At 38.7% G+C, this 72,089-nt stretch overlaps 3 non-coding genes across 3 annotated transcripts; 1 reads left to right on the top strand and 2 right to left on the bottom strand.

Annotated features, from left to right (window-relative positions):
• Positions 1 to 30,250: 30,250 nt before the first annotated feature.
• On the bottom strand, positions 30,251 to 30,357 carry LOC148565045 (small nucleolar RNA R71). The gene has a single exon (XR_015884630.1). It is a non-coding gene; the product is annotated as a small nucleolar RNA R71 (small nucleolar RNA).
• Positions 30,358 to 47,769: 17,412 nt separating this feature from the next.
• On the bottom strand, positions 47,770 to 47,877 carry LOC148565044 (small nucleolar RNA R71). Its single transcript, XR_015884387.1, has one exon. It is a non-coding gene; the product is annotated as a small nucleolar RNA R71 (small nucleolar RNA).
• A 12,926-nt stretch (positions 47,878 to 60,803) lies between these two features.
• Positions 60,804 to 60,910, top strand: LOC148565043 (small nucleolar RNA R71). The gene has a single exon (XR_015884774.1). It is a non-coding gene; the product is annotated as a small nucleolar RNA R71 (small nucleolar RNA).
• Positions 60,911 to 72,089: the final 11,179 nt, after the last annotated feature.

The following is a 72,089-nucleotide window of genomic DNA, read 5'->3' as shown; positions in this document are numbered from 1 at the left end:
ATTTTGTCGGCACGGTGCCAAAGTGCGTTTGATTGGGATGCTATCCTCAAGGTCATTGCTATACCCGAATCATTCTGGATTCGAGGAAGGATGAGACCCTGGCCCAAGGGCATCACCGCACGCTTTCTCACTAGAGAGGCTCAGGCATGGGCCCAAATTCTAGCCAACTATGTGCTCCCAGGCACCCATGGCTCATCTATCACTGCCGAGTTAGCCTTGTTGGTTTGGTGTGTCCTCACCGAGAAACCAGTGTACATTCCCCGTCTCATTCGCCAATCCATGGGCCGTATCCACGCTAAGGGAAACCTACCCTTTCCCGCTCTAGTGACCGACTTAGTCGCTGCAGCCGGTGTTCCCCGAGAGACCAAGGATAGAAGGGCCATGATCCCGGCGGATGGAGATGTTGTTCCTAACGGGAGATACCTTTATCCTCCGGCGGACACCGAAGAGCCACACATATCCATCCCCAGGAGCATCCCCTCTACCACATCCACACCACCAAAGTCATCCATGCAATGCATAGAGGAACTCCACAAGAAGCTTGACCGTTATGAGCGGCGTAACCAATGCCGATATGCTTTTGTCAAGAAGCTTCTAAGTTGCGTAGCACCACCTATGGAAGAACCGGAAATTTCCACGTCCACCGGCACCGATAATGAGGAAAGCGACAATGAAGAAGAGGATGGAAACTCGGAAGCCGATCAACCACTGCGTCTCACTCAAGGCACGGAGGACCGTGCCAACTTCTAAGTGTGGGGAGGTCGGTCGGCCGACCGGTCTTCATAGATAACACCCGAATAAATTTCTTGAATCTCTTTTGCTAACTAGGATAGATTGCATGCTAGGTTTTTTCATTTTTTTTGGCATCCTTTGCATGTTAGTTATCTCTTAATAAATTCACTTGGTTAGAGTAATGAATTCTCTTCTAGAAAACTAGGATTTTAGGGCGACCCTACCAATTTTGAAACTTTTGAGCCAAGAATGTAATTTGGAGCATGGATTTTGAGCCAAGAACATAAGCAAGTGAGTTTTGAGCCTAATGGTGTGGTTACATCTTATAACCACTTATTTTCCCTTCTTGTGTGCAATTGTTCTCCTCCAACGATTGTGATCTTTGATTTGTTTAATTCTATATGTCCGTTATTCCTTATATTCATGCATTTATATGATTGAGGCCATCATTTCAATTAACTCACTTACCCAAATAGCCTTACCTCTTATCTTCCTTTGTTAGCCAATTTGAGCCTATGCTTAACCCACTTTGTTCATCATTTTAGCACATTACAAGCCTTAAAGCGGAAAACAATAAAAGTCCTTAATTTGGATCTTTGATTAGCTTAGGCTAGTGTGTGTAACATTCAAGTATGGGAAATTTTGGGACATTGGTTGAGAAAAAGGGTAATTTTGTATTTTTGTTGTAAATATTGGGAATTGGGTACATACTCATGTATTGATTAAATGTGTAGACCTTATGCATTGATGTTCTTGTATATAGTTTGAAAAAAATGAGAAAAACAAAAGAAAAAAAAAGAGAAAAATAGTATGGAAAAGAAAAGAAAAAAATAGAAAAGCAAGAAAATAAAATAAAAGAAATAAAAAGGGGATAAAATGCCCCAAAGTAAAGTCAATAAGAATCAATGCACAAGTGTTGTGAAATGACAATAAAATGCATGAGTATGTTGAAAAGTGAAAGAATGGGTAGTTAGGTTAGCTTTAAAATTGTATAGGAGGACATAGGTTAGGTGAGAAATTTAAGCTCATCAAAGATTCAAATCTCAAGCTCACTTGACCAAATATGCATCCCTACCTTGACCCTAGCCCCATTACAACCTAAAGAAAAGACCTCATGATACTTGTATGCATGCATGGAATATATGTTGATTGTTAGAAGAAAAATAAATTTTGGAAAAGCATGAAGTAGGGGAGGATTGAGTGATCAACCCTATACACCGAGCAAATAGAGTGCAAATACTTCCGGTGAGGGGTTCGAAGCTCAACTCCTTGTTCCCGGCTCTCGCGAGTGTTCTTCATACAAATTATGCATATTTCACTTTGATGACTAGAATTGGTAGAGTTCATACATTGCCCATCATCTTGCCCTATGTGCATATACATATGTGTATTCTAGGAAGATTGAATTGCTCTTGGCCAAATAGATAGTAGCATACACCATAGTGCATTCATGTAGGTAGATTGTATCACATGAGCCCTACGCCCTTGTAGTCCTTTGATCTTTTGCTTTCCCTTAGCATGAGGACATGCTATACTTTAAGTGTGGGGTGATGTGTGGAAAACGATCCAACACGAAACTAACCGGCAAGTGCACCGGGTCACATCAAGTAATAAAACTCACGGGAGTGAGGTCGATCCCACAGGGATTGAAGGATTGAGCAATTTTAGTTTAGTGAATGACTTAGTCTAGCGAATCAAGAGTTGATTTGAGTGGTTTGTATTCGACAGAAGCTAAATTGCATGAAATTAAAAGGGAGAGGGACAATTGGCAAGAATTTAAAGTGCAGAGAAATTAAAGAGGCTGAATCTTAAAGTGCAAGTAATATAAATTGCAGAAATTTAGATTGCAAGAAATGTAAATTGCAGAATCTTAAAGTGCAAGAAATGTAAATGGCTTGAATTGTAAAGGGAATTGGGAATTGGATTTGCAGAAATTAAACAAGGAAAAGTAAAATGCAATAAACAGAAAAGTAGAAGATGACTTGAATTAAACCGGATCTAAAACGGAAATGAGAAAAAGCTTGGTGTAGCAATGAAATAAGGAAATTGAAATTTAAAACTGTAGATCTCAGGACTCAAGAGACTAGATAGCTAAGTCTATATCTCACTGCCTTCCTAGATCCAGCAAGAACAATTGCAAAGGAAATAAAGAAATGTAAATTGCAGAAAGAGTAGAAGAAGAAGCAATTAACAGAAATTGGAATTCAATTATGCAGAAAATTTAACATGATCTCAAGGTGAGATTGAAACAGAAGTTCTTCAATTCTTCACCCAAGATCCGAAGCAAGAAAAGTAAAGAGTACTCAAGCAAGAACAAGGAAGAAGAGAGATCAATTCTCCTCCCAAATTCCCTTGAATTAAAACAACAATGCCAAGAAATGTAAAGGTGAGCTCTCTCTGTAAGTGTTTTTCCCAATGCTAAAGAAAAGCTCCCGAAAAACTTAAATCCTAAGCTATTTATACACTTTCTCCAAATGGTCTTCAAGCCTTGAATTGGGCCTTTGCTCTTGATGGAATTGGGTTGACAAAAGCCTCTGTTGATTGCACTTGGAGTTGGAGAGAAACCCATTGTGAATCGGGACATAAAGCACAAAAGCTTGAGTCAAAGTTTGAGGCAAGCTTTTGCTCCAACCAATGTGAATTCACTCTTCCAAAAGTTTGAGCTAAAGTTTGAGGCAAGCTTTTGCTCAAGCATTTTGTTCTCTCTTGCTCCTTGCCCTTTCTTCTTTCTTCAACCTTCTTCAAAGCTCTTTTCACCTATCATCAATCAATCAAATAGATCAAAGCTATGCTCAAAATCATGAGTTTGTTATTCTTTCTTAATATATGACAATTATAGCACAAAATCTCATGAAATTGCATTAATTCATCCATGGTTGATTGAATCAAAGGAAATATGAAATTCTACCCAATTGGCTTACTTATGGCTCAAGAAAGTGCATAAAAATAATTGAAAACAAAAGAAAAAGACTAGTGAAACTAGGCTAAGATGACTTGTCATCACGGGGAGGTTGATAAACCCCGTTTTTAGGGTTTATTATCTATAGAATCTAAGAGTTTTATCAAGGATCTTCCACATAGATGAAAATATGCTTCTTTTACATCAAAATTGAGATATTGTAATCCTCCTCTATTACCATTAGATGCCTTGATCCGTTTGTTAAGTGATTTCAGAAGTTATAGGGCAAAAATGGCTAAGAGGAATGAAGGAAGCATGCATGAATGGAAGGAGCATGGAACAAATTAAAGAATTGAAGTTTGGACATGCACGCGCACGCGCACCGTACGCGTACGTGTGGATGCGCTCATCCAGAGCCAGCGCAGTGGAGCCGAGCGGAGAGCCGGCGCGCCTATATGGCTGGGCCATATTCCTTATGACGCTCGCGCGCACCTTACGCCTGCGCGCAGATCGCAAAAGACCCCAAGGACGCGTACACGTGCAGTGCGTGTACGTGTCGATGTGCGCGCATGATTTTTTAAATGAAACACGTGCCCAGCGATTTCAGGGGGTTCCCAGGCCCTGTTTTGGAGCAGATTTTGGAGGGAAAAGCTTAAGAAGACCAAGGATTAGGAGTGTTAGGGCAATGAGTCATAATTCTAGATATTTTAGGAAGTTAGTTACATTTTGTTTTTAGAGAGAGAAACTCCAACTTCTCTCTAGGTTTTCATCCTCCATTGCAAGTTTCCTTTGAATTCTTGGTGAGATCTATTGCTAATTAACTTTTTGTTTTGATACAGGTATAGATCTACTCTTCTTCTACTCTTAATTGATGTTCTTTTGGTTCAATTTCTTAGATCTAGATTTGGTTCACTTTGTTACTTTGAATGTGGATTAAAGAATTAAGGTTTTATTCAATTGTTTGATTGTTGATGATTGTTTGGATTAGATAGTTTTAATTCAATTCTCTTCTTTCAATTGTATCATGTTTTCTATAATTGCCTACTAATTGTTTGTGATAATGACAACCTTAGCTATGGAGTAGATTTCTCTCACCTCAGTTAGGGGTTGAGTTATTGGAGACACTTGAATAGTGGATATCAATTGTAGATTATGAATTGAGAATTGCTAATTGACTTGGAGTGCACTAAAGCTAGACTTCCCTAGGGTGAGACTAGGACTTGTGACTCAAGTTAGTTACTCTCACTTGACTTTCCTCCATTGTTAGGGGGTTGATGACAAGTCATCAAATGCTAGTTTTTGAAGCAATATTTCACTTGTTTCATTAGTTTTTATGCACTTTCTTGCATTGTAAGTTAGTAATTTGGAGTGGAATTGCATGGTTTCTTTGAATCAATCAACCACCCTTTAATTGGCACAAAATCATAAGGTTTAAGCTTAAATTAATTGATTTTTAAATGAATTTTAAACCTTGTGAATTTGGTGATACTTTGATTGGTTGTTTTGATCTTTTGTAGGTGAAGAAAAGAAAAAAATAAGAAAAGCATGCCCAAAGGAAACAAAAATTGTAGCCAAAGAAAGAAAGAAAGAAAGGCTTAAGGAAAGGAAAAGCGTGGCTCAATTCAAGGAACAAGAGCACAAAGCTCTTGCCAAGAGCCTAGAGCTCTTGTGGAGAGCTTTACTTCAAAAAAAATCAAAGGCCAAGCTCTTGCCAAGAGCTTAATCAAGTGCTACAAGGAAGAAGGAAGCAAGGCAAACTCATAGCAAATCTCTTGCCAAGAGCTTTCTCCAAGAGCTTTTTCGGGCTTCTTCAAGGAAAAATCAAGGGAAAAAGAGCTCAACAATGCACTCACCAAGGCTTGAACCCAAGACCAAGGGGGAAGGGGGCAGTGCTACCTCACAAGAAAAACAAGCCAAAATTGGCTTGTTTTCTCTCCATGGAGTTCGTACTAAGTACCTCAAGGAAGCAAAGCTTTAGGCGCTACTCTTGTGCCATGAAAAATGGGCAGCTCTTGCACTCCCCAAGGATCGAACCGGGCACCTCAAGGAAGGGAGACATTGGGCACTACTCTTGTGCCAAGGAAAATGGCCAGCAAGTGCTCCACACAAGGATCAAACCATGGACCTCAAGGGACAAGCAAACCTCTTGCCAAGAGCTTAGAGCTCTTACAAAGAGCTTTGTTTCCTTGTCGCAATGAGGAAGCGCGCAACACATTGGCAAGGCCAAGAGCACCAAAGCTCTTGCCAAGAACCGAGCTTTGCCCTGGGAGAAACTTCCATGGGCCAAAAATTCAACCAAATTTCCCATTTAATTCAATTCTTCACAAATTAAAAGGACCACTCCAAAGCAAGCAAAGCCCATATAATTCGAAGACACAGAGAAGCTAACTTAGGAATTTTATTTTGTAATTTGTTTTTAATTTCATTTTCATTTTTATTTTGTAAAAAGCCTATATAAAGGCATCATTCTCAATTCATTGAAAGAGGCTAGCTCCACTAGGGAGCATTAGGATTAGAGAGCTCTCTCTTAGTTTTCATTTTTGTTTTAAATCTTGGGTTGAGAATTGAAGAAATTCTATTTCAATCTCACCTTGAGAATTCTCTCTGTTTGCTTGTCTACATAACTTCAGTGAATTGTGATTTGAATCAAAGCTCTCTTTACTGCTTTCATCTCTATTTCTTCTTTAATCTGTTTGCTGTTGGATCAAGGAAGAGATTGAGATCTAGACTTATTTTCTAGTCTCATTGAGCTCCTGAGATCTTCAACCTCTCATTTAGATTTTGCAATTGAGCCAAGCTGCTTTCTGTTTTGATTTTTCAAGTGATTTTCCAAATCTGTTTGAATCTACTGCATCTTTTAATTCTCTATTTAATTGCTATTTACACTTCCTTGTTTGATTTCTTGAATCCCAGCTCCCAAAATCCTTTTATTCTTCCTGCAATTTAAATTTCCAGTTGCTTGATTTATTGCTTTCTTTAATTTTCAGCACCCAGCCCCCTTTACTTTTCATGCAATTTACCTTTCTTGTCATTTAAGTTTCAGCTAGTTTACTTTCTTGCAATTTAAGTTTCTGCAATTCTACTTCCTGCACTTTAAATTCTCTTGTTATTTACTTTCTGCTGCATCAATTATCACTCATCAATGTTAGCTTGACTAAACTAATCACCCACTAAAGTTGCTTGATCCATCAATCCCTGTGGGATCGACCTCACTGTAAGTGAGTTTTACTACTTAATGCGACCCGGTATACTTGCCGGTGAGTTTAGGTGTTGGAATTCGGTTCCAACCCATCATGTTTTTGGTGCCATTGCCGGGGATTGATGTAGATCAACAATGATTAAGTGGGTGAGAAGTCTAGATCAAGCATTTTCTTTATTTTTGCTTTCTTTTTTAAGTTAAAAACAAGGTGTTTGAGTTATTGCCTCACTAAGAAATCATTCTCTGTGAGATGAATTTCAAATTTAATTGATGTTGCGTTTTACAAAATACAAATGGAGTCCAACTCATCTTATGGTCAAACAAAATTTTATGGGATATCACCAACCATCACCAATCTCTAATGGTGGCAAGGAATATCATCAAGAAAATACAAATTCTGAGCACTCCAATTCATGGAGATTTGCTTTAAAGACACAAGATGAGCAAGAGAATCATATGGGATACCAACCACCACCACAAAGTGATTCATATCATTATCTTCATGGTGGATGGGGGTATCACCAAGGAATGAAAGAGCATAAACACCTCCCAGAGCCACAAAGTGACTCAAACTGTTGTGGCACGTACACAAATGGTGGTGGGGAAGGGAATTCTAATGCTCCATATGATATTCATCCAAAGATATCATCACTTGACCATGCTTCAACAGAAAGCTCCTTTCAAAACTTACCACCCACACAAACTTCCAGGAACCCAAAGCTCTCAAAGCTTGAGTCCATGCTCAAAAGATATGAGGAGAAGACAACAAAAGTTTGGAAAGAACAAGAGAACTCCCTCAAAAACATGGAAGTGCAGTTAGGCCAATTGTTGAATGCAAGGAAGGAGGAAATGGAAAAACAAGAACACAAGGTCCCTGTGTCAAGTACAATTGCAAAAAAGGAAGAGGTGGTGAAAGTATTAGAACTTGAAACTACACTTGAGATGACAAGAGAACCTGAACACTCACAAGCTCCTCAAACTCCCCTGGACCAAAAAGTCTCAACAATTGACTCTGAGATTTAAAGATATGAAGAGGAGATGAAGAAATGTTGGGAAGATCAACAAACCTCCTCAATGAAAAGGCTATTAAGTCAAATGTTGAGTGCAAGGGAGGGAGTCGAAGAGCAAGAAAGTGAGAAAGACAACCAAAGAATTCCAAACTCAAGTGAAGCAGAGAAGTACATAGAGGAAAAGCTCATGGAACCACCAATTCAAAAGGCAAAGGATGAATACAAAACTCCAATAATCACATAGCAACCAAGTCTTGAATCCAAAGAAGTGAAGGCAACTAACAAGAGCACCAATTATGTCCCTAATCCAGCAAGTAAGATTAATCAAGCCATGTACAAAAGGAAGTTTGCTGAGGTGAGACCAAGATAGGGGGCAATAGCTGAATCCTCACCTCCTTTGAGGTCATTCCTCTTAACAACATGTCAATCATAGGTATAATTTCGCTTCTCTTCTTTGTTTTCTTTCTTTGCTTTGTTTAAATCCAATAAATTGGCATATGGTTACATTCTAAGTTTGGTGTTGCCATGCAACACTTTGTTTTCAATCTTTTTGGATGATTGCATCAAATTTAAAATGAAAGTGTTACACTAAGATTCTAAGTTTGGTGTGCCACTTAATTTTCTATGCAAGAATCCAGCAACACCACTTGCCTGCATAATCATAATGCCTTTACAGTAGCATCTTTCTTTTGGTTTGAATTTGTTTATTATTCTCTTTGATTTAGTCAATTTTTTTGTTTTTAATGCTTTCATTCATGTTTCTCTTTAACCGTTCTTGTTAATACTTCACCAAGACATCCTTATTCATGACAGATTCTTCACTTGGTGATTGTATTTAACATATAACAGTTTTTCTTTTTTGTTTAGTTTTAATTCAAATAAATTGACATGTGATTGCATTCTAAGTTTGGTGTTGCTATGCAACAAAATTTGGTTCCAATCCTTACTAGATACTTGCAACAATTCCAAGTGAAAGTGTCACACTAAGTTTGGTGTGCCACTTATTCTTTATGCAAAGTATTGTGCATACCTTTTTATGCTTGCAATCACAATGTTTCTATTTCTCTGTGTCTTGATGGTTACTCTTAATTTCTCTTGCTTAAAACACATGTGCTATTAATGTTTCATTCTGTAAGACCATCATGATCCATCTTAGTCAATAGCCATTGTTCTAAATTGTTTATTGAGGATGAGCAAGCATTCTGAGTTTGGCAAGAGAAAGAGGAAGAATGGAGGAAAAAGGACAATAATAATGAAGATGAACTACAAGGTTGTAGAGTTCCTTTTCTTCTCATTTGTTTCCAGCACTTAAATTGCATGATTGTCTTTATCTTATCTGTTTAAATGTGTGTATGAATAAAGCATAGCTTGAATCTTGATTTATAATATGTTACTGTGGCATTATGACTACCAACTTGAGTTTTGTGAGTTCAAAAGCAATAAAGCATCATGATCATAAACAAACAAGGAATTAAAGAAGAGTTTAGCATGTGCATATAAGTTTTGGAAAGCTAGTATGATTAATTGTTGCTCAATTGCATTGGATTTTATTTAATTGAAGTTTTCATCTAGTATATTTTGTGAAATATTTTAAAAATCATGAAAACCTTGAAGGAAGTAAATGCAAATAAGGCAAGAAAGAAAAAAGGAAAGAATGAGAAATCTGAAGGCTCTGAGTACCAATGACAATTTCATTGTTAAGTACTTGTGGTGTTTATGTATCAAGCAAAAAACTTGGAAACAATACACTTAGAAGTCAAGGCTAGGCTCAAGTGCAAAAGCACTCCCTCAAAGCTCAAGGCTCTGAGCATCAATGATTAGAGTCAAGAAAAGAAACAAATGAGCTTAATGAAGTCCTCTAATTAAATGCTTGTGGTGCTTATGTCTCAAATGGTAATACTTGAAAACAAAGCATTTAGAGTCGTAGCTTTGTTATCAACTCATTGGGAAAGCACCCAAAAGGAGAAGCTAATAAGAAAATCAAAAGCTTGTTTAACGGAAGAAATATAAGAGAAAGATTTCATAAATTGAGCTAGATAGAAGCATCAATCATTTATATTTCTTTTGTGACTATAGCATGCATAAGAAACTAGCCTACCATGAACATTGAGTTGCTATTCTTCTCGCCTTGGATTGTCAATCTTTATTGCATGATTCTTTTCTTGCTTGGGGACAAGCAAGATTTAAGTTTGGTGTTGTGATGACAAGTCATCATATGCTAGTTTTTCAGGCAATATTTCACATGTTTCATTAGTTTTTATGCACTGTCTTGCATTGTAAGTTAGTAATTTGGAGTGGAATTGCATGGTTTCTGTGAATCAATCAACCACCCTTTAATTGGCACAAAATCATAAGGTTTAAGCTTAAATTAATTGATTTTTAAATGAATTTTAAACCTTGTGAATTTGGTGATACTTTGATTGGTTGTTTTGATTTTTTGTAGGTGAAGAAAAGAAAAAAAAAATAAGAAAAGCATGCCCAAAGGAAACAAAAAGTGTAGCTAAAGAATGAAAGAAAGCATGGCTTAAGGAAAGGAAAAGCGTGGCTCAATTCAAGGAACAAGAGCACAAAGCTCTTGCCAAGAGCCTAGAGCTCTTGTGGAGAGCTTTACTTCAAAAAAAATCAAAGGCCAAGCTCTTGCCAAGAGCCTAGAGCTCTTGCCAAGAGCTTAATCAAGTGCTACAAGGAAGAAGGAAGCAAGGCAAACTCATAGCAAAGCTCTTGCCAAGAGCTTTCTCCAAGAGCTATTTCGGGCTTCTTCAAGGAAAAATCAAGGGAAAAAGAGCTCAACAATACACTCACCAAGGCTTGAACCCAAGACCAATGGGGAAGGGGGACAGCGCTACATCACAAGAAAAACAAGCCAATTTTTGGCTTGTTTTCTCTCCATGGGGTTCGAACTAAGTACCTCAAGGAAGCAAAGCTTTAGGCGCTACTCTTGTGCCATGAAAAATGGGCAGCTCCTGCACTCCCCAAGGATCGAACCGGGCACCTCAAGGAAGGGAGACATTGGGCGCTACTCTTGTGCCAAGGAAAATGGCAAGCAAGTGCTCCACACAAGGATCAAACCATGGACCTCAAGGGACAAGCAAAGCTCTTGCCAAGAGCTTAGAGCTCTTACAAAGAGCTTTGTTTCCTTGTCATAATGAGGAAGCGCGCAACACATTGGCAAGGCCAAGAGCACCAAAGCTCTTGCCAAGGGCTCTTGCCAAGAACCGAGCTTTGCCCTGGGAGCAACTTCCATGGGCCAAAAATTCAACCAAATTTCCCATTTAATTCAATTCTTCACAAATTAAAAGGACCACTCCAAAGCAAGCAAAGCCCATATAATTCAAAGACACAAAGAAGCTAAATTTGGAATTTTAATTTTGTAATTTGTTTTTAATTTCATTTTCATTTTTATTTTGTAAAAAGCCTATATAAAGGCATCATTCTCAATTCATTGAAAGAGGCTGGCTCCACTAGGGAGCATTAGGATTAGAGAGCTCTCTCTTAGTTTTCATTTTTGTTTTAAATCTTGGGTTGAGAATTGAAGAAATTCTGTTTCAATCTCACCTTGAGAATTCTCTCTGTTTGCTTGTCTACATAACTTCAGTGAATTGTGATTTGAATCAAAGCTCTCTTTACTGCTTTCATCTCTATTTCTTCTTTAATCTGTTTGCTGTTGGATCAAGGAAGGGATTGAGATCTAGACTTATTTTCTAGTCTCATTGAGCTCCTGAGATCTCCAACCTCTCATTTAAATTTTGCAATTGAGCCAAGCTGCTTTCTGTTTTGATTTTTCAAGTGATTTTCCAAATCTGTTTGAATCTACTGCATCTTTTAATTCTCTATTTAATTGCTATTTACACTTCCTTGTTTGATTTCTTGAATCCCAGCTCCCAAAATCCTTTTATTCTTCCTGCAATTTAAATTTCCAGTTGCTTGATTTATTGCTTTCTTTAATTTTCAGCACCCAGCCCCCTTTACTTTTCATGCAATTTACCTTTCTTGTCATTTAAGTTTCAGCTAGTTTACTTTCTTGCAATTTAAGTTTCTGCAATTCTACTTCCTGCACTTTAAATTCTCTTGTTATTTACTTTCTGCTGCATCAATTATCACTCACCAATGTTAGCTTGAATAAACTAATCACCCACTAAAGTTGCTTGATCCATCAATCCCTGTGGGATCGACCTGACTCTAAGTGAGTTTTACTACTTAATGTGACCCGGTATACTTGCCGGTGAGTTTAGGTGTTGGAATTCAGTTCCAACTCATCATGTTTTTGGCGCCGTTACCGGGGATTGATGTAGATCAATAATGATTAAGTGGGTGAGAAGTCTAGATCAAGCATTTTCTTTATTTTTGCTTTCTTTTTTAAGTTGAAAACAAGGTGTTTGAGTTATTGCCTCACTAAGAAATCCTTCTCTGTGAGATAAATTTCAAATTTAATTGATGTTGCGTTTTACAAAATACAAATGGATTCCAACTCATCTTATGGTCAAACAAAATTTTATGGGATATCACCCACCATCACCAATCTCTAATGGTGGCAGGAAATATCACCAAGAAAATACAAATTCTGAGCACTCCAATTCATGGAGATTTGCTTTAGAGACACAAGATGAGCAAGAGAATCATATGGGATACCAACCACCACCACAAAGTGATTCATATCATTATCTTCATGGTGGATGGGGGTATCACCAAGGAATGAAAGAGCATAAACACCTCCCAGAGCCACAAAGTGACTCAAACTGTTATGGCACGTACACAAATGGTGGTGGGGAAGTGAATTCTAATGCTCCATATGATATTCATCCAAAGATATCATCACTTGGCCATGCTTCAACAGAAAGCTCCTTTCAAAACTTACCACCCACACAAACTTCCAGGAACCCAAAGCTCTCAAAGCTTGAGTCCATGCTCAAAAGATATGAGGAGAAGACAACAAAAGTTTGGAAAGAATAAGAGAACTCCCTCAAAAACATGGAAGTGCAGTTAGGCCAATTGTTGAATGCAAGGAAGGAGGAAATGGAAAAACAAGAACACAAGGTCCCTGTGTCAAGTACAATTGCAAAAAAGGAAGAGGTGGTGAAAGTATTAGAACTTGAAACTGCACTTGAGATGACAAGAGAACCTGAACACTCACAAGCTCCTCAAACTCCCCTGGACCAAAAAGTCTCAACAATTGACTCTGAGATTAAAAGATATGAAGAGGAGATGAAGAAATATTGGGAAGATCAACAAACCTCCTCAATGAAAAAGCTATTAAATCAAATGTTGAGTGCAAGAGAGGGAGTCGAAGAGCAAGAAAGTGAGAAAGACAACCAAAGAATTCCAAGCTCAAGTGAAGCAGAGAAGTACATAGAGGAAAAGCTCATGGAACCACCAATTCAAAAGGCAAAGGATGAATACAAAACTCCAATAATCACATAGCAACCAAGTCTTGAATCCAAAGAAGTGAAGGCAACTAACAAGAGCACCAATTATGTCCCTAATCCAGCAAGTAAGATTAATCAAGCCATGTATAAAAGGAAGTTTGCTGAGGAGAGACCAAGATAGGGGGCAATAGCTGAATCCTCTCCTCCTTTGAGGTCATTCCTCTTAACAAACTGGAAGAAGAGGAAGAAAGTGAACAACATGTCAATCATAGGTATAATTTCTTTTCTCTTCTTTGTTTTCTTTCTTTGCTTTGTTTAAACCCAATAAATTGGCATATGGTTACATTCTAAGTTTGGTGTTGCCATGCAACACTTTGTTTTCAATCTTTTTGGATGATTGCATCAAATTAAAAATGAAAGTGTTACACTAAGATTCTAAGTTTGGTGTGCCACTTAATTCTCTATGCAAGAATCCAGCAACACCACTTGCCTGCATAATCATAATGCCTTTACAGTAGCATCTTTCTTTTGGTTTGAATTTGTTTATTATTCTCTTTGTTTTAGTCAATTTTTTTGTTTTTAATGCTTTCATTCATGTTGCTCTTTAACCGTTCTTGTTAATACTTCACCAAGACATCCTTATTCATGACAGATTCTTCACTTGGTGATTGTATTTAACATATAACAGTTTTTCTTTTTTGTTTAGTTTTAATTCAAATAAATTGACATGTGATTGCATTCTAAGTTTGGTGTTGCTATGCAACAAAATTTGGTTCCAATCCTTACTAGATACTTGCATCAATTCCAAGTGAAAGTGTCACACTAAGTTTGGTGTGCCACTTATTCTTTATGCAAAGTATTGTGCACACCTTTTTATGCTTGCAATCACAATGTTTCTATTTCACTGTGTCTTGATGGTTACTCTTAATTTCTCTTGCTTAAAACACATGTGCTATTAATGTTTCATTGTGTAAGACCATCATGATCCATCTTAGCCAATAGCCATTGTTCTAAATTGTTGCTTGAGGATGAGCAAGCATTCTGAGTTTGGCAAGGGAAAGAGGAAGAATGGAGGAAAAAGGACAATAATAATGAAGATGAACTACAAGGTTGTAGAGTTCCTTTTCTTCTCATTTGTTTCCAGCACTTAAATTGCATGATTGTCTTTATCTTATCTGTTTACATGTGTGTATGAATAAAGCATAGCTTGAATCTTGATTTATAATATGTTACTGTGGCATTATGACTACCAACTTGAGTTTTGTGAGTTCAAAAGCAATAAAGCATCATGATCATAAACAAACAAGGAATTAAAGAAGAGTTTAGCATGTGCATATAAGTTTTGGAAAGCTAGTATGATTAATTGTTGCTCAATTGCATTGGATTTTATTTAATTGAAGTTTTCATCTAGTACATTTTGTGAAATATTTTAAAAATCATGAAAACTTTGAAGGAAGTAAATGCAAATAAGGCAAGAAAGAAAAAAGGAAAGAATGAGAAAGCTGAAGGCTCTGAGTACCAATGACAATTTCATTGTTAAGTACTTGTGGTATTTATGTATCAAGCAAAAAGCTTGGAAACAAAACACTTAGAAGTCAAGGCTAGGCTCAAGTGCAAAAGCACTCCCTCAAAGCTCAAGGCTCTGAGCATCAATGATTAGAGTCAAGAAAAGAAACAAATGAGCTTAATGAAGTCCTCTAATTAAATGCTTGTGGTGCTTATGTCTCAAGTGGTAATACTTGAAAACAAAGCATTTAGAGTCGTAGCTTTGTTATCAACTCATTGGGAAAGCACCCAAAAGGAGAAGCTAATAAGAAAATCAAAAGCGTGTTTAAAGGAAGAAATATAAGAGAAAGATTTCATAAATTGAGCTAGATAGAAGTATCAATCATTTATATTTCTTTTGTGACTATAGCATGCATAAGAAACTAGCCTACCATGAACATTGAGTTGCTATTCTTCTCGCCTTGGATTGTCAATCTTTATTGCATGATTCTTTTCTTGCTTGGGGACAAGCAAGATTTAAGTTTGGTGTTGTGATGACAAGTCATCATATGCTAGTTTTTCAAGCAATATTTCACATGTTTCATTAGTTTTTATGCACTGTCTTGCATTGTAAGTTAGTAATTTGGAGTGGAATTGCATGGTTTCTTTGAATCAATCAACCACCCTTTAATTGGCACAAAATCATAAGGTTTAAGCTTAAATTAATTGATTTTTAAATGAATTTTAAACCTTGTGAATTTGGTGATACTTTGATTGGTTGTTTTGATCTTTTGTAGGTGAAGAAAAGAAAAAAATAAGAAAAGCATGCCCAAAGGAAACAAAAAGTGTAGCTAAAGAAAGAAAGAAAGCACGGCTTAAGGAAAGGAAAAGCGTGGCTCAATTCAAGGAACAAGAGCACAAAGCTCGTGCCAAGAGCCTAGAGCTCTTGTGGAGAGCTTTACTTCAAAAAAAATCAAAGGCCAAGCTCTTGCCAAGAGCCTAGAGCTCTTGCCAAGAGCTTAATCAAGTGCTACAAGGAAGAAGGAAGCAAGGCAAACTCATAGCAAAGCTCTTTCCAAGAGCTTTCTCCAAGAGCTTTTTCGGGCTTCTTCAAGGAAAAATCAAGGGAAAAAGAGCTCAACAATGCACTCACCAAGGCTTGAACCCAAGACCAATGGGGAAGGGGGACAGCGCTACCTCACAAGAAAAACAAGCCAAAATTGGCTTGTTTTCTCTCCATGGGGTTCGAACTAAGTACCTCAAGGAAGCAAAGCTTTAGGCGCTACTCTTGCGCCATGAAAAATGGGCAGCTCCTGCACTCCCCAAGGATCGAACCGGGCACCTCAAGGAAGGGAGACATTGGGCGCAACTCTTGTGCCAAGGAAAATGGCCAGCAAGTGCTCCACACAAGGATCAAACCATGGACCTCAAGGGACAAGCAAAGCTCTTGCCAAGAGCTTAGAGCTCTTACAAAGAGCTTTGTTTCCTTGTCACAATGAGGAAGCGCGCAACACATTGGCAAGGCCAAGAGCACCAAAGCTCTTGCCAAGGGCTCTTGGCAAGAACCGAGCTTTGCCCTGGGAGCAACTTCCATGGGCCAAAAATTCAACCAAATTTCCCATTTAATTCAATTCTTCACAAATTAAAAGGACCACTCTAAAGCAAGCAAAGCCCACATAATTCAAAGACACAGAGAAGCTAGATTAGGAATTTTATTTTGTAATTTGTTTTTAATTTTATTTTCATTTTTATTTTGTAAAAAGTCTATATAAAGGCATCATTCTCAATTCATTGAAAGAGGCTGGCTCCACTAGGGAGCATTAGGATTAGAGAGCTCTCTCTTAGTTTTCATTTTTGTTTTGAATCTTGGGTTGAGAATTGAAGAAATTCTGTTTCAATCTCACGTTGAGAATTCTCTCTGTTTGCTTGTCTGCATAACTTCAGTGAATTGTGATTTGAATCAAAGCTCTCTTTACTGCTTTCATCTCTATTTCTTCTTCAATCTGTTTGCTGTTGGATCAAGGAAGGGATTGAGATCTAGACTTGTTTTCTAGTCTCATTTTGCTCCTGAGATCTTCAACCTCTCATTTAGATTTTGCAATTGAGCCAAGCTACTTTCTGTTTTGATTTTTCAAGTGATTTTCTAAATCTGTTTGAATCTGTTGCATCTTTTACTTCTCTGTTTGATTGCAATTTACACTTCCTTGTTTGATTTCTTGAATCCCATCTCCCAAAATCCTTTTATTCTTCCTGCAATTTAAATTTCTAGTTGCTTGATCTATTGCTTTCTTTAATTTCCAGCACCCAGCCCCATTTACTTTTCATACAATTTACCTTTCTTGTCATTTAAGTTTCAGCTAGTTTACTTTCTTGCAATTTAAGTTTCTGTAATTCTACTTCCTGCACTTTAAATTCTCTTGTTATTTACTTTCTACTGCATCAATTATCACTCACCAATGTTAGCTTGACTAAACTAATCACCCATTAAAATTGCTTGATCCATCAATCCCTGTGGGATCGACCTTACTCTAAGTGAGTTTTACTACTTGATGCGACCCGGTATACCTGCCGGTGAGTTTAGGTGTTGGAATTCGGTTCCAACCCATCAGGGGTTAACTAAGTGAAGCAACACTAAATTCTTATCATAATTGAAGGAAACTATAATGATGGAACTTCCAATGCTTACCCTTAGGCAAGGCTTTTATCTCAATTAATTGTTGTTTGCTTTGCTAGCGTGAATTCTTGCAACAATCCTCAAAACAATAAAAGCTTTCCTAATCAATGATGCACATTCTAAAGCAATTCCTAGGGAGATCGACCCGGGATCAATACTCTCGGTCATAGATTTTGGAATTGTTTGATGCGGTATTCGCGTGTTGGTTAAACTATACTCACGATCGGATTCATTACTAGTTTCTAACCTACATAAGAATATTTTCGCTCATCATGGTGGCAATACTTTTTGTTTTCTGAATGAATGCTTGAATAGTGCATATTTTTTATATTGTTGTTTATGAATGTTAAAATTGTTAGCTCTTGAAAGAATAATAAAAAAAGAGAGATGTTATTGATAATCTGAAAAATTATAAAATTGATTCTTGAAGCAAGAAAAATCAGTGAAAAACAAAAGCTTGCGAAAAAAAAAGAAAAAAGAAAAAATTGGCAAAAAAATAAAGAAAAAAGAAAAAAAAAGAAAAAGCAAGCAGAAAAAGCCAGTAGCCCTTTAAACCAAAATGCAAGGGTAAAAAGGATCCAAGGCTTTGAGCATTAATGGATAGGAGGGCCCAAAGGAATAAAATCCTGGCTTAAGCGGCTAAACCAAGCTGTCCCTAACCATGTGCTTGTGGCGTTGGTGCACTGGGTCGTCCAAGTAATACCTTACGTGAGTAAGGGTCGAATCACACGGAGATTGTTGGTTTGAAGCAATCTCTGATTATCTTGTAAATCTCAGTTAGGAGGTCAATTATAATTATCAGTTGACTTGCAAATGAACAAGGGAACATAAAATAAATACTTGGTATGCAGTAATGGAGAATATGTTGGAGTTTTGGAGATGCTTTGTCTTCTGAATCTCTGCTTTCTCCCTGTCTTCTTCTTCACGCACGTAAGGTTCCTCCTATGGAAAGCTGTGTGTTGGTGGATCACCGTTGTCAATGGCTACCATCCGTCCTCTCAGTGAAAAAGGTCCAGGTGCGCTGTCACCGCACGGCTAATCATCTGTCGGTTCTCGATCATATCAAAATAGGATCCATTGATCCTTTTGCGTCTGTCACTATGCCCAACACTCGTGAGTGTGAAGCTCGTCACAGTCATTCAATCCCTGAATCCTACTCAGAATAACACAGACAGGGTTTAGACTTTCTGGATTCTCAAGAATGCTGCAAATGGATTCTAGCTTATACCACGAAGATTCTGATTAAGGAATCCAAGAGATATTCATTCAATCGAAAGTAGAACGGAGGTGGTTGTCAGGCACGCGTTCATAGGTTGAGAATGTGATGCCAGGGCATTTTGGCCAGTTTCACTGACCTTTTCTTTACTGTTTTTAAGGTAGTTTCATGCATTTTCTTAGGAAATAAGCTAGTTTTGGATAGATATTCACTTACATCATGATTCAAGCATACATTGTGCACTTTACATGATTTCATGAGAATTTTGCATGAATTATATGATAAATTGGATGATGCATGATCCCATGATTAAGAGCAAGACTTTGATGCACTTTGTTTGATTGATTTCAAGCCAAAAGAAGAAGAGAAGAGCCACGTTAGTGGCTACGTTAGTTACACTAACGTGCGCACCAACGTGGAAGGAAGGAAAGCCCCAACGTTAGCGAGAAAAGTTAGTTGCATTAACTTTGAAGAAGGAGAGCATGGAACGATAGCAAGGAAGACCCACGTTAAGAGTCTTGTTAGCTACACTAACGTGAACTCTAACGTAGGGACAAAAGGGCACCAAGAAACGTTAAAGGGGAAGGTGAGCCCCAATAACGCTTGCGAAAGGGGGTATATGCCAACGTTAGTGGAAAAAGAGAGTGCCACTAACGTTTGCGAAGGCTAGAAGACCCACGTTAGTCTCCACGTTAGTCTCCATGTTAGTTAGATTAACGTGGGAACTAACGTGGAAGGAAAGGGAGATGCCAACGTTAGTGGAAAAGGTGATCTCCACTAACGTTTGTGAAATAAAAAGACCCACGTTAGCTTCCACGTTAACTAGATTAACGTGGTAGTTAACGTAGGCAAAAGTCCCACCTGGCAGCCTAACCATGCATTCTTCAAACAAGAATAACTTGAGCCACAAAACTCCAAGCATATATGGCACTACATGGTGGACACTAAATTTAAGGGAGAAAACCTGCCCCGAAAGTGCAAAGATGAACACGGTATCAACCTGTAGTAAGGCCAGCGGACCTCTTAACCTTCCAAGAAGTGTAACTCGAGTTGTAGAGCTCCAAATGATGCGCTTTTAAAGACATTGGAAAGTAGACATCTAGGGCTTTCTAACAATATATAATAGTATGGGGTGGACACTAAGTTTGAACTTCAGAAACTGGCAATAATGAAGCCCTGATCGCTAGCGTTAGTGGCACTCAAGTTTTCCAGTAACGCTAGCGACTATGCCAGCAACCATGTCCACTTCAAAGGAGCATAACTTACGCTACAGAGGTCCAATTGAGGTGATTCCAGTTGCGTTAGAAAGCTGACATTCAGAGCTTTCCAACGATATATAATACTCCATACTGGGAATGAAATTGGAGCACAAACAAGAGGCATCTTTTAAGCCCCAAAAATACCAACTGGGCAGCAAGTGCAACGTTAGCCACAATAACTTTAGCACTAACGCCACACTTGTAGCGTTAGTGTGGCTAACTTTAGCACTAACTTTAGCACCTGGACCTCAACTTGACCCACTTCTCTCTCAAGTCCACTTCAAAGCTCAAGCAAGCAAGCCCACAATTGTAAACCAATCAAGACCACAAGAAGCATCTATAATAGGAATTTTCATTTAATTGTAATTTGCTTTTAATTTCATTTTGTAATTTAGGAGAGCCTATATAAAGGCCTTAGTTTTTACATTGAAAAGGAGGCTGAAAATTTTGGAATGGGGGGATTGAAGAGGGGTCTTCGGACTCCCTCCCCTCACACACTTTTCCTTCTCTTTCTTTTAGTTGTAATTTTCATTTATGAATGTTGAATTTTCAATTTCAGTTTGAATCTTCAAATTTACTTTTCTGCACTTTCTTTCTTTTCTATTTTTGTAGAGCAATGATCAACTAACTCTTTACATTGGGTTAGGGAGCTCTGTTGTAATTTGATGGATCAATACTAGTTTTCATTATTCTTCTTCTATCTTTTCTCTTGATTTTACTTGAAAGCTTTCGATCTTCATCCAATTGGGTAGTTATCTTGGAAAAGAAGCTATTCATACTTGGATCTTTTCTGAACCTTGAAAGAGGAATGAAGAGATCATGCTAGAAATGCTTTCTCATGCTAGACCAAATTGGGTTTGAATGGATATGTGACTATAATCCTCTCAACACTTGATTTGGGAAATGCATATGGTATAATCAGTGATCATACTTCATCTCTTCTCACGAGCAATTGACCAAGGAATTGGCTATTGATCAAGATTTGAGAGATTGAATTACAAGAAATTGTAATTCAATCACTTAAGATTGCCAAGGAGATCAATGAGTGCATTGATTCAGGAAGAGATGAAAATGAAATTGATCCGGAGAATGCAACATCTCCTAAGCCCAATGAACTCCCCATTTCTAATCTTACCCATTCTCTTTAATTTCTGTCATTTACTTTTATGAGCAATTACCCCATCCCCATTTAAGATTCTGTAATTTACTTTCCGTCATTTACATTCAGCTTTTTATTCTAGCATTTAGTTTTCTGTTATTTACTTTTCCGCCATTAAATTTTCTGCAATTCTCAACTCAATTTCTGATTCGCTCAACTAGAACATTCCTCTAATTAAAGTTGCTTGATCAATCAATCCCTGTGGGATTCGACCTCACTCTATTGTGAGTTTTTACTTGACGACAAATTTGGTACACTTGCCGAAAGAAATTTGTTGCGAGACAAGTTTTCCGTGCATCAAGTTTATGGCACCGTTGCCGGGGATTGATTGTGCATCAACAATGATTAAATTGGAGGATAACTAGATTGAGCATTTTATTTTTGTTTGATTTAATTTTCTATTTCAGTCATTTACTTTATGTTTTAGTTAATTTCTTCCCTTTCCCCTACTTTTTCTTTGTTATTTACCTTTCATTTCACTAACCCACTAACTGTTTGATATATTGCATCACTCACACTAACAGTAATTCTGACAGATATACTTTCTGCACCTATTCTCTTTGCTTGTACTTGTTGGTTGTATGACAGGGAGAAGAAGCGGGGCTTCAACTTCCTTTGATTCTGAACCTGAGAGGACCTTCCTTAGACTAAGGAGGGAGGCAAGAGAAAAACGTGTAGTTGGTGCTGAAGAAGAGGAGGAACACTTTGAGGAATACTTTGAACCAAACATGGAAGAAAACATGGAAAACCATCATGAAGAAGAGACTCACAACCATGGCGGAAGAGGTCAAGCAAATCATGCTGGGGAGGATAGAAGAGTTTTAGGCTCTTATATCAATCCAAACCCAGGAAACTGTGGAAGTAGCATTCAAAAGCCAACCATCCATGCCAACAATTTTGAACTAAAACCACAGCTCATCACCCTTGTTCAGAACAACTGTTCGTTCGGAGGAAGTGTCCAAGAAGACCCCAATCAACATCTAACCACCTTCCTGAGAATATGTGACACAGTGAAGTCTAATGGTGTTCATCCTGACGCCTATTGATGACAAGTCATCTTAGCCTAGTTTCACTAGTCTTTTTCCTTTGTTTTCATTTAGTTTTATGCACTTTCTTAAGCCACAAGTAAGCCAATTGGGTGGAATTTCATGTTTCCTTAGATTCAATCAACTCTGGATGAATTGATGCATTTTCATGAGTTTTATACCATAATTGCTTATATGACAAGAAAAAGAATAACTCTCATGATTAGAGCATAGCTTTGATGCAATTGTTGGTTGATGATAGGTAGAAGAAAGCTTGGAAGAAGGTTGAGAAAAAGGGTGATAGCAAGAAGCAAGAGGAAGGACTCACGTTTGAGCCAAAGTTTGCCTCAAACTTGGGCTCAAACGTGAGGAAAAGTGCAACCACACCCTGGAGAAGAGCCAACGTTTGCGCCAACGTTTGCCTCAAACGTTGAGGCAAACGTAGGCTGAAGAAGGAGCAAGGGATGGCAACGTTTGAGCCAACGTTTGCCTCAAACGTGAGGTCAAACGTTGGCCACATATGAGCAAGGAGAAGCACCCCTGGAGCAAACCAACGTTTGCGCCAACGTTTGCCTCAAACGTGAGGTCAAACGTTGGCGCCATAAAAGCAAGGAAGAGCACCTTTGGGCCACGTTTGCGCCAACGTTTGCCTCAAACGTTGGGCCAAAAGTTGGCCAAAAAGAGAGCATGGGGAGATCCACGTTTGAGCTCACGTTTGACCTCAAACATTGAGCCAAACGTGGATGACAGCATCTTGGCCTAGCTGCATAATTTTACACAAGTGACGTTTGAGTCAACGTTTGCCTCAAACGTTGACTCAAACGTGAATGGTTCATGGCCCGGTTCACTAATGGATTTCTTCCCAACACCAAGAGCAATCAACGGAGGCTACTATCAACCCAATTCCATCAAGACTAAAGGCCCAATTCAAGGCTTAATGATCATTTGAAGAAAGTGTATAAATAGCTTAGGATTTGAAGTTTTAGGAAGCTTTTTCTTTTAGAGTTTTCTTTAAGAGTTTTCATAGTATTCACAGTAGAGAACTTTTGGGTTTTGAGCTATTTGGAGATTTTGAGTCTTGGGTGTTGAAGAATTGAGGAAATTCTGTCTCAATCTCACCTTGAGATCTCTTTCTGTTTCTTTCACTGCACCATTGGAGAATTGAGATTTGAATCCAAGTTTTCTTCTGTTTCGATTTTTAATCTCTTGTAATTAAATTCTAAATTTGGATCTAAGAAGGCAGTGTGATCTAGACTTGGTTATCTAGTCTCTTGAGTCCTGAGATCTACATCTTTCAATTTCAATTTCCTTGTTGCATTGCTACACCAAGTTTATTTTCATCTGCATTTAAGATCCGGGTCAATTAGATCCATCTTCTACGTTTCTGTTTGTTGAGATTTACTGCTCTCTTGTTTAATTTTTGCAATCCCACATCCCTGATCCATTTACAATTCAAGCCATTTACATTTCTTGCATTCTAAGATTCTGCCATTTAATTTCTTGTTCTTTAAGATTCATCACTTTTATTTTCTGTTCTCTTTAATTTCCTGCAATTTACTCCTCTCCCTTTACCTTTCATGCAATTTAATTTCTGTTAATCACAAATCACTCAACCAACTCTTGATCTGCTTGACTAAATCAACCATTAAACTAAAATTGCTCAATCCTTCAATCCCTGTGGGATCGACCTCACTCATGTGAGTTATTATTACTTGATGCGACCCGGTACACTTGCCGGTGAGTTTTGTGTCGGATCGTTTTCCGCACATCAAGTTTTTGGCGCCGTTGCCGGGGATTGAATAGATTGACAATGATTAAGTGAGGTGGTAGTTTAGATCAAGCACTTTTTCTTTTCTGTTTCTCTAATTTTTGACTGACACACTAACTATTTGAAATTTTGCTTAAACTAAACTTCATTCTAGCAATAGATTGAAGTGTTACTGGTGGTGTTTCTTTTGTTTTGTTTGTATGTCAGGTACAGGGAGATCCATTCCTGTTTTATCTGAAACTGACCAGAGAACTCTTAGAAGGTTAAGAAGAGCTGAAAGAGGGAAAAATATTGTTGGAGAGGAAGAATCTGAGGAAGAACATCACAAGATGGAAGGAGATCCATCTAATCCAGGAGGAGGGGTTAACAATAACCCACAACAGAGGAGAGTACTGGCCTCCTATACCTTTGCAAATGCTAGACATTGTGGAAGCAGCATTCTCACCCCTAATGTCAATGCAAATAACTTTGAACTGAAGCCACAACTCATCACATTGGTCCAAAACAACTGCTTGTTTGGGGGAGGACCATTGGAGGATCCAAATCAACATCTATCTACCTTCTTAAGGATTTGTGACACTGTCAAATCCAATGGCGTGAATCCTGAAACCTACAAGCTTCTGCTGTTCCCGTTCTCATTAAGGGACAAGGCCGCACAATGGCTTGAAACTTTTCCCCAAGGAAGTATCACTAGTTGGGATGACTTGGTGACCAAATTTCTAGCCAAATTCTATCCACCCCAAAGAGTCATCAGGCTGAAAACCGAGGTGCGGACATTTACACAATTAGATGCCGAATCCTTGTATGAAGCATGGGAGAGGTACAAAGCCTTAATCAGAAAGTGTCCTCCAGAGATGTTCAATGAATGGGACGTGCTGCAAAATTTCTATGAAGGCTTGACATTGAAATCTCAAGAGGCATTAGATCATTCTGCAGGAGGTTCACTACAACTGATGAAAACTGCTGAGGAAGCCCAGAATCTTGTGGACATGGTGGCCAACAATCAATATTTCTTTGCTCATCAAAGAAACCGCCAACCATCACAAAGGAGAGGAGTAATGGAGCTAGAAGGAGTAGACTCAATCTTGGCTCAAAACAAGATGATGCAGCAGCAAATTCAACAACAATTTGAGCAAATGGCCAAGAGGATTGATAGCCTCCAAGTTGCAGCAGTTAACACAAGCCAACCATCATCCACATGGGTGCAAAATGAAGAAACTCAAGAGGAGCTGCAGCAAGAACAAGTCCAGTACATGCACAACCAAAATTCTGGATAGAATGAAGTGTATGGTGACACATACAATCCATCCTGGAAGAACCACCCAAACCTCAGATGGGGAGATAATCACAACCAGAATCAACAACCATGGCAGAGGAACTCAAACCAAAACACTTCAAGAAACAACCAAAACCACACCCAGCAGCAAACTAACCAAAACCCATACAGAAAACCTCAAAACAACTACTCCAACCCCAGCCATTATCAATCCAATAACCAACCCACCAACCAAAATGCCTACCATCCACCATCCACACCTCACAACCCACCACAAGTATCACCAGAATCTCAAAGAATCACTAACTTGGAAACCTTGATGGACAAGATGTGGAAACATCAGGAAATGACAACCAAGAACCATGAAGCCTCCATGAAGAGCCTAGAGAGGCAGATTGGGCAAATCTCCAAGCAAATTTCTGTTGAGAGACCTTCAAGCTCACTGCCGAGTGACACAATCCCAAATCCTAAGGAAGAATGCAAGGCGATACAATTAAGGAGTGGGAAAACATTGATAAGCAACAATGACACTACAAAGGAGCAAGCAGAGAGCAGCAAAAGACCAATAGAAGATGAAAAGCAAACAAAGGCAGATGAAGCCAAGGATCAAGTTGTGATGCCAAACAAGAGCACTGAGAAACTCAAAGAGAAGAACAACCAAACACACAACTCAAAAGAAGTGATTCAGGGCCAGCAGCAAGTAGGAAAGAGCATCACACCTCCACTGCCATATCCCCAGAGATTCAGCAAAGAGACTAAGGACCAACATTTTCATAAGTTCCTTGAAACTTTCAAAAAGCTGGAAATCAATATTCCCTTGGCTGAAGCACTTGAGCAAATGCCTCTGTATGCTAAGTTTTTGAAGGAGCTTATCAACAAGAAAAGAAGTTGGGATGAGAAAGAGACCATACTGCTTACTGAGGAATGCAGGGCTTTGATTCAAAAAGGGCTTCCTCCTAAGCTTGAGGACCCCGGAAGCTTCTTGCTGCCTTGCACCATTGGGAATTAACCATCACTAAGGCAATGTGCGATCTAGGAGCAAGCATTAACTTAATACCCTTCTCTTTGGTGAAAAAGTTGCATATAGAGGAAGTTAAACCAGTAAAAAGATGTCTCTAGAGCTGGTAGATAAGTCAATGGTATACCCAAGGGGTGTGATTGAAAACCTTCTAGTCAAGGTAGACAAATTCATATACCCTGCAGATTTTGTAGTTCTAGATTCAGATGAGGATGAAAGTGACTCCATCATACTTGGGAGGCCGTTCTTGGCCACTGCTAGGGCTATCATAGACGTAGAGCGAGGAGAATTAACTCTCAGAATGCATGATAAGAGTGTCACTCTGAAAGCATTACCAGAAGCGCAGCTTAGTGATGAGAAGAAAGACTATATGGAACTCGACAAGGAAGAATCACAGTTAAAGGAAGAAAGTAACAAGGTGATTCACAGCAACATCCCAAGGCAAAAGATTGTGCAGAATGATGAAGAATTCCAAGAGGATATTGGAGTATTAGTCACTGAGAAGAGAGATCTCCAAAGTAAGCAATCGGCTAGAGAAGAAAGATCAACAAAAGAAAGGAAGAAACACAAAAACAAAACAAAAAGAGGTTGGAAGAACAGAAAGATTCCAACAGAAGGGCTGTCCAAAGGTGATAAAGTGCAATTGATCTACCAACAACTGGGAACAAACCAACAAACTGATGACTACTACACTGTCAGCAATATACTTTCATTAGAACATGCTGAAATTGAACATCAAGGAACAAAGAGGAGGATCACAGTCAGGGGGGACAAGTTGAGGCACTACAATCATCAACCACCATAAAAGAAAGCCCCAATGTCAAGCTAGTGACAATAAAGAAGCGCTTTGTTGGGAGGCAACCCAACCTGAGGTAGTTTTCTTTTCATAGCTATTTTAATAAAAAGGTTAATTAGTTTTATCTATATTGCAAGAAGCTAAGTTTGGTGTTGCACACCAAAACAATATAAGGGAGAATGAAGGATTCTAAGTTTGGTGTTCCACCAAAATCCCATCATAAAACACATTCTCACTTTCTGCATAATGCTAGCTTCAAGCATTTAGATAAACTTGTTAACTATGCTGCTGTTTCCTAAGTTTTCAGTTTTATTGCTTTTGAAAAAAAAAAAAAAGAGTTTCACACATGGTTAATCTGATGCATGAGAACCATTGGCAAGGTACTAAGTTTGGTGTTCCCACACCAAAGTAAGTTCAAAGGCCCACAAATAAATCATGCATGCTAACCACTTTTTTAAGTGCTTGGGGAACAAGCAACTTTCAATATCACTGCAGAGCATCATACAAGCTTTTGGAAAAATTAAGCATCATCAATCAAGGAGATAAAAGAGGAATATGAAGACCAGCAATGATGATGATGAGAAGGAGGAAAGCAAGTAAACTCCAAAAGGTTATATTGTTAAGTGATTATTTTACATTAGATATTGCTGTGATTGAAAGTGATATTGTACCCCTGTCTGTCTGCATAGTATAGTTTTTCTGTAATTTAATAATTAAGATTCTTGATCATTTACAACACTATACTCTCCAAACTTGTTTGCACTCAATATTTCAAAAATGCATCACATGAAAGTTCTTTGAAAAGAAGGATCGAGGAATTAAACAATTTTGAGGCAAGCAAAAGATTAGGAAAAGTGGTGGTTCTAGTTGTATGATTATGTATTGAGGTTGCATGCTTTTGAAAACTTGCATGGGAGTTCATAGGCGGGACATAGAGTTCAAAGAAGTGTTGTGGAGATTCTCAAACATTTATTGATCCAAGAAGCAGCAAACAAAACAAAAGAAAATAAAGAAAATACAAAAACAAAAAGAACATGGCCTAAGGCTCTGAGCATCAATTACTAGGCAGAAAAGAAAAAAGAAACAAGAACTCAAAGAGTTGTTATCCTAGTAAATGCTTGTGGTCGAACTGTGTCAAAGAGAGAGGCTTGAGCAAGTAAATCCTAAGGGGTGCTTTAACACCTAATACCTTAAAACCAACTGGTTTAGGAGTATTGATTGAAAGCTTATCTAAAGAGCCGCTTTGAGACATGACACTTAGAGTTAAGGCCAAAGCACAAAAACGATAAGCTGCTTCAAGGTGATTACCTATAGAGAGATCTCCATGATATTATTTGGATGAAAGTTCTAAGACCTAAGACTCCCAAGATGTAGGGACTAGTAAGCACTGAAGCCCTTGCATGAGCACATAATTTAGAGTTCACCCCACTGTCACTTAATCACTTCACTCACAGGATAGTACATGTAATTCTTCAAATCCATTCTAATTGAAAGGACCTTTGAGCATAATTCTTTTCTTGCTTGGGGACAAGCAAGTTTTAAGTTTGGTGTTGTGATGACAAGTCATCTTAGCCTAGTTTCACTAGTCTTTTTCCTTTGTTTTCATTTAGTTTTATGCACTTTCTTAAGCCACAAGTAAGCCAATTGGGTGGAATTTCATGTTTCCTTAGATTCAATCAACTATGGATGAATTGATGCATTTTCATGAGTTTTATACCATAATTGCTTATATGACAAGAAAAAGAATAACTCTCATGATTAGAGCATAGCTTTGATGCAATTGTTGGTTGATGATAGGTAGAAGAAAGCTTGGAAGAAGGTTGAGGAAAAGGGTGATAGCAAGAGGCAAGAGGAAGGACTCACGTTTGAGCCAAAGTTTGCCTCAAACTTGGGCTCAAACGTGACGAAGAGTGCAACCACACCCTGGAGAAGAGCTAACGTTTGCGCCAACGTTTGCCTCAAACGTTGAGGCAAACGTAGGCTGAAGAAGGAGCAAGGGATGGCAACGTTTGAGCCAACGTTTGCCTCAAACGTGAGGTCAAACGTTGGCCACATATGAGCAAGGAGAAGCACCCCTAGAGCAAACCAACGTTTGCGCCAATGTTTGCCTCAAACGTTGGGCCAAACGTTGGCCAAAAAGAGAGCATGGGGAGAACCACATTTGAGCTCACGTTTGACCTCAAACGTTGAGCCAAACGTGGATGACAGCATCTTGGCCTAGCTGCATAATTTTACACAAGTGACGTTTGAGTCAACGTTTGCCTCAAACGTTGACTCAAACGTGAATGGTTCATGGCCCTGTTCACTAATGGATTTCTTCCCAACACCAAGCGCAATCAACGGAGGCTACTATCAACCCAATTCCATCAAGACTAAAGGCCCAATTCAAGGCTTAATGATCATTTGAAGAAAGTGTATAAATAGCTTAGGATTTGAAGTTTTAGGAAGCTTTTTCTTTCAGAGTTTTCTTTAAGAGTTTTCATAGTATTCACAGTAGAGAACTTTTGGGTTTTGAGCTATTTAGAGATTTTGAGTCTTGGGTGTTGAAGAATTGAGGAAATTCTGTCTCAATCTCACCTTGAGATCTCTTTCTATTTCTTTCACTACACCATTGGATAATTGAGATTTGAATCCAAGTTTTCTTCTGTTTTGATTTTTAATCTCTTGCAATTGAATTCTAAATTTGGATCTAAGAAGGCAGTGAGATCTAGACTTGGTTATCTAGTCTCTTGAGTCCTGAGATCTACATCTTTCAATTTCAATTTCCTTGTTACATTGCTACACCAAGTTTATTTTCATCTGCATTTAAGATCCGGTTCAATTAGATCCATCTTCTACGTTTCTGTTTGTTGAGATTTACTGCTCTCTTGTTTAATTTTTGCAATCCCACATCCCTGATCCATTTACAATTCAAGCCATTTACATTTCTTGCATTCTAAGATTCTGCCATTTAATTTCTTGTTCTTTAAGATTCAGCACTTTTATTTTCTGTTCTCTTTAATTTCCTGCAATTTACCCCTCTCCCTTTACCTTTCATGCAATTTAATTTCTGTTAATCACAAATCACTCAACCAACTCTTGATCTGCTTGACTAAATCAACCATTAAACTAAAATTGCTCAATCCTTCAATCCCTGTGGGATCGACCTCACTCATGTGAGTTATTATTACTTGATGCGACCCGGTACACTTGCCGGTGAGTTTTGTGTCGGATCGTTTTCCGCACATCACCTATAGACTGCTCTTATTTCCATTCTCACTCAAGGATAAGGCAGCCAAGTGGCTGGAGTCTTTCCCGAAGGAGAGCTTGACAACTTGGAAAGATGTGGTGAACAAATTCTTAGCAAGATTTTACCCCCTCAACGAATCAATAGGCTGAGAGCTGAGGTCCAAACTTTCAGGCAACAAGATGGTGAGACTCTATATGAAGCATGGGAGAGGTTTAAAGACCTAACAAGGAGGTGCCCACTAGATATGTTCAATGAATGGGTGCAGCTGCACATTTTTTATGAAGGGCTCTCTTATGAGTCAAAGAAGGCCGTAGACCATTCATCCGGAGGATCTTTGAACAAGAAGAAGACCATTGAGGAGGCCATAGATGTCATTGAAACTATAGCAGAGAACGACTACTTCTATGCTTCCGAAAGAGGGAACACAAGAGGAGTAATGGAGCTAAATAATGTAGATGCTCTGCTGGCCCAAAACAAGCTCATTACCCAGCAGCTGGCTGACCTCACCAAGAAGATGGAGAGGAACCAAGTAGCAGCAATTTCCACTTCATCAATAAACCAAGAAGGAGTGAATGAAGAAACAGAGGGCAGTCAGGAGCAAGCCAACTACATTGGGAATTCACCTAGGCAAAACCATGATCCATACTCCAAGACCTACAACCCTGGATGGAGGAATCACCCAAACTTTGGGTGGGGAAATCAACAAGACCAAAGCCTTGATCAAAGACGCCCAAATCCCAATAATGCAAGCCACCAACACTTCACATCTAGACCCTATCAACACCCCAATAACAACACCTCTCCACATCCACATCAAAACCAAAATAACTTACCTCATCCTTCCACATCTAATCCCGATCTACAATCATTTGATGACAGACTCTCAAGGATTTAGAATCTACTTGAAGGAATAGGCAAGGAGATCAATGAATGCATTGATTGAGGAAGAGATGAGAATGAACTTGATCCGGAGGATTGCAATATCTCTTGATCCCAATGTTCATTTTATTTTTAGTTCTTACATTTACTTTTCTTGCCATTTTACTTTTCTGCACTTTATTGCTTTCTTTACTTTTCTGTCAATTTACAATTCCTTGCTGCTTATTACTCCAATATGATTCGTCTAACTAGGATAATCAATCAACTATTGATTGTTTAATCCATTAATCTCTGTGGGATTCGACCTCACTCATTTGTGAGTTATTACTTGACGACAATTCGGTACACTTGCCGAAGAAAATTTGTTATGAGAAAAGTTTTTCGTGCATCAGAATGGTGATGACTGTCACGGATCATCACATCCATCATATTGAAGTGTGAATGAACATCTTAGATAGAAACAAGCATGTTTGAATAGAAAATAGAAATAGTTGCATTAATTCATCGAAACACAGTAGAGCTCCTCACTCCCAACAATGGAGTTTAGAGACTCATGCCGTCAAAGAGTACAAAGTTCAGATCTAAAATGTCATGAGGTGCTAAATAAACTTCTAAAAGTCTTTTAAATACTAAACTAGTAACCTAGGTTTATAGAAAATGAACAAACTATGATAGATGGTGCAGAAATCTACTTCTGGGGCCCACTTGGTGTGTGCTGGGACTGAGACTTAAGCTTCTCACGTGCCTGGGCTGTTTTGGGCGTTCAATGCCAGGTTTTAACCTGTTTCTGGCGTTGAACTCCAACTTGTAACTTGTTTCTGGCGCTGGACGCTAGACTGCAACATGGAACTGGCGTTGAACGCCTGTTTACGTCGTCTATCCTTGAGCAAAGTATGGAGTATTATATATTGCCGGAAAGCTCTAGATGTCTACCTTCCAACACAATTGAGAGCGCGCCATTTGGAGTTCTGTAGCTCCAGAAAATCCACTTTTAGTGCAGGGAGGTCAGAATCCAACAGCATCAGTAGTCCTTTTTCAGCCTGAATCAGATTTTTGCTCAGCTCCCTCAATTTCAGCCAGAAAATACCTGAAATCATAGAAAAACACACAAACTCATAGTAAAGTCTAGAAATGTGATTTTTAATTAAAAACTAATAAAAATATACTAAAAACCAACTAAATCATACTAAAAACTAAGTAAAAACAATGCCAAAAAGCATATAAATTATCCACTCATCACAACACCAAACTTAAATTGTTGCTTGTCCCCAAGCAACTAAAAACAAAGTAGGATAAAAAGAAGAGAATATATAATGAATTCCAAAAACATCTATGAAGATCAGTGTTAATTAGATGAGCGGGGCTATTAGCTTTTTGCTTCTGAACAGTTTTGGCATCTCACTTTATCCTTTAAAGTTCAGAATGATTGGCATCTATAGGAACTTAGAATTTAGATAGTGTTATTGATTCTCCTAGTTCAGTATGTTGATTCTTGAACACAGCTACTTTATAAGTCTTGGCCGTGGCCCTAAGCACTCTGTTTTCCAGTATTACCACCGGATACATACATGCCACAGAAACATAACTGGGTGAACCTTTTCAGATTGTGACTCAGCTTTGCTAAAGTCCCTAATTAGAGGTGTCCAAGGTTCTTAACCACACTCTGTTTTTTGCTTTGGACCTCGACTTTAACCGCTCAGTCTCAAGTTTTCACTTGACACCTTCACGCCACAAGCACATGGTTAGGGACAGCTTGGTTTAGCCGCTAAGGCTAGGATTTTATTCCTTTAGGCCCTCCTATCTACTGACGCTCAAAGCCTTGAATCCTTTTTATTACCCTTGCCTTTTGGTTTTAAGGGCTATTGGCTTTTTGCTCTTGCCTTTTGGTTTAAAGAGCTTTTGGCTTTTTCTGCTTACTTTTTCTTTTTCTTGCTTTCTTTTTTTTCGCATTTTTTTTTTTGCAAGCTTTGTTCTTCACTGCTTTTTCTTGCTTTAAGAATCATTTTTATGATTTTTCAGATTATCAAATAACATTTCTCCTTTTTCATCATTCTTTCAAGAGCCAACAATTTTAACATTCATAAACAACAAATTCAAAAGACATATGCACTGTTCAAGCATTCATTCAGAAAACAAAAAGTATTGCCACCACATCAAAATAATTAAACTATTTTAAAATTCGAAATTCGAAATTCAAGTACTTCTTTTTCTTTTTCAGAAAACAATTTTCATTTAAGAAAGGTAATGGATTCGTAGGACATTCATATCTTTAAGACATAGACACTTAGATACTAGTGATCATATAGTAAAGACACAAACATAATTAAACATGAAGCATAGTAAACAAAAAACAGGAAAATAAGAACAAGGAGATTAAGGAATGGGTCCACCTTAATGAGGGTGGCATTTTCCTCTTCTTGAAGAACCAATGGTGCTCTTGAGCTCCTCTATGTCTCTTCCTTGCCTTTGTTGCTTTTTCCTCAGAGCTCTTTGATCTGCAGTCAATTGCTCTATCACTGAATTATGGAAAAACAAAAGCAATGCTTTTACCACACCAAACTTAAAAGGTTTGCTCGTCCTCGAGCAAAAGAAGAAAGAAGTGGAGAAGATGGGGGAGATGGAAGTGTGTGAATGGGTGGGTTTGGGAGGAAAATAGTTTGAATTTGAATGGTGAGGTAGGTGGGGATCCTGTGGGGTTCACAGATCCAGTAGGGTCAAGGATTTAGCATCCCTGCTCCAATTAGGCGTACAAAATGCCCTTACTGTGCAATCCTGGCGTTTAACGCCAGACTGCTACCTGTTTCTGGCGTTAAACGCCCAAATGTAGCCTGTTTCTGGTGTTTAACGCCAGACTGATGCTTGTTTCTGGCGTTTAAATGCCAGAATGATCTTCCTCTAGGGTGTGCTATTTTTCATGCTGTTTTTCATTCTATTTTTTATTTTCCATTTGTTTTTATGACTTCACATGATCATCAACCTAAAGAAAACATAAAATAGCCATGGAAAATAAATAGATATAATTAAATAACATTGGGTTGCCTCCCAACAAGCGCTTCTTTAATGTCAATAGCTTAACAGTGAGCTCTCATGGAGCCTCACAGATAATCAGAGCAAGGTTGGGACCTCCCAACACCAAACTTAGAGTTTGAATGTGGGGGTTCAACACCAAACTTAGAGTTTGGTTGTGGCCTCCCAACACCAAACTTAGAGTTTGACTGTGGGGGTTTTCGTTGACTCTGCAGTGAGAGAAGCTTTTCATGCTTCCTCTCCATGGTTACAGAAGGAGAACCTTGTGTCTTATAGTTTGCAATGTCTACAAACCACAGAGCTTCCTGAATAGCAAACAATTGCTCATCCAGAAAGGTTTCATAGATCTCAGTAGGAGGGAGGGATGCTCCTGCTACTGGTTCTATCCGGGACAGGTGATCAGCTACTTGATTCTCTGTCCCTTTTCTGTCTCTTATTTCTATATCAAACTCTTGCAGAAGCAACACCCATCTTATGAGTCTGGGCTTTGAATACTGCTTTGTGAGTAGATATTTAAGAGCAGCATGGTCAGTGTACACAATCACTTTTGGTCCTACTAAGTAGGATCTAAACTTGTCAATGGCATAAACCACTGCAAGTAATTCTTTTTCTGTGGTTGTGTAATTTTTTTGGGCATCATTCAAAACACTGCTAGCATAATAAATGACATGCAGAAGCTTGTTATCCCTCTGTCCCAATACTACACCAATGGTATGGTCACTGGCATCACACATTAGTTCGAATGGTAATGTCCAGTCTGGTGCAGAAATAACTGGTGCTGTGACCAGCTTAGCTTTCAGGGTCTCAAACGCCTGCAGAAACTTTGTGTCAAACACAAATGGCATGTCAGCAGCTAGCAGATTGCTCAGAGGTTTTGCAATTTTTGAAAAATCCTTTATAAACCTCCTATAGAATCCTGCATGCCCCAGAAAGCTTCTAATTGCCTTAACATTGGTAGGTGGTGGTAATTTTTCAATTACTTCAACTTTAGCTTGATCCACCTCTATTCCCTTGTTTGAAATTTTATGCCCAAGGACAATCCCTTCCGTCACCATAAAATGAGATTTTTCCCTGTTTAAAACTAGGTTGGTCTCTTGGCATCTTTTCAGAACAAGTGCTAAATGGTTAAGGCAGGAGCTGAATGAGTCTCCAAATACTGAAAAGTCATCCATGAAGACTTCCAGAAACTTCTCTACCATATCAGAGAAGATAGAGAGCATGCACCTCTGAAAGGTTGCAGGTGCATTACACAGACCAAAAGGCATCCTTCTGTAGGCAAACACTCCAGAAGGACATGTGAATGCTGTTTTCTCTTGGTCCTGAGGATCTACTGCAATTTGGTTGTAACCTGAATAGCCATCCAAAAAGAAGTAATATTCATGACCTGCTAGTCTCTCTAGCATCTGGTCTATGAATGGTAAAGGAAAATGATCCTTCCTGGTGGCTGTATTGAGCCTTCTGTAGTCAATACACATACGCCACCCTGTAACTATTTTTGTAGGAACCAGTTCATTCCTTTCATTATGAACCACTATCATTCCTCCCTTCTTAGGGACAACATGGACAGGGCTTACCCAGGGGCTATCAGAAATAGGATAGATAATCCCAGCCTCTAGTAACTTAGTGACCTCTTTCTGCACCACCTCCTTCATGGCGGGATTTAGCCGCCTCTGTGGTTGAACCACTGGCTTAGCATCATCCTCTAATAGGATCTTGTGCATGCATCTGGCTGGGCTAATGCCCTTAAGATCACTTATGGACCACCCAAGAGCTGTCTTGTGTGTCCTTAGCACCTGAATTAGTGCTTTCTCTTTCTGTGGCCCTAAAGCAGAGCTTATGATTACAGGAAAAGTGTCACCTTCTCTCAGAAATGCATATTTCAGGGATGGTGGTAGTGGTTTGAGCTCGGGTTTAGGAGGTTTCTCCTCTTCCTGAGGATTTTTCAGAGGTTCTTTTATTTCCTCTGGTTCCTCCAGATCAGGCTGAACATCCTTAAAAATGTCCTCTAGCTCTGATTCGAGACTCTCAGTCATATGGACCTCTTCCACCAAAGAGTCAATAATATCAACGCCCAGGCAGTCGTCTGATGTGTCTGGATGTTGCATAGCTTTGACAACATTCAACTTAAACTCATCCTCATTGACTCTCAGGGTTATCTCCCCTTTTTGGACGTCAATGAGGGTTCGTCCAGTTGCTAGGAATGGTCTTCCTAGAATGAGAGTTGCACTCTTGTTCTCCTCCATTTCCAGCACTACAAAGTCAGTAGGGAAGGCAAATGGCCCAACCTTGACAATCATGTCCTCAATTATGCCTGATGGGTATTTAATGGAGCCATCAGCAAGTTGAAGACAGATCCGGGTTGGTTTGACCTCTTCAGTCAAGCCAAGCTTTCTAATAGTGGATGCAGGGATTAGGTTGATGCTTGTCCCAAGATCACATAGAGCTGTCTTGGTGCAGTTACCCTCTAATATGCATGGTATCATAAGGCTCCCGGGATCTTTAAGCTTTTCTGGGAAGCTTTTCAGAATAACTGCACTGTATTCTTCAGTGAGGAGAACTCTTTCAGTTTCTTTCCAATCCTTCTTATGACTCAAGATATCTTTCATGAACTTGGCATAAGAGGGTATTTGCTCAAGTGCCTCTGCAAACGGAATCTTTATTTCAAGAGTCCTGAGATAGTCTGCCAAGCGGGCAAATTGCTTATCCTGCTCCTCTTTACGGAGTTTTTGAGGATAAGGCATCTTGGCTTTGTATTCCTCAACCTTAGTTGCTGCAAGTTTATTTCCTACAGAGGTAGGTTGAGAAGCCTTCTTGAGGGATTTATTATCAGCACTTGCAGGTGTCTGATCCCTCACTGGCATTTGAAAGCCAGGGTTGGAAGCTGGAGTGGCGTTGGACGCCAACTCCTTACTTGTTCATGGCGTTTGAACGCCAGAACTGAGCTTCCATTGGGCGTTTGACGCCAACTCCTTGCCTGTTTCTGGCGTTTGAATGCCAGAGTTATTCCTCTCTGGGCTCTTACTGTCCTCAGAGGGATTTTGGATAGCCGGTTGTTCATTTCTTAGCTTCCTGCTGCCTTGAAGTGAGGTATTTAATGTTTTTCCATTTCTTAATTGAACTGGTTGGCACTCTTCTGTTATTTGTTTTGATAACTGTTGTTCTGTTTGCTTCAACTGTACTTCCATATTCAGATTAGCCATTCTTGTGTCTTGTAGTATCTCCTTGAATTCGGCCAGCTATTTTGTTAGAAAGTCTAATTGCTGATTGAATTCTGTAATTTGTTCTGCAGGACTGAGTTCAGCAGTTACTGTTTTAACCTCTTCTTTCATGGAAGATTCACTGCTTAGGTACAGATGCTGATTTCTGGCAACTATATCAATGAGCTCTTGAGCTTTTTCAATTGTTTTTCTCATATGTATAGATCCACCAGCTGAGTGGTCTAGAGAAATCTGAGCTTTCTCTATAAGCCCATAATAGAAGATGTCTAACTGCACCCATTCTGAAAACATTTCAGAGGGGCATTTTCTTAGCATCTCTCTGTATCTCTCCCAGGCATCATAAAGAGATTCATTATCTCCTTGTTTAAAGCCTTGGATGTCCAGCCTTAGCTGTGTCATCCGTTTTGGAGGGAAGTATTGATTCAAGAATTTTTCTGTCAGCTGTTTCCATGTCCTTATGCTAGCTTTAGGTTAGTTATTTAACCACCTCTTAGCTTGATCTTTTACAGCAAATGGAAACAGTAATAATCTGTAGACATCCTGATCTACTTCCTTATCAAGTACTTTGTCAGCAATTTGTAAAAACTGTGCCAGAAACTCTGTAGGTTCTTCCTGTGGAAGACTGGAATACTGGCAACTCTGCTGCACCATGATAATGAGCTGAGGATTCAACTCAAAGCTACTGACTCCGATGGAGGGTATACAGATACTACTCCCATATGAAGTAGTAGTGGGGTTAGCATATGACCCTAGAGTCCTTCTGGACTGTTCATTTCCACTTATGTCCATGATGGAAAAAGGGAGATGATGCGGATTGCAAATTAAATTTTTTTTTTTTTGAAAATCGAAATTAAAATAAAATAAAATAAAATAAATGAAAAATTGAGTATAATTTCGAAAATTAGAAGAAAAAAAATAAAAGAAAATTGAAAACTAAATTAATTAATTAAAAAGATGTGGGTGAGGATTTTCAAAAAATGAAGAGAGAGAAAGTAGTTAGGAAGTTTTGAAATTTAAATTTTAAATTTAAAAATTAAATTTGGATTTTAAATTTTTGAAATTTGAAATTCGAATTTTGAAATTTGGAAATTTGAATTTTGAATTTTGAAAAAGTCAATATAAGATAAGGATTTGAAAGAGATTTAAATTTTGAAAAGATTTGATTTTTAAGTTTGAAAATTAAATTTTGAAATTTGAAATTTTGAAATTTGAAATTTGAAATTTGAATATTAAATTTTTAATTTGGAATAAGATAAGATAAGATTTTGAAAAAGATATGATTTTTGAAATTTTAAAACTAAGATAAGATGAAACAAAAAGTTTTAAAATAAAAATCTGAATTTTTAATGGAAAATTTAGAAAATTACTTAAAATAAAGAGAAAAGATATTTTTGAATTTAATGATGAAAGAGAAAAACACACAAAAGACACAAGACTTAAAATTTTTAGATCTAATGCTCCTTGTTTTCGAAAATTTTGGAGGGAGAACACCAAGGAACACCAAACTTAAAAATTTGAAGATCTAAATACAAAAGACTCAAGAACACTTTGAAGATTCACAAGAACAACAAGAACAACAGAAAGAACACTAAACTTAAAATTTTTAGAAAACTTCAATAAAATTTTTGAAAATTATATAAAGATTAACAAGAAAACACCAAACTTAAAGTTTGGCACAAGATTCAATCAAAGAAAAATTATTTTTGAAAAAGATTTTAAAAAGAAGATACCCAATCACCAAGAACATAAACCAACGCTCTAGCCAATTGAGCAGTAAATGTAACACTAGTTTTAAAGAGGTATTTTTAATAACTAAAATAAATTTTTTGAAAACTAATGTTTTGAGAAAGCACAAGTAAAACAAGAAAAAGACACAGAACAAGAAAAAACAAAGATCAAACAAGAAAAATAAACAAGAACAACTTGAAGATCAAGGAAGAATAAAGAACTCAAATTCGAAAATTTAAGAGAAAAAGATAAGAATGCAGTTGACACCAAACTTAAAACATGACACTAAACTCACAAAAAAAATTAAAATTTAATAAAGAAAAATAATATTTTTGAAGAAATTTTTTTTTTTGAAAATAAATTAAAGGACTCAGATTTGATGACTCTATAGCAACAAAATAAATTATTCCTAATCTAAGCAACAAAATAAACCTTTAGTTGTTCAAACTCGAACAATCCCCGGCAACGGCGCCAAAAACTTGGTGCACTGGGTCGTCCAAGTAATACCTTACGTGAGTAAGGGTCGAATCCCATGGAGATTGTTGGTTTGAAGCAATCCCTGGTTATCTTGTAAATCTCAGTTAGGAGGTCAATTATAATTATCAGTTGACTTGCAAATGAACAAGGGAACATAAAATAAATACTTGGTATGCAGTAATGGAGAATATGTTGGAGTTTTGGAGATGCTTCGTCTTCTAAATCTCTGCTTTCTCCCTGTGTTCTTCTTCACGCACGCAAGGTTCCTCCTATGGCAAGCTGTGTGTTGGTGGATCACCGTTGTCAATGGCTACCATCCGTCCTCTCAGTGAAAAAGGTCCAGGTGCGCTGTCACTGCACAGCTAATCATCTGTCGGTTCTCGATCATGTCAGAATAGGATCCATTGATCCTTTTGCGTCTGTCACTATGCCCAACACTCGTGAGTGTGAAGCTCGTCACAGTCATTTAATCCCTGAATCCTACTCCGAATACCACAGAAAAGGTTTAGACTTTCTGGATTCTCAAGAATGCTGCAAATGGATTCTAGCTTATACAACGAAGATTCTGATTAAGGAATCCAAGAGATATTCATTCAATCGAAAGTAGAACGGAGGTGGTTGTCAGGCACGCGTTCATAGGTTGAGAATGGTGATGACTGTCACGGATCATCACATCCATCATATTGAAGTGCGAATGAACATCTTAGATAGAAACAAGCGTGTTTGAATAGAAAACAGAAATAGTTGCATTAATTCATCGAAACACAGCAAAGCTCCTCACCCCCCAACAATGGAGTTTAGAGACTCATGCCGTCAAAGAGTACAAAGTTCAGATCTAAAATGTCATGAGGTGCGATATAAACCTCTAAAGGTTGTTTAAATACTAAACTAGTAACCTAGGTTTACAGAAAATGAACAAACTATGATAGATGGTGCAGAAATCCACTTCTGAGGCCCACTTGGTGTGTGCTGGGGCTGAGACTTAAGCTTCTCACGTGCCTGGGCTGTTTTGGGCGTTCAACGCCAGGTTGTAACCTGTTTCTGGCGTTGAACTCCAACTTGTAACTTGTTTCTGGCGCTGGACGCCAGACTGCAACATGGAACTGGCGTTGAATGCCAGTTTTTGTCGTCTATCCTTGAGCAAAGTATGGACTATTATATATTGCCGGAAATCCCTGGATATCTACTTTCCAACGCAATTGAGAGCGCGCCATTTGGAGAATGAATAACACTACCTGAATTCTGAATTCCTATGGATACCAATCATTCTGAACTTCAAAGGATAAAGTGAGATGCCAAAAATGTTCAGAAGTAAAAAGCTACTAGTCTTTCTCATCTAATTAAAACTAATCTTCATTGATATTTTTGGGATTTATTGTATTTTTTCTTCTTTTTATCCTATTTTGTTTTTAGTTGCTTAGGGACAACCAACGGTGACATGTCACCAAGTCATGTTTTTCTATACTTTTTCATACAAGAAATTGATAATTAGTGCTTAACTATTGGATTCTTTTGTGCTTAAGTGGTATATTTCTTTGATCTTTTGATTTTTTAAATTTTGTAGGAAATAAGAAGAAAAAGAAGCAAAAGAGCACAAAATAAGCTAAAAAGAAGAAAAGAAGAATTTTGGGGCACGCTTTGAAATCTTAGGCCACGCTTTTAAAAGCATGACCCATGACCATGAAGCCATGGCATGCATTAATACCTTATGCATGCATATAAGCCAATAAACCATGGCGTTGCACAAGTGAACACTAACGTTCATCAGTTGGCTAAAAAAAGCTAGTGAATGCATGCAGGTAATATTAGTTCAAGGCATTAATAAAGCATGCATGCACTTAATTGAGAAAGAATTGAATGAATGCAACGTTAATGCATTATTAAGTAAATATAAGTATGCATGCAGGAAACATTTTCATTAATAATGCCAATGGATGAACCAAGGCGTTAAATGAATTAATTGGCATTACTAATCAATTACACCAATGGAAGCATGCATGAAATTTACTTAGTAAATTAGTCCAGCGTTTATTCAAGCAAGGAGCAACATTCAGCCACGATTGAAGATGGAAGCTCTCACGTTTGCGTCCATGTTTGACCTCAAACGTGAGGTTAAACGCCATCAAAGTTCAACCAAGATTGAAGATGGAAGCCTTCACGTTTCAGTTCACGTTTGACCTCAAACGTGAAGTCAAACACCATTGCTAGTTGCCTTGGAGAAGCTTCAACGTTTGCACTCATGTTTGACCTCAAACGTGAGGTCAAACGCCAATGACAGTAGATTGCTGTTTTTTGCTAACTTCCTTGCGAAGACGTTTGAGTCCACGTTTGCCCCCAAACGTTGACTCAAACGTGAAGCACCAACAATCCAATTTGTACGAAGATTTCTCCTCAAGACCAAGAGTGATCAATTAGGGCCATCTTCAACCCAAATCCAAAGCAAGCAAAGCCCATTATCATCACTCAAAGGCACAAGAGATAGATAAAATAGGAATTTTATTTAATTGTAATTTGTTTTTAATTTCACTTTCATTTTTGTAAAAAGCCTATAGAAGGCATCATTTTTATTTTTGTAGGGAGGCTGGCTGCATTAGGGAGTAGTAGGAGTGGGATTAGAGAGCTCTCTCTTAGTTTTCATTTTTGTTTTGAATCTTGGGTTGAGAATTGAAGAAATTATGTTTCAATCTCACCTTGAGAATTCTCTCTGTTTGCATGTCTGCATAATTTCAGTGAATTGTGATTTGAATCAAAGCTCTTGATGCACGGAAAACTTGTCTCATAACAAATTTCCTTCGGCAAGTGTACCGAATTTGTCGTCAAGTAAAAACTCACAATAGAGTGAGGTCGAATCCCACAAGGATTGATTGATCAAGCAACTTTAATTAGAGGAATGTTCTAGTTGAGCGAATCCAGGATTTGAGTTTAGAATTGCAAAAAATAAAATGGCGGGAAGGTAAATGACAGAAAAAGTAAATGCTAGAATTAAAGAACTGAAAGTAAATTACTGAAGTAAATTGCAGAATTGTAAATGGGAATGGGGGAAATTGTTCATAAAAGTAAGTAACAGAAAATAAAGAGAATGGGTAAGATCAGAAATGGGGAGTTCATTAGGCTCAGGAGATGTTGCATTCTCCGGATCAATTTCATTTTCATCTCTTCCTCAATCAATACACTCGTTGATATCCTTGGCAATCTTAAGTGATTGAATTACAATTTCTTGTAATTCAATCTCTCAAATCTTGATCAATAGCCAATTCCTTGGTCAATTGCTCATGATAAGAGATGAAGTATGGTCACTGATTATACCACATACATTTCCCAAATCAAGTGTTGAGAGGATTATAGTCACATATCCATCCAAACCCAATTTGGTCCAGCATGAGAAAGCATTTCTAGCTTGATCTCTTCATTCCTCTTTCAAGGTTCAGAAGAGATCCAAGTATGAATAGCTTCTTTTCCAAGATAACTACACAATTGGATGAAGATCGAAAGCTTTCAAGTAAAATCAAGAGAAAAGATAGAAGAAGAATAATGAAAACTAGTATTGATCCATCAAATTACAACAGAGCTCCGTAACCCAATGAAAGGGGTTTAGTTGTTCATAGCTCTGGAAAATGAAAACAAAGATGGAGAATGCATCATGATACTAGAAGTGCAGAGAAAGTAAATATAGAGAGTAATTCTATGCCCAGAGGCTCGCTCTATTTTCCAACTCCCCAGATAATTCAAAGCTACTCCTATATATACTACTCTTCTACTCTTCTAGTTGGTTCTTCAAGTCTTGGGTCTGGGCCTTTGGATCTTGAGTTTGAAGCAGTTATCTTCTTCATTGGGCTTGGCTTTACTTGCAAAGAGAAAGTGTGAAGTGGGCAGAGAATTTAGCTCAGGACGTTAGTGGTGTTAACATTCAGTGAAAATATGGGTTCGAGAACGTTAGTGACATTCAACTTTTTTACTAACGTTCCTTACCCAAGTAAGAGCCACGTTAACCTCAACGTTAGTGGCACAAACGTTGCCATTAACGTTGCCTCTTTGTCCTTCACGCACGTTATTGGGACTCAACTTTCCCAATGACGTTGAGAAGCCTCCCCCTTCCCTACGTTAGATTCCACGTTAACTTAGTTAACGTGGCTCTTTTAACGTAGGCTTGCCAACCTTCGAGAACGTTAGTGACACTTAACATTGTCACTAACGTTCCAATGTGCCCCTTAGCTCCCACGTTAGAGTCCACGTTAACTAGGTTAACATGGCTTCTAACGTGGCCATGCTAGCCATCTCCAACATTAGTGACAAAGTTGAGTGTCACTAACGTTGGCTCAACATTCCCTTATCCACGTTAGCTTCCACGTTAACTGATGAGCGGATAATTTATACGCTTTTTGGAATTCTTTTTAGTATATTTTTAGTAGAATCTAGTTACTTTTAGGGATGTTTTCATTAGTTTTTATGTTAAATTCACATTTCTGGACTTTACTATGAGTTTGTGTGTTTTTCTGTGATTTCAGGTATTTTCTGGCTGAAATTGAGGGACTTGAGCAAAAATCAGATTCAGAGGGTGAAGAAGGACAGCTGATGCTGTTGGATTCTGACCTCCCTGCACTCAAAATAGCTTTTCTGGAGCTACAGAACTCAAAATGGCGCGCTTCTAATTGCATTGGAAAGTAGACATCCAGGGCTTTCCAGAAATATATAATAGTCCATACTTTGCCCAAGTTTAGACGATGCAAACTGGCATTCAACGCCAGCTCTCTACCCAATTCTGGCGTCCAGCGCCAGAAACAAGCTGCAAAGTGGAGCTCAATGCCCAAACTGGCACAAAAGCTGGCGTTCAACTCCAAGAATGACCTATCCACGTGTAGACTTCAAGCTCAGCCCAAGCACATACCAAGTGGGCCCCGGAAGTGGATTTATGCATCAATTACTTACTTCTGTAAACCCTAGTAGCTAGTTTATTATAAATAGGACCTTTTACTATTGTATTAGACATCTTTGGACGCCTAGTTCTTAGATCAGAGGGGCTGGCCATTCGGCCATGCCTGGACCTTTCGCTTATGTAATTTTAACGGTAGAGTTTCTACACTCCATAGATTAAGGTGTGGAGCTCTGCTGTTCCTCAAAGATTAATGCAAAGTACTACTGTTTTTCTATTCAACTCAACTTATTCCGCTTCTAAGATATTCATTCGCACTTCAACCTGAATGTGATGAACGTGACAATCATCATCATTCCTTATGAACGCGTGCCTAACAACCACTTCCGTTCTACATTAGATTGAATGAGTGCCTCTTAGATCTCTTAATCGGAATCTTCGTGGTGTAAGCTAGAATGATGGCGGCATTCAAGAGAATCCGGAAAGTCTAAACCTTGTCTGTGGTATTCCGAGTAGGATTCAATGATTGAATAACTGTGACGAGCTTCAAACTCGCGAGTGCTGGGCGTAGTGACAGATGCAAAAGGAGGGTTAATCCTATTCCAGCATGATCGGGAACCTCAGATGATTAGCCGTGCCGTGACAGGGCATCTTGGACCATTTTCACAAGAGGAGGGGATGTAGCCACTGACAACGGTGATGCCCTTGCATAAAGCCAGCCATAGAAAGGAGTAAGACTGATTGGATGAAGACAGCAGGAAAGCGGAGGTTTAGAGGAACGAATGCATCTCCATACGCTTATCTGAAATTCTCATCAATGATTTACATAAGTATTTCTATCCTTCTTTTATTACTAGATTTCGAAAACTACATAACTATTTTATATCCGCCTGACTGAGATTTACAAGGTGACCATAGCTTGCTTCATACCAACAATCTCCGTGGGATTCGACCCTTACTCACGTAAGGTATTACTTGGACGACCCAGTGCACTTGCTGGTTAGTTATGCGAAGTTGTGAAGATATGTTTCACAACCTGAGTAACAATTTCGCATACCAAGTTTTTGGCGCCGTTGCCGGGGATTGTTCGAGTTTGGACAACTGACGGTTCATCCTGTTGCTCAGATTAGGTAATTTTCTTTTTGTTTTCTTTTCAAAAAATTTTCAAAAATCTTTCAAAAATTTCTCCTTTGTTTTAAAAAAAAAATGTTTTCAAAAATATTATTTTTTCTTCAGAGTTTTTAAGAATGAATTCTAGTGTTTCATGAAACATGTTGAATCCTATCTGGCTGTAAAGCCATACCCAAACTGCTTTGGGATTGGTCTTCAACTAATCACCTCAATGGATGTAATTTACATACTAAAGCTTGGCTGGCTATTAAGCCATGCCTGACCCTTTGATTGGAGCTTTAGACTGAAGAGCATAAGATTCCTGGAATTCATATTAAAAATTTTGGAATCCTTATTTTTGTTTTTTCAAAATGATTTTCGAAAAAATTAAAAGAAAATACAAAAAAAAAAATTAGAAAATCATAAAAATCAAAAATATTTTTTGTGTTTCTTGTTTGAGTCTTGAGTCATGTATAAAGTTTGGTGTCAATTGCATATTCATCTTGCATTTTTCGAAAATTTCATGCATTCATGGTGTTCTTCATGATCTTCAAGTTGTTCTTGGTAAGTCTTCTTGTTTGATCTTTGCATTTGCATATTTTGTGTCTTTTCTTGTTTTTCATATGCATTCTTGAATTCTTAGTGTCTAAGCATTAAAGAATTCTAAGTTTGGTGTCTTGCATGTTTTCTTTGCATTAAAAATTTTTCAAAAATGTGTTCTTGATGTTCATCATGATCTTCATAGTGTTCTTGGTGTTCATCTTGACATTCATAGCATTCTTGCATGCATTCATTGTTTTGATCCATAACTTTCATGCATTGCATCATTTTTCTTGTTTTTCTCTCTCATCATAAAAATTCAAAAATAAAAAAAAAATATCTTTCCCTTTTTCTCTCTTAAAATTTCGAAAATTAGATTTGACTTTTTCAAAAAATTTTAAAATCTAGTTGTTTTTATGAGTCAAATCAAATTTTCAATTTAAAAAAATCTTATCTTTTTCAAAATCCTTTTCAAAAATCAAATCTTTTTTCAATTTTTTTAGTTATTTTCGAAAATTTCAAAAATATTTTTCAAAAATCTTTTTCTTAATTTTACATCATATTTTCGAAAATAACATCATCAATTAATGTTTTGATTTAAAAATTTCAAGTTTGTTACTTACTTGTTAAGAAAGATTCAAACTTTAAGTTCTAGAATCATATCTTGTGATTTCTTGTGAATCAAGTCATTAATTGAGATTTTAAAAATCAAATCTTTTTCAAAAACTAATTTCTATCATATCTTTTCAAAAATATCTTCTTATCTTACCTTTTTCAAAAAAGTGATTGCAAAATATCTTTTCTAACTTCCTAACTTCTTATCTCTTCAAAATTTGTTTCAACTAACTAACTAACTTTTTGTTTGTTTCTTACCTTTTTCAAAACTACCTAACTAACTTTCTCTCTCTAATTTTCGAAAAAATCTTCCCTCTTTTTCAAAAATTCTTTTTAATTAACTAATTATTTTAATTTTTGATTTTTAATTTTCGAAAATTACTAACCTTTTTCAAAAACTATTTTCGAAAATCACTAACTCTTTTTCAAAAATTATTTTCGAAATTCTCCCTTTCTCATCTCATTCTAATTATTTATTCATCTACTAACATCTCTTCCTCACATCACTCACCAAATTCGAACCCCCTCTTCCATCTGTGTTCGAATTTTTCCTTCTTCTTTTCTTCTACTCACACAGGGACCTCTATACTGTGGTATAAAGGATCCCTATTATTATTATTATTATTATTATTATTATTTTTTATGTGCCCTCTTCTTTGTCATATGAGCAGGAGCAAGGACAAGAATATTCTTGTTGAAGCAGATCCAGAACCTGAAAGGACTCTGAAGAGGAAACTAAGAGAAGCTAAATTACAACAATCCAGAGATAACCTTTCAGAAATTTTCGAACAGGAAGAGGAGATGGCAGCCAAAAATAATAATAATGCAAGGAGGATACTTGGTGACTTTACTGCACCAAATTCCAATTTACATGGAAGAAGCATCTCCATTCCTACCATTGGAGCAAACAATTTTGAGCTGAAACCTCAGCTAGTTTCTCTGATGCAGCAGAACTGCAAGTTTCATGGACTTCCATCTGAAGATCCTTTTCAGTTCTTAACTGAATTCTTGCAGATCTGTGACACTGTTAAGACTAATGGAGTAGATCCTGAAGTCTACAGGCTCATGCTTTTCCCTTTTGCTGTAAGAGACAGAGCTAGAATATGGTTGGACTCTCAACCCAAAGACAGCCTGAACTCTTGGGATAAGCTGGTCACGACTTTCTTAGCCAAGTTCTTTCCTCCTCAAAAGCTGAGCAAGCTTAGAGCTGATGTTCAAACCTTCAGACAGAAAGAAGGTGAATCCCTCTATGAAGCTTAGGAAAGATACAAGCAGCTGACCAAAAAATGTCCTTCTAACATGCTTTCAGAATGGACCATCCTGGATATATTCTATGATGGTTTATCTGAGTTATCAAAGATGTCATTGGATACTTCTGCAGGTGGATCCATTCACCTAAAGAAAACGCCTGCAGAAGCTCAGGAACTCATTGACATGGTTGCTAATAACCAGTTTATGTACACTTCTGAGAGGAATCCTGTGAGTAATGGAACGCCTATGAAGAAGGGAGTTCTTGAAATTGATACTCTGAATGCCATATTGGCTCAGAATAAAATATTGACTCAGCAAGTTAATATGATTTCTCAGAGTCTGAATGGAATTCAAGCTGCATCCAACAGTACTCAAGAGGCTTCCTGTGAAGAAGAAGCTTATGATCCTGAAAACCCTGCAATAGCAGAGGTGAATTACTTAGGTGAACCTTATGGAAACACCTATAATCCATCATGGAGAAATCATCCAAATTTCTCATGGAAGGATCAAAAGCCTCAACAAGGCTTTAATAATGGTGGAAGAAATAGGTTTAACAATAGTAAACCTTTTCCATCATCCACTCAGCAACAGATAGAGAATTCTGAGCAGAATCCATCTAGCTTAGCAAACTTAGTCTCTGATCTATCTAAGGCCACTATGAGTTTCATGAATGAAACAAGGTCCTCCATTAGAAACTTGGAGGCACAAGTGGGCCAGCTGAGTAAGAAGATCACTGAAATCCCTCCCAGTACTCTCCCAAGCAATACAGAAGAAAATCCAAAGAGAGAGTGCAAGGCCATTGATAGTACCAAAATGGCCGAACCCAAAGAGGGAAAGGAGGACGTGAATCCCAAGGAGGAAGACCTCCTAGGACGTCCAGTGATCAATAAGGAGCTTCTCTCTGAGGAACCTAAGGAATCTGAGACTCATCTAGAGACCATAGAGATTCCATTGAACCTCCTTATGCCATTCATGAGCTCTGATGAGTATTCCTCCTCTGAAGAGAATGAGGATGTTACCGAAGAGCAAGCTGCCAAGTTCCTTGGTGCAATCATGAAGCTAAATGCCAAATTATTTGGTATTGAAACTTGGGAAGATGAACCTCCCTTGTTCACCAATGAACTAAGTGATCTGGATCAATTGACATTGCCTCAGAAGAGACAGGATCCTGGAAAGTTCATAATACCTTGTACCATAGGCACCATGATCTTTAAGGCTCTGTGTGACCTTGGTTCAGGGATAAACCTTACGCCCCTCTCTGTAATAGAGAAACTGGGAATCTATGGGGTGCAAACTGCTAAAATCTCATTAGAGATGGCAGACAATTCAAGAAAATAGGCTTATGGACAAGTAGAGGACGTGTTAGTGAAGGTTGAAGGCCTTTACATCCCTACTGATTTCATAGTCTTGGATACTGGAAAGGAAGAGGATGAATCCATCATCCTAGGAAGACCTTTCCTAGCCACAGCAAGAGCTGTGATTGATGTGGACAGAGGAGAATTGATCCTTCAAATAAATGAGGACAACCTTGTGTTTACAACTCAAGGATCTCTCTCTGCATCCATGGAGAGGAAGCAGAAAAAGCTTCTCTCAAAGCAGAGTCAACCAAAGCCCCCACAGTCAAACTCTAAGTTTGGTGTTGGAAGGCCACAACCAAACTCTAAGTTTGGTGTCAAACCCCCATATCCAAACTCTAAGTTTGGTATTGGGAGGTCTCAACAAAGCTCTGCACATCTGCGAGGCTCTATGAGAGCCCACTGTCAAGCTATTGACATTAAAGAAGCGCTTGTTGGGAGGCAACCCAATGTTTATTTATCTAATTTTATTTTTATTTTTCATGTTTTCTTAGGTTCATGATCATATGGAGTCACAAAATAAACGAAAAATTTAGAAACAAAATCAAAAACAGCGGAAGAAAAATCACACCCTGGAGGAAGCACCTGTCTGGCGTTCAATGCCAGAACAGAGCATGGTTCTGGCGCTGAACGCCCAAAATGGGCAGTATCTGGGTGCTGAACGCCCAAAATGGGCAGCATCTGGGCGCTGAACGCCAGAATTGCACCCTGGAGAAGAGCTGGCGCTGAACGCCCAGAACAAGCATGGTTCTGGCATTCAACGCCAGAAATGGGCAATAAATGGGCGTTGAACGCCCAAAATGGGCACCAACCTGGCGCTGAACGCCCAGAGTTGTGTGCAAGGGCATTTTTCCTGCCTAATTTGGTGCAAGGTTGTAAATCCTTGAACACCTCAGGATCTGTGGACCCCACAGGATCCCCACCTACCTCCACTCACTCTCTTCTCTCTTCTCAATCATCCTCTATTCCCAATAAACATTCTTCCCCAAAACCCTTCACCTATCACCTCCATCTCTCTTCCCTATTAACCCTTCACCACTCACATCCACCCACTCTTCCCCATAAACTTACCCAATAAACTCCACCTACCTTCAAAATTCAAATCAATTTCCCACCCAAACCCACCCATATGGCCAAACCTTAACCCCCCTCCCTTCCCTATATAAAGCCTTCCATTCTTCCTCATTTTCACACAACACAACCCTCTCTTCTCTTCTTGGCCGAAACACACCTCCCTCCTCTTCTCCATCTTTTCTTCTTCTTCTTCATCTAATTCTTTATTTTCTTGCTCGAGGGCGAGCAATATTCTAAATTTGGTGTGGTAAAAGCATAAGCTTTTTGTTTTTCCATTACCATTGATGGCACCTAAGACTGGAGAATCCTCTAGAAAAGGGAAAGGGAAGACAAAAACTTCCACCTCCGAGTCATGGGAGATGGAAAGATTCATCTCCAAAGCTCATCAAGACCACTTCTATGATGTTGTGGCCAAGAAGAAGGTGATCCCCGAGGTCCCTTTCAAACTCAAAAGAAATGAGTATCCGGAGATCCGACATGAAATTCAAAGAAGAGGTTGGGAAGTTCTAACAAATCCCATCCAACAAGTCGGCATCCTAATGGTTCAAGAGTTCTATGCCAATGCATGGATCACCAAGAACCATGATCAAAGTAAGAACCCGGATCCAAAGAACTATGTTACAATGGTTCGGGGGAAATACTTGGATTTTAGTCCGAAAAATGTGAGGTTGGCGTTTAACTTGCCTATGATGCAAGGAGATGAATGCCCCTACACTAGAAGGGTCAACTTTAATCAAAGGTTGGACCAAGTCCTCATGGACATATGTGTGGAAGGAGCTCAATGGAAGATTAACTCCAAAGGCAAGCCGGTTCAACTAAGAAGATTAGACCTCAAGCCTGTGGCTAGAGGATGGTTGGAGTTCATCCAACACTCCATCATCCCCACTAGCAACCAATCTGAAGTTACTGTGGATCGGGCCATCATGATCCATAGCATCATGATTGGAGAAGAAGTAGAGGTTCATGAAGTCATCTCCCTTGAACTCTACAAAATAGCCGAAAAGCCCTCTCCTGGGGCAAGGCTAGCTTTTCCTCATCTTATCTGCCATCTATGTTACTCAGCTGGAGCTTCCATAGAAGGAGACATTCACATTGAGGAAGAGAAGCCCATCACTAAGAAAAAGATAGAGCAAGCAAGAGAGCCCATTCATGGAGCTCAAGAGGCGCAGGAAGCTCATCACCATGAGATCCCGGAGATGCCTCATATGCATTTTCCTCCACCAAACTATTGGGAGCAAATCAACACCTCCCTAGGAGAATTAAGTTCCAACATGGGACAACTAAGGGTGGAACATCAAGAGCACTCCATCATCCTTCATGAAATAAGAGAAGATCAAAAAGCAATGAGCGAGGAGCAACAAAGACAAGGAAGAGACATAGAAGAGCTCAAGGACATCATTGGTTCCTCAAGAAGGAAACGCCACCATCACTAAGGTGGACTCATTCCTTGTTCTTACTTTCTCTGTTTTTCGTTTTCTCTCTGTTAAGTGCTTATCTATGTTTGTGTCTTCATTACATGATCATTAGTAGTTAGTAATTTTGTCTTAAAGTTATGAATGTCCAATGAATCCATCACCTCTCTTAAATGAAAAATGTTTTAATTCAAAAGAACAAGAAGTACATGAGTTTTGAATTTATCCTTGAACTTAGTTTAATTATATTGATGTGGTGACAATGCTTCTTGTTTTTTGAATGAATGCTTGAACAGTGCATATGTCTTTTGAAGTTGTTGTTTAAGAATGTTAAATATGTTGGCTCTTGAAAGAATGATGACAAGGAGACATGTTATTTGATAATCTGAAAAATCATAAAAATGATTCTTGAAGCAAGAAAAAGCAGCAAAGAACAAAGCTTGCAGAAAAAAAAATAGCAAAAAAAAAATTAGAAAAAGAAAAAGCAAGCAGAAAAAGCCAAAAGCTTTTAAAACCAAGAGGCAAGAGCAAAAAGCCAATAACCCTTAAAACCAAAAGGCAAGGGAAAATAAAAAGGATCCCAAGGCTTTGAGCATCAGTGGATAGGAGGGCCTAAAGGAATAAAATCCTGGTCTAAGCGGCTAAACCGAGCTGTCCCTAACCATGTGCTTGTGGCGTGTAGGTGTCAAGTGAAAACTTGAGACTGAGCGGTTAAAGTCAAGGTCCAAAGCAAAAAAAGAGTGTGCTTAAGAACCCTGGACACCTCTAATTGGGGACTTTAGCAAAGCTGAGTCACAATCTGAAAAGGTTCACCCAATTATGTGTCTGTGGCATTTATGTATCCGGTGGTAATACTGGAAAACAAAGTGCTTAGGGCCACAGCCAAGACTCATAAAGAAGCTGTGTTCAAGAATCATCATACTGAACTAGGAGAATCAATAACACTATCTGAACTCTGAGTTCCTATAGATGCCAATCATTCTGAACCTCAATGGATAAAGTGAGATGCCAGACCTATTCAACAGGCAAAAAGCTATAAGTCCCGCTCATTTGATTGGAGCTATGTTTCATTGATAGTTTGGAATTTATAGTATATTCCCTTCTTTTTATCCTATTTGATATTCAGTTGCTTGGGGACAAGCAACAATTTAAGTTTGGTGTTGTGATGAGCGGATAATTTATACGCTTTTTGGCATTATTTTTAGTATGTTTTTAGTAGAATCTAGTTACTTTTAGGGATGTTTTCATTAGTTTTTATGTTAAATTCACATTTCTGGACTTTAATATGAGTTTGTGTATTTTTCTGTGATTTCAGGTATTTTCTGGCTGAAATTGAGGGACTTGAGCAAAAATCAGATTCAGAGGTTGAAGAAGGACTGCTGATGCTGTTGGATTCTGACCTCCCTGCACTCAAAATGGATTTTCTGGAGCTACAGAACTCAAAATGGTACGCTTCGAATTGCATTGGAAAGTAGACATCTAGGACTTTCCAGCAATATATAATAGTTCATACTTTGCCCAAGTTTAGACGACGCAAACCGGCGTTCAACGCCAGCTCTCTACCCAATTCTGGCGTCCAGCGCCAGAAACAAGCTGCAAAGTGGAGTTCAATGCCCAAACTGGCACAAAAGCTGGCGTTCAACTCCAAGAATGACCTATCCACATGTAGACTTCAAGCTCAGCCCAGGCACACACCAAGTGGGCCCCGGAAGTGGATTTATGCATCAATTACTTACTTCTGTAAACCCTAGTAGCTAGTTTATTATAAATAGGACCTTTTACTATTATATTAGACATCTTTGGATGCCTAGTTCTTAGATCAGAGGGGCTGGCCATTCGGCCATGCCTGGACCTTTCACTTATGTAATTATAACGGTAGAGTTTCTACACTCCATAGATTAAGGTGTGGAGCTCTGCTGTTCCTCAAAGATTAATGCAAAGTACTACTGTTTTTCTATTCAACTCAACTTATTCCGCTTCTAAGATATTCATTCGCACTTCAACCTGAATGTGATGAACGTGACAATCATCATCATTCCCTATGAACGCGTGCCTGACAACCACTTCCGTTCTACATTAGATTGAATGAGTGTCTCTTAGATCTCTTAATCGGAATCTTCGTGGTGTAAGCTAGAATGATGACGGCATTCAAGAGAATCCGGAAAGTCTAAACCTTGTCTGTGGTATTCCGAGTAGGATTCAATGATTGAATGACTGTGACGAGCTTCAAACTCGCGAGTGCTGGGCGTAGTGACAGACGCAAAAGGAGGGTGAATCCTATTCCAGCATGATCGGGAACCTCAGATGATTAGCCGTGCCGTGACAGGGCATCTTGGACCATTTTCACAAGAGGAGGGGATGTAGCCACTGACAACGGTGATGCCCTTGCATAAAGCCAGCCATAGAAAGAAGTAAGACTGATTGGATGAAGACAGCAGGAAAGCGGAGGTTCAGAGGAACGAATGCATCTCCATACGCTTATCTGAAATTCTCACCAATGATTTACATAAGTATTTCTATCCTTCTTTTATTACTAGATTTCGAAAACTACATAACTATTTTATATCCGCCTGACTGAGATTTACAAGGTGACCATAGCTTGCTTCATACCAACAATCTCCGTGGGATTCGACCCTTACTCACGTAAGGTATTACTTGGACGACCCAGTGCACTTGCTGGTTAGTTATGCGAAGTTGTGAAGATATGTTTCACAACCTGAGTAACAATTTCGCATACCATTAACTAAGTTAACGTGGGAGTTAACGTGGCTCATGGTGGCATGTGTGGGCTCCTTCCAACGTTAGTGACAATGTTGGGTGTCACTAACGTTGGCGTCACCTCCCTTCTTCACGTTAACTTCCACGTTAACTAAGTTAACGTGGGAGTTAACGTGGCTTATTGGGGCTTGTGTGGGTTCCTTCCAATATTAGTGACAATGTTTAGTGTCACTAACGTTGTCGACCACCTTGTTTCCTCACGTTAGCTTCCACGTTAACTAGGTTAACGTGGGAGTTAACGTGGCCTAGTGTGACTTGGCCAACGTTAGTGATAATGTTGAATGTCACTAACGTTGGCTTCCCCCTTTCTTCTTACGTTAGAGGCCATGTTAACTAAGTTAACGTGGTGACTAACGTGGCCACTTATGAGCTTGGTCCAACGTTAGTGATAATATTAAGTGTCACTAACGTTGGCTCCATTTCCTTTCTTCCATGTTAGAGTTCACGTTAACTTAGTTAACGTGACTCTTATCGTGGGCAATGATGGCTTCGAGAGCGTTATTGGCAATCACTTTTCTAATTAACTTTGCAAGTTACTCCCATTCCACGTTAGTGTTAACGTTAGTGTAACTAACGTAGCCACTAATGTGGTTCTTCTTTGCTTCTTTTGTCCTGAAATCAAGCAATAAAGTGCATCAAAGTTCTAGTCCAAGTCATGGGAAATGCAACATCCAATTTGTCCTTAAATTCATGCAAAATCCTCATGAAATCATGTAAAGTGCACAATGTATGCTTGAATCAAGATGTAAGTGAATATCTACCCAAAACTAGCTTATTTCCTAAGGAAATGCATGAAACTACCCTAAAAATAGTAAAGAAAAGGTCAGTAAAACTGGCCAAAATGCCCTGGCATCACAACACCAAACTTAAAGCTTGCTTGTCCCTAAGCAAGTACTGGAACAAGAGAATGATGAATGGAATGCCAAGAGAAATGAGTCATTCTTGTGGAAGTCATGTCCCTGGTTTTATGGTGGTTTCATGCATAGCAACTTAGGTTCATTCCTGGCTTTCAGACCTTTATCATGTCCTAGAATACTCACTGTGATTGCATCCCATGAAACTTTTATTTATTGATCCTTTTGTTGTTATTTCAGGGCTTATTTGTGTTCTTAGGCTAAGTGTTCTGTAAGGGGGCAACTCTTTAAAATAAGCTTTCAGCCAACACTCCTGAACCAGTTGGTTCAAGGTGCTAGGTGTTGAAGCACCCCTAAGGACTTACTTGCTCAAGTCTCTCCCCCATACATACACACCATAGGCATATAGTTTATTTATTTTCTTTTCTTGAGACCTTGGTGTCCAGCACCTCTTTGGGTTACTAAATGCTCTGTAGTGAGGGTTACTCTTGATAGTGGACTTTCAGCTGATAATCCCGAGTTAGTTAACCCAAGTTACCAAGTGATAAGGCACCCCTAAGAGCTTATTCATCCAAGTAGATCCCTCACACAAGAGCACCACAGACACATGTCTTAAGATTAAAACCATTGGTGCCTAGCCTTATTGCTTACTCTTTTTCTTTTATTTTTCAACCTTTATTGTTCTTTCCCTTTTTCTTATTAGGATCTTCTTATTTAGCTAGTCTCATGAGGTGTGTCTCAAGCATAGTATTCATGACAGACAGTTGTCTTCCCACCTTATGGTTGAACCAACTTAGCTAACTTATGACTATACCATAAACTCATGAACTTACTCCATAGTATGAACTCTTCTCTGGTCTTTAAAAACACTCATTCTCTTTTTCATTTGATTTAAAGGAACAAGCATACAAATAAGCAAAGTAAGGATGCAGTGACATAAGGACTAGCAATCATAAACCTCTTCAACACAAAAACTTAAAAGACAAAATTTAAAAAGGTTTAAACTAACATGGAAGCAAGTTCTATTTCATACAAGATCTTCCTTATTTAAAGCATAGAGAAAGATGGACCAAAGAAGGAACTCAACCACCTTTTACTCATGTGGTTGCCCATGCTTTCCTCCTTGTTTGTCTTCTTTGTGTCCTCTTGCATTCCCTCGCATCCGTGCCAATCTTGCTTGCTTCCAATCCTCAAGTGCCTTCCTCACTGCTTCATGACTTTCTTCCACCCTTTGTCTTTCTTCTCGTGCTAATTCATCCCTCATTTCTTCATACCTTGTGATTCCTGGATGCAATATAGGCAGCTGTCCTACCAAGTAACAGAGCCTGGCTTGAGTATTTATATGATGCCCAGTCTTGCTCAGGTAAACTCCTTCTGCGAATGCCCTTTGCTCGTCCAATATTTCTGCCTGTTCTATTTGTCTTCGATGCATCTCATGTATATGTGCACCTTGATGTGCTTGGATGTTGATTAGCCTCTGGATGGATTCTTGTTGCTCATTTTGCCTTTGTTCCATCCTGTAGAATGTTTCACTCCATTGTTGCCCTTGACTCAGTTTCTCATCCATCATTTGCTTTTGCCACTCCCCTTGTTGAGTCATCCATCTGTAGTTGAAGCTCTCTCTGTGCTCCTTAGCTTTCCAAATATTGTCGAGATAGTCCATCAATGGCTTCCTACAATTCGTGCATATCCAAAGTGACTGGTGCTTGCCCCTCTAAGACTTGTCCTTCCACTTCTTGAGGGGCTGTCCTCTTCCTTTGCTTCCGTTGAGGCAGGGGGGATGCGGTGGCATGCATTCGTCGAACAGTTATTGGAATGCCTTCTTTAATCCATACGGGGTCCTCATTTTCAAATACCACCCCAGCTTTCTTGCACAGTCGGTAAATAGTGCTGGGGTAACCTAACATTCCTCTTGAGTCGCTTTTCTCTGCCATTTTTCTAAAGCCTTCTGCTATGAGTTCATGAACCTTGATTTCTCCTCCTTTGAGTATACAGTGTAACAGTGTGGCTCTCTTGAGATTCACCTCCGAGTTGTTCGCTACTGGGAAGATGGACCACCTTACAATTTTGAACTACCCCTTTGCTTCCGGAGTGAGATATGCTCTCTTGATGAACCTTGGTCTCCTATCTGCATATCTTTCCCAGTCAGCCCCTGGTACACAAATATCTTGCACAATCTGGTCATGATTAGGATTGTTGTCCATTCTTGAATGATAACTCTCTTCTTCAAACGGTATGGACCGCAATTTTAATGCCTTCATGACACTCATGGGACCAAAATCCACAATCTTTCCTCTCACAAAGCTTGTATATGACTCATCTGCCTTATCATATCGGACCGCATTTGCATAAAACTCTCTTATAAGATTTGCATTCACCTTAATGACCGGATCAGTGAGGAGCTCCTATCTTCTCTTTTCTACCTTCTTTGTGATTTCGGGACACTCAGTTTTCCTAACTTGAAATTCCAGCTCATAAATGATCTCCTTATCCACCATCCACCCGTATTGCAATGCATGGTGCAAGCTTCTAAATCTCTTTTCATCATACGGGTGTTGCTCCATAGGTTCCTTTCCCTTCTTTCTTTTAGAGCTCGAAGATGCCATGAATGAGGGTTAATGTGTGAAGTTGGCAATGGTGTGGAGACTTTTGTTTATTTAGGGTTGAGTGCAATGAAGGGAGTGAAGGGTAATCCGAAATGGAGAGGTGTGCAGAGTGGGGTACGGAACAAGGATCACTTATATAGAGAGGTTGTGAGTGAATGGAGGGTGTGGATTGATGGAGTGGTTGTTTGATGGACGGTTGGGGTTGTGCATGGAGAAAGGACAAAGATCATCACTTTATGATGGAGATTGCTCGGTCTTCAAGGGTCCCATCCTTTTCAATGTTGCATGGCAACATTTTCCAATGCCTTCCCTTTTTAGACAAGTGTGTAGTTTCTCCTCATGAAGTGGCCGAACCCTTCTCATTTAGTTATCCAATCAATCTCCTTCAATGTTCCTCTCCTTTCCCTATAAAGATCAAATAAGAAAAGTAAGAAATATAAAAAAAATCAATTTAAATTTTACGGCTAGAATAATAAAGAGAAGAAAAGATTTTGTTTATTCATGAATTCCAACTAACTAACTAACTATGTATCCTTATATGCACATTGGTGGCACCATGGGGTGACACCAAACTTAGTTTGGAGCACTGTGATGAGAAGTTCTGTTCAAAGCTCCAAGACTAGCATGCTCTTAGTTGCATTCATGCTTTCTTGGCACGCTTTGAACACCAAACTTGTTCTTCACTATATACTGCAATATAAGGACTTCACCAAGTTTTTGTCAAGTTTGGGTTGGAATTCATGAATATTGACTTATTCACTAGTAAAAGCAAATAAAACATGGGTTGCCTCCCATGAAGTGCTTCTTTAGCGTCACTAGCTTGACGTTTCTCCTTCATCAGGGAGGTTGATAATGCTTCAGGTCCTCCCCTCTTGCCTTGGACTTATATCCATTGGTTGTATCAATGATCTCTACATGTTCCAAGGAGAGGACTCTGTTGATAGTGAAAACCTTAGGTAACTGAGATGGTACAGTGGGGAGATTAGGGGGGATATCTGGGAAGTAAGCTGAGATCACTTTATCTCCTGGAGAGAAGTCTTCCGTAGGGATCTTCTTGTTCCTCCACCCCCTTGGTACCTTCTTCTTTGTCCCTTTTGATGCTGTCTTGCTCTTGGCGACTTCTTCTTCTAAGGGAATTTTGTTGTTGTCTTCACATGCCTCTGGTGGTTTAGGTTCCTCCAACTTCTCCTTGAGCTGTGACAATTGCTGTTTGCCTTGTTCAGCATAAAGTGGGGTTCTCAGATGTGTTGGTTGTGCTTCAGTGCTTGTTTCCTCTGTCAGCATCTCATTATGATCATTGCTTGGTTCTTTGTTTTCTTGGTCTGCTTCTTGTGAGAGTTTGAAGACATTAAAGCTGAGTCGTTCATCATGGATCCTCAATATTAGCTCCCTTCGCTCCACATCTATGAGTACTTTGGCTGTAGCTAGGAATGGTCTTCCCAATATGATTGGGTGAGTGTGACTCTCTTCCATGTCCAAGATGACAAAGTCTGTGGGAAGAAAGTATTTCCCCACCTTTAACAACACGTTTTCCATCACCCCTCTTGCTTGTTTTTGAGTTTTGTCAGCCAGCCTGATGACTACATCTGTGGGCAATATCTCATTGATCTGCAACCTCTTCGCCATGGATAAGGGCATTAAGTTGATGCTTGCTCCCAAATCGCAGAGTGCTCTATCAAACATTGTTTCCCCTATGGCACAGGGGACATAAAAACTCCCTGGATCTTTTCTTTTCGTAGGCAACTGCGGTTGAATGAGGGCACTGCACTCCTTGTTCATCACTATAGTTTGGCCTCCCTTGAGTGAGCTTTTTCTGGAAAGCAGCTCCTTCATATACTTGATGTATGCAGGCATTTGTTGGATAGTCTTGATGAACGGTATGTTCACATGCAAAGATGCAAACAAGTCAAGAAATCTTGAGTATATTCTCTTCTCCACAGCACCATTGAGCAGTTGGGGAAAAGGTGCATAGAGTCTCAGCAGCTCCTGTTTTGAGATTTCTGGTTCTTGGTAATCTTGTCCTCAATCTCCTTATCACTTATAGTGACCATCTTGCAATCTTCCCATCTTAATTTCTTTGTTTCACCTCTCGGATTCTTCTCTGTGTCACTTGGGAATCCATCTGTGGGTTTGGGAATTTGTTCAGAGAGATACCCCACTTGAGATTCCAACCTCTTGATTGTGTCTCCCTGGTTCTTGAAACTGGCTCGCACTTCCTCCTTGAACACCTTGTTGTCTTGAATCTCCTTGCTTATGCCTTCAAGTAGATTCTCAATCCTTGAGATTATTTCATCAAATGATGATAGGTTAGGCTGAGGAGGGTTATTCTGGCCTTGATATGAATGTGGAGAGGTGTTGTTATGGGGGTGTTGATATGGTCTAGATGTGAAGTGTTGGTGGGCTGCATTGTTTGGATTTGGGCGTCTTTGATCAAGGCTTTGGTCTTGTTGATTTCCCCACCCAAAGTTTGGGTGATTCCTCTATCCAGGGTTGTAGGTCTTGGAGTATGGATCATGGTTTTGCTTAGGTGAATTCCCAATGTAGTTGGCTTGCTCCTGACTACCCTCTGCTTCTTTATTCACTCCTTCTTGGGTTGTTGATGAAGTGGAGATTGCTGCTACTTGGTTCCTCTCCATCTTCTTGGTGAGGTCGGCCAGCTGCTGGGTAATGAGCTTGTTTTGGGCCAGCAGAGCATCTACATTATTTAGTTCCATTACTCCTCTTGTGTTCCCTCTTTCGGAAGCATAGAAGTAGTCGTTCTCTGCTACTATTTCAATGACATCTATGGCCTCCTCAATGGTCTTCTTCTTGTTCAAAGATCCTCCGGATGAATGGTCTACGGCCTTCTTTGACTCATAAGAGAGCCCTTCATAGAAAATGTGCAGCTGCACCCATTCATTGAATATATCTGGTGGGCACCTCCTTGTTAGGTCTTTAAACCTCTCCCATGCTTCATATAGAGTCTCACCATCTTGTTGCCTGAAAGTTTGGACCTCAGCTCTCAGCCTATTGATTCGTTGAGGAGGGTAAAATCTTGCTAAGAATTTGTTCACCACATCTTCCCAAGTTGTCAAGCTCTCTCTTGGGAAAGACTCCAGCCACTTGACTGCCTTATCCTTGAGTGAGAATGGAAATAAGAGCAGTCTATAGGCGTCAGGATGAACACCATTAGACTTCACTGTGTCACATATTCTCAGGAAGGTGGTTAGATGTTGATTGGGGTCCTCTTGGACACTTCCTCCGAACGAACAGTTGTTCTGAACAAGGGTGATGAGCTGTGGTTTTAGTTCAAAATTGTTGGCATGGATGGTTGGCTTTTGAATGCTACTTCCACAGTTTCCTAGGTTTGGATTGATGTAAGAGCCTAAAACTCTTCTATCCTCCCCAGCATGATTTGCTCGACCTCTTCCGCCATGGTTGTGAGCCTCTTCCTCACGATGGTTTTCCATGTTTTCTTCCATGTTTGGTTCAAAGTATTCCTCAAAGTGTTCCTCCTCTTCTTCAGCACCAACTACACATTTTACTCTTGCCTCCCTCCTTAGTCTAAGGAAGGTTCTCTCAGGTTCAGAATCAAAGGAAGTTGAAGCCCCGCTTCTTCTCCCTGTCATACAACCAACAAGTACAAGCAAAGAGAATAGGTGCAGAAAGTATATCTGTCAGAATTACTTTTAGTGTGAGTGATGCAATATATCAAACAGTTAGTGGGTTAGCGAGATGAATAGTAAATACCAAAGAAAAAGTAGGGGGAAGGGAAGAAATTAACTAAAACAGGAAGTAAATGACTCAAACAGAAAATTAAATCAAACAAAAATAAAATGCTCAATCTAGTTATCCTCCAATCTAATCATTGTTGATGCACAATCAATCCCCAGCAACGGCGCCATAAACATGATGCACGGAAAACTTGTCTCATAACAAATTTCCTTCGGCAAGTGTACCGAATTTGTCGTCAAGTAAAAACTCACAATAGAGTGAGGTCGAATCCCACAAGGATTGATTGATCAAGCAACTTTAATTAGAGGAATGTTCTAGTTGAGCGAATCCAGGATTTGAGTTTAGAATTGTAGAAAATAAAATGGCAGGAAGTTAAATGACAGAAAAAGTAAATGCTAGAATTAAAGAACTGAAAGTAAATTACTGAAGTAAATTGCAGAATTGTAAATGGGAATGGGGGAAATTGCTCATAAAAGTAAGTAACAGAAAATAAAGAGAATGGGTAAGATCAGAAATGGGGAGTTCATTGGGCTCAGGAGATGTTGCATTCTCCGGATCAATTTCATTTTCATCTCTTCCTCAATCAATACACTCGTTGATCTCCTTGGCAATCTTAAGTGATTGAATTACAATTTCTTGTAATTCAATCTCTCAAATCTTGATCAATAGCCAATTCCTTGGTCAATTGCTCATGAGAAGAGATGAAGTATGGTCACTGATTATACCACATGCATTTCCCAAATCAAGTGTTGAGAGGAATATAGTCACATATCCATCCAAACCCAATTTGGTCCAGCATGAGAAAGCATTTCTAGCTTGATCTCTTCATTCCTCTTTCAAGGTTCAGAAGAGATCCAAGTATGAATAGCTTCTTTTCCAAGATAACTACCCAATTGGATGAAGATCGAAAGCTTTCAAGTAAAATCAAGAGAAAAGATAGAAGAAGAATAATGAAAACTAGTATTGATCCATCAAATTACAACAGAGCTCCCTAACCCAATGAAAGGGGTTTAGTTGTTCATAGCTCTGGAAAATGAAAACAAAGATGGAGAATACATCATGATACTAGAAGTGCAGAGAAAGTAAATACAAAGAGTAATTCTATGCCCAGAGGCTCCCTCTATTTTCCAACTCCCCAAATAATTCAAAGCTACTCCTATATATACTACTCTTCTACTCTTCTAGTTGGATCTTCAAGTCTTGGGTCTGGGCCTTTGGATCTTGAGTTTGAAGCAGTTATCTTCTTCATTGGGCTTGGCTTTACATGCAGAGAGAAAGTGTGAAGTGGGCAGAGACTTTAGCTCAGGATGTTAGTGGTGTTAACGTTCAGTGAAAATATGGGTTCGAGAACGTTAGTGACATTCAACTTTTTCACTAACGTTCCTTACCCAAGTAAGAGCCACGTTAACCTCAACGTTAGTGGCACAAACATTGCCACTAACGTTGCCTCTTCGTCCTTCGCGCACGTTATTGGGACTCAACTTTCCCAATAACGTTGAGAAGCCTCCCCCTTCCCTACGTTAGAGTCCACGTTAACTTAGTTAAGGTGGCTCTTTTAACGTAGGCTTGCCAACCTTCGAGAACGTTAGTGACACTTAACATTGTCACTAACGTTCCAATGTGCCCCTTAGCTCCCACATTAGAGTCCACGTTAACTAGGTTAACGTGGCTTCTAACGTGGCCATGCTAGCCATCTCCAACGTTAGTGACAAAGTTGAGTGTCACTAACGTTGGCTCAACATTCCCTTATCCACGTTAGCTTCCACGTTAACTAACGTGGGAGTTAACGTGGCTCATGGTGGCATGTGTGGGCTCCTTCCAACGTTAGTGACAATGTTGGGTGTCACTAACGTTGGCGTCACCTCCCTTCTTCATGTTAACTTCCATGTTAACTAAGTTAACGTGGGAGTTAACGTGGCTTATTGGGGATTGTGTGGGTTCCTTCCAACGTTAGTGACAATGTTTAGTATCACTAACGTTGTCGACCACCTTGTTTCCTCACGTTAGCTTCCACGTTAACTAGGTTAACGTGGGAGTTAACGTGGCCTAGTGTGACTTGGCCAACGTTAGTGATAATGTTGAATGTCACTAACGTTGGCTTCCCCCTTTGACGATTGGATTTTTGACGGTTTAGAATTTCACTAATGAAATCTCGTTGTAAAGTATAGTTTCTAAACCAATCACTAATCCTTTCATACAAAAAGTTGTTTGTCACAAGTACAAACCCCTAAAATTTATAAACCGAAGTATTGGAACCTCGGGTCGTTCTCCCTAGGAATTACAATAAAGTGTCTTGTTATTGGTTATGAATTATTTTTGGGGTTTTGATAAGAGGCATGAAAGATAAATGGCAAGAAAGTAAACTAATGGCTAAAAAGGTCTTGGCAAGGGTTGGTGGTCAAGGATCTCTATCCTAATCACTAACCACAATATGAGAATTGGCAAGGATTAATCTCATTAAATCATCCTCTAACTAGTAGTAAAGGAAAGTCAAATGAGCTATATCAATCCTACTCCATAAGTCCTAACTCTTCACTAATTCAATTAGTGAGAACTAGAGTTAATGGATCCCAATCATCAATTACTTGGACATTAATAACTCAAGAGTTCCTAAGTTACCTTTCCAAGCCAAGAACATAAAATTCTACTCTAAAATCCAACCAAGCATTTCATCAAACACTTGGAAGGCACAAAAGGAAAACATAGTAGATCAATCACAAGAATTAATTCTAACTACAATCAAATGTAAAGAATTAACAACAATTAAAGGAAACAAGATCTACATGAATTACCTCTTATTGAATTGAAAGAAAATGGAATGAACAATAGTAGGTCTACAACAAAACATAAGAACAACATAAAGGAAATTGCAATGTAACAACAAAGAATTGAAAGGTAGAAGTAGAAGAAAGCAAAGATTAAAACCTAGATCTAAGATTATTGAACTAATCCTAATTCTAATTCTAGAGAGAAGTGAGAGCTTCTCTCTCTAGAAACTAACTACAAAGCTAAACTAAACTAATTGGTAACTAACATATGTTTCCCTCTTCACTCCTTGGGTTAAATAGCATCAGAAATGAGTTGGATTGGGCCCACAAGGCTTTTGAATTCGTTGGCCACGTTTTGCTTTAAGTGAACTAGGTGGTAGCAATGGCGCGTGCGCGCCACCATACGTGTAGCAGCTATGGCAAATCTTATATCGTTTCGAAGCCCCGGATGTTAGCTTTCCAACCCAACTGGAACCGCATCATTTGGACCTCTGTAGCTCAAGTTATGGTCGATTAAGTGCGAAGAGGTCGGCTTGACAGCTTTCCGGTTCTTCCATTTCTTCATGAGTTCTCCAACTTTTCATGCTTTCTTTCTTCATTCCCTTGATCCAATCTTTGCCTCCTAAACCTTAAATCACTTAACAAACATATCAAGGCATCTAATAGAATCAAGGTGAATTAAATTTAGCTATTTTGAGTCCTAAAAAGCATGTTTTCACATTCAAGCACAATTAAAGGAGAATATACAAAACCATGCTATTTCTTGAATAAATATGGGTAAAAGGTGATAAAATCCCCAAAAATCAATACAAGATAAACCCTACAAATGGGGTTGGTCAACCTCCCCACACTTAAACCAAGCATGTCCTCATGCTTAAACCAAGAATGAAGTAAGGGTATGGCATTTATTCAATGGAAACTAACTAAATGCAATCTACCTATATGCAACTATCTAAATGAATGCAAGTGCTTGGTCAAAATAAATCAATTCCCAAGAAACATATATGCACAAGGGCTAAGGACTAGCAAGTCTAATCCACAATTGAATTGAGTTATTAAATATTTTTACAAACTTGCATGAAGAATGATGATCATAGGTGAAAACATGTAATTGAGCATTAAACCCTCACCGGATGTGTTTGCACTCTATTCGCTCAAGTGTTTAGGGTTGATTCACTCAATTCTCCTCTATTTCATGCTTTCCAAGATTTGTTTTTCTTCTAACAATCAACATTGATTTCATACATGCATACAAGTATCATGAGGTCTTTTCATTGGTTGTAATGGGGCTAGGGTCAAGGTAGGATGCATATTTGGTCAAGTGAGCTTGAAATTGGAATCTTTGATAAGCTTAAACTTCCCACCTAACCTATGACATCCTATACAATTAAGTTCTAATCTAGCTACCCATTCTTCACTTTTTCACATACTCATGCATTTTCTTTTTCATTTCACAACACTTATGCATTGATTTTATTGGACCTTGCCTTGGGGCATTTTGTCCCCTTTTTATTATTTTTTTCTTCTTTTTTTTTTCTTTTCCATATTATTTTTCTTTTCTTTTTCTTTTGTTTTTCTCATTTTTTTTTCTTTCTATATACAAGAGCATCAATGCATAAGGTTTTACATTTGATCAATAGATGAGTATATACCCAATTCCCAATATTTTCAATAACAATACAAAATACCCTTTTATTCACCCAATGTCCCAAGGTTCCCACACTTGAATGATACTCACACACACTAGCCTAAGCTAATCAAAGATCCAAATTAAGTGACAATTATTGTTTTTCGCTTTAAGGCTTGTAATGTGCTAAAATAAGAATAAGTGGGTTAAGCGTAGGCTCAAATTTGGCTAACAAAGGAAGATAAAAGGTAAGGCTATTTGGGTAAGTGAGCTAATAAAATGATGGCCTCAATCATATAAATGCATGAATACACAAAATAATGGACATAAAGAATCAAACAAATTAAAGATTACAATCATAGAAAAGAATAATGCACACAAGAAGGAAAAATAAGTGGTTATAAGATGTAACCACATCATTAGGCTCAAGTCTCACAAGCTTGTGTTCTTAGCTCAAAACATGTTCCACAATATATATAATTCAAGCAAGTTCTATGAAAAGTTTTCACTCAAATCAATTGACATGCCCTATAGATAGAAATCTTGAAAAATTCTCATTATCTTGACTAAGCTTATTGTGTATACATATGCAAAAATAAGAAAATGCAAGTAAAAATCCTAAAATCCTAAAATGAAATGCAAAAGTGTTGGGATTAGAAATTTGTCACCCAAAATCGCCGACCGGTCGGACGACCTCCCCACACTTAAAAGTTTGCACCGTCCTCGGTGCACTCAAAGATGAGCAAGGGGGTACGACGACTCTCCGGATTGCTATGTGTTCTTTCTTCCGCTTCCATGGTTGCTTTTGGTGCATTCGTTATGAAAAACAAAAAGATAACACCATAAGATGAGAAGATATAAAAGCAAGGAAGCATACATTGTTGGAATGAGGTAAATCACTAGAATGAGGTGAGTGAATTAGTGTGACATTAAGAAATATTAGGTGTGTGAATTCTAAATTGCACGGTATAGAATACACATTAGCATAAAAGCTATGTCACAAAAGAAGCATGCACTTCACTTATCCTAGTGTGCTTGAGATGCTTTAAGTAAGCTTGTAAGGTAAGACAAGCATTAGAGAAGCATGAAAGCATTCAAGTCAAACATATGGATGGATATAATCATGAACACAATGCATTAAGGTAAATGCACAACATCATCCATCAAGAGATTGCCTAATCGAGGGAAAAGGATCCAAATCACATGATGGCTAGCTACAATATGCAATTCAAAAGAGTTATAAGCTTGAAGACAATTCTCATCACTTGGTATTTTTTCAAAAGGTAAGCATGAAGAACTCAAAATCAAGTAACAAAATATAACCTCAATCATAGAATCCAACAAAGATTATCTAAAAACATTCATGCTAAGATAGCATTTAGGCAATAAGGGATATAGCAATGTATAGTAAACAAAGTCAATACTTCAACACTTATGATGAAAAGAGAGAAAATAAAATGAAAACTAAACTAAAACTAACTAATCAACTAACTAACTAACTAATTAACTAACTAAAATAAATGGTTATCAATGGTGTTTGGAAGTGTTGGATGAGGAGTAGGAGAAAGGAGAAGGAAAGAAATAGAAAGAGGAGAAGAAAAGAAATGTGGTGAAGGAAGGAAATCCGCGCGTACGCGCGCATGCCGCGCGCGCGCGGATGGCTTATTTCGAGAGTGACGCGTACGCGTCATGTGCGCGAGCGCGCAAATAGGTTTGTGCCAGAGGCATAACGTTGGCGCGGCGCAGGCACAACTCTCTGGAAAATGTATGGAGGTTGGAACTTCTCAATCCACGCGTACGCACGCATGGCGCGCGCGCGTGGATGGTCGAAAATACTGGACGTGCGCATACGCGCCATGTACGCGTACGCGCGGATGGTGCTCTGTTTTTCAAAAAAAAATTTTCTATGTTTTTGCACCAATCCAAGCATTCCAAACCTCCAAACACCTACCAAAACACCACAAAACCTTATTTAACATACTCAAACTACCAAACATACTCAACTAACTAAACAAAACATGAAATTAAACTAATTCTACCAATATATACAAAAGAGAAAATGAAAGGATTTTACCATGGTGGGTTGTCTCCCACCTAGCACTTTTGTTTATTGTCCTTAAGTTGGACTTATGGGGAGCTCCTCTCAAGGTGGCTTGTGCTTAAAGCTATCCTTGAACATCCACCAATGCTTGAATCTCCAATAAGCTCCATTCTTCAATTTTAATATCTTCAAGCCTTGATGGAGTTCTTCACAAACCATGGGCTCCCAAAATTGATCCTCATATATTCCCGGATCCCATATCTTATTTCCACACCCATCTTCAAGTTGATTATCATTATTCCATTTGGGTGGCATGACCTTAGAATTCTCAATAAAGTGACCAAACATTCTCCTAGACCCAAACAATCTAGCTCTATACCAAACCGTGCAATTAAGCTTTGAACATGCAACCATAATGAGCCTAGAATAATGTTTCCAACCACTAGCCATTTCCTTTTTGCTTTTAAAGCCACAAATATGTCTAAGTTGACCATCCGTCTCAAGCAAACCATATTCAAGGGGAATAATAAAGCTTGGGTATAAGGAATTTACCCACTTGAATTAAAGAATGGATGGTGGTGGCTTGGGGAGAGGTATCTCCAACGTACTAGCAAGCTTTACTCCCTTGTGTTCTTCCTTATTAATCTCCACCTCTTCATAAGCTTCTTCACCTCCAATCCTTTGTTCATCAATTTCATCTAACTCTTCCTCATCACTCAAATCATAAATGGGAGGTTGAGAGAAATCTACCTCCACATTGCTTTCTATCTCATTGGGAGAAGGTTCTTCAAATTCAAAGGATTCACCACCAAGATGGTTGGATGCATGATCTTCATCACCAAGGAAACTCAATTCTTGCTTCATTCTTTCCAAGTCTTCATTCAAAAATTGTTTTGGAGGTTGTGCACTTTCCTCCTCGACATCAAATTCAATCTTCTTGGATGGATTTTCTATGATTTTAGCTTCCCATGGAGGTTCCGCATCTCCTAGGTCTTCAACCACTTCTTCCTCTTCTTCAATAATCATAGGCTTCTCCAATTGTTCTAACACAAAGTAGCATTCCTCCTTTCCCACCGGAGTTTTCAATCTCTCCTTCATGCTATGTTCCTCTTTAGATTCTCCGCATGTAGCCATGGGAGTTCCTTGAGTGTCCAAAAGTTGGGATGCTAGCCGGTTTACCACCTCATCCAAGGCGGTCATGAATTGTTGCACATCCCTTGTCATCTCCTCTTGTCCTTGAAGAAGAACATCGAGGGTTTCATCCATTAGAGGTTGGGGTGGATGGGAGGGTTCATCATATTGGAGAAAGGGTTCATTATAGGAAGGTGGTTCTTCTTGGTAAGGTGGTGGTGTGTATTGAGGTGGTTCTTGGGAGTAGTAATCTTGAAATTGTGATTCCATGTATGGCTCATATGGTTCAAAAGGAGGTTGGTATGGCGGGTAAGGATCATGGTCATATGGAGGTATTTGTTGGAAATAGGCTTGTGAGTGTGGTTGAAGGTTATGTTGAGGGTATGGCTCATGGGCATATGGTGGTGGTTCTTGAAAGTCACAAGGGAGTTCACCATAGCCATTAGATTGATATGCATCAAAGAATGGCTCTTCTTCATAGTGTATTGGTGGAGGTTGTTGCCATGAGGATTGATCATATGCATATGGCTCCTCCCACCTTTGGTCATCCCATTCTTGATACACATCTTCATTGTAGCTCCCATCACCTACAACATAGTTGTAATCACACTCATAGCCAAAGTGAGAATTCATAGTGAAAAGTAAAAATAGGAAGCAAAAGCTAACAAGAAATAATGAAACAAAGTCCTAGAACTAGCAAAAACTAACAAGCAATCCAAAAATCAAGCTATTCACAATATTCACATATATACAATAACCAACAACATAACACCATTGCAACTCCCCGGCAACGGCGCCATTTTGACGATTGGATTTTTGACGGTTTAGAATTTCACTAATGAAATCTCATTGTAAAGTATAGTTTCTAAACCAATCACTAATCCTTTCATACAAAAAGTTGTTTGTCACAAGTACAAACCCCTAAAATTTATAAACCGAAGTATTGGAACCTCGGGTCGTTCTCCCTAGGAATTACAATAAAGTGTCTTGTTATTGGTTATGAATTATTTTTGGGGTTTTGATAAGAGGCATGAAAGATAAATGGCAAGAAAGTAAACTAATGGCTAAAAAGGTCTTGGCAAGGGTTGGTGGTCAAGGATCTCTATCCTAATCACTAACCACAATATGAGAATTGGCAAGGATTAATCTCATTAAATCATCCTCTAACTAGTAGTAAAGGAAAGTCAAATGAGCTATATCAATCCTACTCCATAAGTCCTAACTCTCCACTAATTCAATTAGTGAGAACTAGAGTTAATGGATCCCAATCATCAATTACTTGGACATTAATAACTCAAGAGTTCCTAAGTTACCTTTCCAAGCCAAGAACATAAAACTCTACTCTAAAATCCAACCAAGCATTTCATCAAACACTTGGAAGGCACAAAAGGAAAACATAGTAGATCAATCACAAGAATTAATTCTAACTACAATCAAATGTAAAGAATTAACAACAATTAAAGGAAACAAGATCTACATGAATTACCTCTTATTGAATTGAAAGAAAATGGAATGAACAATAGTAGGTCTACAACAAAACATAAGAACAACATAAAGAAAATTGCAATGTAACAACAAAGAATTGAAAGGTAGAAGTAGAAGAAAGCAAAGATTAAAACCTAGATCTAAGATTATTGAACTAATCCTAATTCTAATTCTAGAGAGAAGTGAGAGCTTCTCTCTCTAGAAACTAACTACAAAGCTAAACTAAACTAATTGGTAACTAACATAGGTTTCCCTCTTCACTCCTTGGGTTAAATAGCATCAGAAATGAGTTGGATTGGGCCCACAAGGCTTTTGAATTCGTTGGCCACGTTTTGCTTTAAGTGAACTAGGTGGTAGCAACGGCGCATGCGTGTACTTTGCTCGTGCGCGCCACCATACGTGTAGCAACTATGGCAAATCTTATATCGTTTCGAAGCCCCGGATGTTAGCTTTCGAACCCAACTAGAACCGCATCATTTGGACCTCTGTAGCTCAAGTTATGGTCGATTAAGTGCGAAGAGGTCGGCTTGACAGCTTTCCGGTTCTTCCATTTCTTCATGAGTTCTCCAACTTTTCATGCTTTCTTTCTTCATTCCCTTGATCCAATCTTTGCCTCCTAAACCTTAAATCACTTAACAAACATATCAAGGCATCTAATAGAATCAAGGTGAATTAAATTTAGCTATTTTGAGTCCTAAAAAGCATGTTTTCACATTCAAGCACAATTAAAGGAGAATATACAAAACCATGCTATTTCTTGAATAAATATGGGTAAAAGGTGATAAAATCCCCAAAAATCAATACAAGATAAACCCTACAAATGGGGTTGGTCACCCTTTCTTCTTACGTTAGAGGCCACGTTAACTAAGTTAACGTGGTGACTAACGTGGCCACTTATGAGCTTGGTCCAACGTTAGTGATAATGTTAAGTGTCACTAACGTTGGCTCCATTTCCTTTCTTCTACGTTAGAGTTCACGTTAACTTAGTTAACGTGACTCTTATCGTGGGCAATGATGGCTTTGAGAGCGTTATTGGCAATCACTTTTCTCATTAACTTTGCAAGTTACTCCCATTCCACGTTAGTGTTAACATTAGTGTAACTAACGTAGCTACTAATGTGGTTCTTCTTTACTTCCTTTGTCCTGAAATCAAGCAATAAAGTGCATCAAAGTTCTAGTCCAAGTCATGGGAAATGCAACATCCAATTTGTCCTTAAATTCATGCAAAATCCTCATGAAATCATGTAAAGTGCACAATGTATGCTTGAATCAAGATGTAAGTGAATATCTATCCAAAACTAGCTTATTTCCTAAGGAAATGCATGAAACTACCCTAAAAACAGTAAAGAAAAGGTCAGTGAAACTGGCCAAAATGCCCTGGCATCAGCTCTATTTACTGTTTTCATCTCTATTTCTTCTTC

The sequence above is a fragment of the Arachis ipaensis genome, chromosome B5, assembly GCF_059453495.1.
Source record: "Arachis ipaensis isolate K30076 ecotype BB chromosome B5, ASM5945349v1, whole genome shotgun sequence".
NCBI lineage: Eukaryota > Viridiplantae > Streptophyta > Magnoliopsida > Fabales > Fabaceae > Arachis > Arachis ipaensis.
This window is presented reverse-complemented; position numbering and strand designations above follow the sequence as displayed.